The 72,089-nt window shown below is 49.0% G+C and overlaps 1 protein-coding gene across 2 annotated transcripts; it reads right to left on the bottom strand.

Annotated features, from left to right (window-relative positions):
- Nucleotides 1–18,226: 18,226 nt before the first annotated feature.
- Nucleotides 18,227–64,392, bottom strand: LOC137416489 (mitochondrial-processing peptidase subunit beta-like). Of its 2 annotated transcripts, none has more exons than XM_068102095.2 (13): nucleotides 64,289–64,392; nucleotides 44,392–44,538; nucleotides 43,840–43,926; nucleotides 43,462–43,591; nucleotides 38,037–38,235; nucleotides 31,005–31,084; nucleotides 30,703–30,818; nucleotides 23,635–23,778; nucleotides 23,356–23,519; nucleotides 23,149–23,234; nucleotides 22,856–22,944; nucleotides 19,662–19,737; nucleotides 18,227–18,385 (listed from the first exon to the last, which is right to left on the bottom strand). In XM_068102095.2, exons 1-13 carry the CDS (start codon nucleotides 64,349–64,351, stop codon nucleotides 18,321–18,323), a joined length of 1,446 nt encoding a protein of 481 aa, XP_067958196.1. In that variant the 5' UTR covers nucleotides 64,352–64,392; the 3' UTR covers nucleotides 18,227–18,320. The 2 variants fall into 2 exon arrangements, with proteins under 2 accessions (XP_067958196.1, XP_067958195.1); XM_068102094.1 differs by lacking the exon at nucleotides 64,289–64,392 and adding an exon at nucleotides 51,622–51,702.
- Nucleotides 64,393–72,089: the final 7,697 nt, after the last annotated feature.

Below are 72,089 nucleotides of genomic sequence, written 5' to 3'. Positions count from 1 at the left end.
TTGGCGAAGAGTGAAAACCGGTGTGAAACTCACCCTCACTCCTGCCGATTTCAAAATTCTGCCGACCCTCTGTGAAACCCCCGGTACAAAAGGGAGAACACACAAACCCTTTGGTTGTTCTCACGGTCTCAGCCTGTTGTGTGGGGAAGCCCTTATCGTTTTGCTGTTGGGTAGCAAGCTGTCAGGATAGCCATTTGCCCTTAACACATTTTGAAGATGGTCCACCTCACTCATCTTGTCTTCAAAGGTAGATGGTAAATCACGTGCTCTTTTTGAGAGGGTGTGCACCACCGATCTTTTGTGTTCCATTGGATGGCAAGACTTGAAATCAAGACGTATATATATACGTACATACATTGTGTTCTCAATCGTTTATTCATTCTTATTCGTTCTTCGACCACGTGTTTCTCCCCCATTTCCCCAGATAGTTTTCACTGTTATTAACCTTACAATGTTTACACTTTCCCCTCAAGTTCTGTATTCCGTCATATATTATAACACCTTTTTTTTCTTCTTCTTCTTTAAAAGGCTGCTTTCGACTTGCTCACCAAATCTATTCATCCCAAAAAAAAATTCCATCTCCTATAGTGCCTTTTTTCTACAATCCCTAAACTCTCCTGCACTCGATCCTCCATCCAGAGTCCTTAAACGTATTTTTGACTCGAAGGTCACAAGAAACTCATTTTGCAATAAATGTTCGTTTCCCATTAATCGTACACTTTCTAAAATCCAATCTCACCCCTCCCCTCCAAATCTTCCCCATAACCCCCCCCCCCCCCTCCAAATCTTCCCCATCACCCCTCCCCTCCAAATCTTCCCCATCACCCATCCCTTTCAAATCTCCCCCCTTGCCCCCTCCCTCCTAAACTACCCCCTCACCCCTCCCCTCCAAATCTTCCCCATAACCCCTCCCCTCAAAATCTTCCCCATCACCCCTCCCCTCCAAATCTTCCCCATCACCCATCCCTTTCAAATCCTCCCCCTTTCCCCTCCCCTCCTAATTCTCCCCATCACCCATCCCTTTCAAATCTCCCCCCTTGCCCCCTCCCTCCTAAACTACCCCTCACCCCTCCCCTCCAAGACTCCCCCTCGCCCCTTCCCTCCTAGACTCCTCCCTCACCCCTCCCCTCCAAATCTCCCCTGTATCCCATCCCTTTCAAATCCCTCCCCTTGTCCCTTCCCTCCCAAACTCATTTTTGAAGAAGAAGATTTATCACTTCTTCCGTTTCCGGTCTTGCTGGCGAGGGTTCGTTTTTTCGCAGCTCCACATGCTCTCCATCGAAATCGAAGTTAAGTAATTGTTCCCATTTTGTATTTTCGTTAAAACTGTATTTATTTTATGGTGTATGTACGTATATTGTCCCGACGAAGATTTTCGGTGCAAATCTTTCATACCTGTATTGAAAATCGTGTTAATTTGTGTCGTGTCTTGAGGCCTTGTACAGTGTACACTGTACAACCTTGAGGCTTTGTTTTTCTCTCAGCGATCCGTCATTTGTGATCCAATAACTTTCGTTCTCTGTTTTCCCAGTCTTTTCACCCCATAGCCTACTTCCTTATGTAAATCTCAACTCAAAAAAAAAAGAAAAAAAAAGACTACCTTCTCTGTGCTCATTCGTTTATTCATTCTTATTCGTTCGTTCGTTCTTCGACCACGTGTTTCTCCCCCATTTCCCCAGATAGATTGTCAAATTTCAACTCGTTATTTTATCGTCCATGCGATATTGTTTGATTATATAGTTAGTTTTGGTTTGAATTTCCTGTAACTCGTAATTAATTAATCGTGTTCTGCTCCTCGTGTGTGGCCTTGTAGTTGTACCCCGTCGGTGTTTTGTTAACTTAAGCGTGTTTTGCTTGGCTCTTGGTTTTTTCCCTTCTACCCCGAACATAATACTCTGTCTAACGTTCTAAATCCCCACCCCCCCCCCCCCCCAAAAAAAACAAAAACATTTATTTTATTTTCTCCACGTGTACTGTTGTCTCATCCTGTATTTTCTGTCCAGGTGTGCTGTTCGCCCTGCCCCCATTATCTCCTTGCCATCCACCATTTGCCCTGTTCACGTGACTCGTGGTGGTCCCTCTCGGCTCTCCCCCCGTTGGTATTTTGTGCATATAAGATTGTTCACAGTTCTGTTTAAATATTATTTAAATATTGTTGCGGATATGGGATTTGCATCCATCCATATCCGCTTGTAAATATTCCCCTATTTCCTCAATACTTCCCAACTATCCCCAATCCCCCATTCCCTAGTCCCATTTTCTGTAAACAACACTCTGTAGACCCGACCTCCCCCTATTTACCCCATTAAATGTCGTGCCCAGGTTCACCGCATCTCATGTAAGACAACTATAGGACATCTTGCTAGTTATTCTTAGTCTATGTCAGTTAAGGACTCGTTTCCATTAATTCTGACCCTTCGTTGCACCAGAATGTGATTGTATGGCACCATTAGGAAGTTTAGGACCTCCCAATACCTCCCCGCAGCTCTTCCTCACGGTTCAGCAACAACAACAACAACAACAGCAATGGCGGCGGCGTGCACAGGGAGTGCGCGTCCTCACTCCGGCTTGGTTGGTAAGGGGTGTTGGGAGGGCATGAGGCCTTCCCAGCGAGCCGCCATCGAACATGTGCTCGACGGGGTTACCAAATAGGGGCTCCCTGTCAGCTCCTCGTCAAGGGCGGAGCCCGGTAACCCCCGCACCCAATGGAAGCGGCGGACCGGTCCCATCTGGGGCGGAGCCAACCAGCCGAGGGCGTGTCACTCCCCGCTGAGCATGCGCAGGAAGAGGGAGGTGACGTCAGATGCGCGCTGAGCTTGGAGCAAGAAAGACGCCACCTCCGAGCGCTGTGAGGCCTCCCTGCATCTCTTGGACCGTGCTTGATCCTGTCCCCGAGCCAAGGTGCACCTTGTGCTATCGAACTACCTGTCCTTCCCTGCCATCAATCCCTGTGTAAGTCAGCCTTGTTCCGTTTGTCTGTGGTCTGTCTGGGTTAAGATAAGACTGTAATTAAGTGCCTATCTCTTCTGTGCCTTTACCTCACTACCTTGTAATCTACCCCTTTTCTCCACCACTGTAATTATATCCTCCTCCGGAGGTCTTGAGAACTGTACCCCTTGCGTCGTTTCATCTATCCCAGTCGTTGTGTCCTTTCCATCATTGATTTAGCATAGCGCGATTTGGTCAACGTCTGGGTGGAATCGGGGTCTAGTCGGGGAATAACTGTTAGGTCACGGTAATACACCACCGCTCGGTCGAAATAACATCTAACCGCGATCCGTAACAATTGGTGTCGAGGAGTGAGATTCGAGGCCCGAACCAAATTTTTAAAAAACATCTAGGAAAAAATTTGGTCAAAATTATAAAGTACCGAAATTTGATTTTGTTTTACAAAAAAAACCCGAATTTTGAAAGTCGCGCTATGGGAGATCAAGACGGCTGGGTTCCGGTAGAGGAGAGTGAGGCAGGGTCGATCCAGGACCAAATTGAGGGACATGAGGAGAGCGAAGCAGTGAGGGCGGCAGGTTCGCAAAATGGCGTCCTCGCGCACGAGGTTATGGGCGCGCAAAATGGCGCCTCGCACATGGCTATGGCGACCGCGCCCGCGACCGTAGCAGCGCCGTTGGTGGATGTGAACCTTTTTTTTATACAAATGAAGGCCCTTATGGACAAGAATAGCGAAGAAATGGAAACCAGAATGATGGGGGTAATGTGGAACCGGATGGATGCTCAGAGTGAGCAAATGAGGGCTGATAGTGAGCGATTGGGGGGCAGAATGGGGGGCAAAATTGGAGAAATGGGGGAACGGTTAGAACAAAGGATGGGGGTCCAATAGCGAGAAATTGAGGGATGACATGGGAAACCAGATCGGGGGTTTAAGGAATGACATGGGGGCCCAGATCGGAGGGTTAGGGAGTAGAATAGAGGGATTAGACAATAGATTAGGGGAAATACAGGAGGGGTTAACGGGGATAGAAAACAGAATGGCCGCTCAAGAGAATCAAATGGAAGGGATGAAAAAGGGGTTAGAGGGGTTAGAAAACAGTATGGAAGGCAAATTGAGGGACATGAGGGACCAAGCGGAAAGGGAAGTTAAAAAAATGGGGCAGCAGATAGAGGGGGTCAGAATGGGGGTAGAAACTAAATTGGATGCTCACAGGGAGGAAATGGAGCAGATGAGGGTGGCATCTGGGCAGGAGATGCAAGTGATGGGAGAGGAGATCAGAAGAGGTGTGAGTGAGGTCGGAGGAGTGCGCGAGGAGGTGAGGCACTGTAAGGAGCGCATGGAGAAGGAGGTGAGAAAGGGGACTGTAAAATTGCAAGGTGGTATAGAGGAGTTGACGCTGGGAGTAGAACAACTGACAGTGGGACAAAAGGAGTTGGGGGACCAGGTAAAGAAGAACACAGCGGTAATAGAGGGTTTAAAATCGACACAGAAGGAGATGAAAAAGGACGTAGGGGTAATTAAAAAAGAGTGTCAGACGGTACATGAGGACCTGACGAGGAAAATGAACAAGGTGGTAGAGGTGATGGAGGCTAAAGAGCGGGAGGTGCGGGAGCACATAGAAAAAAATAAGGTGGAGTTAGAGGAAGAACTTAAGGGGGCGCACGAGGAGATGAAGGAGGTGAAGCAGAAATTAGAAGAAGTGGAAGAGGGGTGAGCGAAATTAAGAAGCGACGGAGAGAGGATAAGAAAGAGATAAAGGAGGAAGTAAAAGAATTGGTCCAAAGTCTGTGTTCGGATCGTGATGATGTGCTCATTAACCGGATGAGGGATTCGCAGGTGATGGAGGAGAAGCGAAGAGAAAGAGGACCCGGTGTAAGTGGTGACCAATATGGTCATGCGTATGATGCGCCAGGTGATTTAATAAGCTTGGGGGTCGAGATGGACCCGGATGTTCGTGAGAGGCCAAGAGTGAGGTGTATGGCTGGTCCGGAGGGTATGGAACGAGGGTGCGAGCGAGAGGGTCCGGTGATGGGAGAGGTGCGAGGTGTGAGTGAGCAAGGTTGTGGTGGTATGGAATGGGTAGCGGGTTGCGGAAGTGTGACCCATGCATCGACACCAACAGGGGTAGTTTTTAGAGGGACAGGGGAGGCACAGGAGCCCCTTGGGGGTAATGTACTGTGGGGGCCCGGCCGGTTCGGCCCCGCGCTGACCCCGCAAGGGGCGACGCACGGGGTCCGGCAGGCGGGCAACGACTCGCATACGAGGTGGTCCCACAAGGTCCCACTCGCGCCGTATGACGGCAAGAGTGATCTACGCGCGTACCTGGCGCAGTTTGACTGTGTGTGTAAGGGCAACGGTTGGGGTGAGGACGAAGGTGGAGTACACCTGGTGGCCACATTGCGCGGCGCGGCGGCGGAGGTGCTGACGGCATTACCACCGGGTGCTCTCACCCTGCCAGCCCTCCGCGACGCCCTAATTAATCGATTCTGCATTGAACAGCAGAGCGAGCTTGTTAAAGCTCAGCTCGCGCTGCGAAAACGCAAGCCCCAGGAAGCCATTGGGGAACTTGCCCACGACATTCGCCGCGCAGTGGGGATCGCACATGCTAACATGGCAGCGGATTCCCGGGAAAGCCTGACGCTGAACCATTTTATCCAGGCCCTCCCGGATATTGAGCTCCGGCAACAGCTCGCCATGTGGCGCCCGCAGACTCTGAGCCAGGCGGCTGACGCTGCAGCCCGTTGGGAAGCAGCGAGGCCCCTGGCCCGGGGGAGCGAGCGTCACGCAATGGCGGTCCGCCAGGTGGGACCCCCGATGGAGGGCGGACCCCTTAGGGGACCTGCCCCCGACGTGAGTCCTGACCTGGCGGGCATGGTCCGGAGGCTGGTGGACCAGCGCCTGGCGGGACCTGGACCATGGCAGGCGGCCCCGGAGGTGGCCCGCGGTGGACCACAAGCGGGTAATCCAATTCGGACCTTCAGGGGGGGAAATTTGGAATTCCGGAGACAAGCACCTTATCAGGTGAGGTGCTATACTTGCAACCGTCTGGGTCACCTGGCGCGGCACTGTCGAGCCACGCGCCGGGATGATCCCCGGCGGTTGAGGTCCTTAACTCCGCCCAGGGGGGAGCGGGTTAGCCGACCCCAGACACCCCCCCGCCAGACCCCGGGAAACTAGAAGGCCTTACACCAGCGAGCAGGCGCCCCCGTGGATTGCCTCGGCTTTAGATGCCGAGGCGGGACCCAGTACCTCTGAATAAGGGGGGCTTATTAGTGCCAGAGGACTGGGGGATTGATGAGCGATGGGCCCGGTGGGTAAAGGTGGCATCCCTGCCACCCTTCCCATGAATGGGGGCAAATGAATGCGCTATAGATTAAGGGGTGTATGGCAGTGAAAACTAGCCCGGGTGGGTTAGGATATTGTGTGTAGGGATCTAGCGAAGATGACATTAGGTAACGTTAAGGTTAGTTAGTGACAAGGATACCTGTAGAGGGGACGCAGGTAGATTAGAGTGGATGATAATGACGAGGGAGCACCATAGTTTAAAGGGACGACTGGGAAGCGCAAGTTTTAGAGGGGAGTAGTTAGATGAGATGATGCTGTGTGAGAACTGGACAGGTGTGTGGAGCAGTGTATGAGTAGTGAGTGTTGTGGATCAGCGCGAATGCGCTTGGGGGAGAGAAGGGTGCAGGCGGCACCAAGTATGAGAGCACAGGTGTGCAAGCACAGGTGTGTGGAATATATGGAGCGGAGAATGAGTGGTGTGGAGAGAGTTGGAGTAAGTGGTACGGAGTGGTGTGCATGGTGCGAAGGTGTGGATGGGGGAAGAGTGGACCCCTTTTCACGAGTACCCGGGGAGGGTAGTTTAAAGAATAGTTAGAAGGTATAGGTAAATTGTGGTTGGATATTGGCATTTGTGGTGCGGATGCAGAATGGTATTGTGGATGGGTGCATTGGTGTGGTGAAATTGGCTGGTCGTGTGGCCTGTTAGTATGAGTGTGAATGGTTGGGCACTCCGCCACTGTTAGATGTCGGCCAGGTGAGGCCGCAGGTGGGCTCTGGGAGCCGTTAGAGTCAGTGGGTGCCTGAGGATCCCGGGTGTGGATCGGGCAGCCCGTGCCAGAGAGGGCACTGAGGGGGTGAGAGTGCGAGAGGGCCTTCCCCAGTTAGTTAGGTTAGGGTGAGGAGCAGGTGAGCTCGGTGGGCAACAACAGTGGTGGAGGTGTGCAGGTGGGCGGACCAGCTGGGAGCGTCACACGACCCAGCCACCGAAATTGTGCGGGGGCACCGAGTGATGAATCGGGGGAGTGAGACCCCAACTTGAGAAGCACCACAGTTTGGTCAATGGGAATTGGTTTTTAGAACCCATAGTGTAAGTTGGCCAATGGATTGGCAGGGAAAGACCCCGGGTAATGTAAAGTTGTTAAAGTCATTTAGGAAATAGTTAGGATTGATGAACCTGTCGCACCATACGCAGCCACTTACCTGAGGTGATGATGATGACTCCACACCTGTGTTCCTTTGTTCTGTGTTGCAGGAAAGGAGAATTGCTGTGTGGATTTGTGAGACGCATCACGACGTGGATGAGACATTGGGGTGATTCCATCTCTCCCTCCTTAGGAGGGACTGATGATGAATTGGTGATGGCAAATTTTGATGTTGAGTTGGAGATGGCAAATTTTGATGAGAGTTGGAAATGGCAAATTTGATTGGTTAGGAGGGAGAGAAGACGAATTTGGTTTATGGGAGGAACGGGGAAGACAGTAGGGACGTTTGTTGATGTGTAAAGTAGATGTTTATGGGTAGTGTTGTGTTTTGTGGATACAGTAAGGGGTAAGGGAGGGGCAATGTAGGTTACCTGGTGGGGGGGGGGGGGGCGTACGGTAGGAACGTACCTGTCTCACCTGGTTCCCATGTGCCCCCAGTGTGCATTACCTTGAATTGCGTGCACTTTTGCACCCTTACCACCTTACTCACTTGTCTTCTTTTGTCTCCCACCTCCGAGGATCTGGCTTTGGGGCAGAGAGAGAGGAGAGAGAGGTGCTGGCTCCGCAGTTGTGGGCCTGTACTTCCGCTGCTTGCTGCCTGGATCGATACACCATATGGACCGCAATTTTTGTGGCCGCCCACAATGGACCGCAGTTCTTTTGCGGTCAAGCACCACCCGTGGATGGACCTCTGGGTCAACGTGGCACCTATGCCATACAGGTGAACCACTTTTAGTTGGCCCCCTTGACGGCCACAATTTAGAAATGGACGCGGTTGGCGCCTTTCTTTATTTCTAAAGAAGCCAGAAGGCCAAGTGCACTCCATGAAGGCAAGACCAGCGGCAGAACATCGGCCGGCTGCGACACCACCGGTGACCATGGACACTTGATTGTGCATTTATTATTGAACACTTTATTGGTGCAACGGATGGTGCTGACTGTGCATAATGGGGTGGTGCTTTTGGTGCTTGGACGGGGTGCTCTGCACATTATTAAAGGCCGTAGGGCCACAGGGCACTCGTGGGTTGGTGTATCGATGCTGGCATGCGTGCTCTCTCTCTCTATGCATAACATCTGCATGTGTTCCTCAAAGAACAGGTCCTGGATCGTAGTGTAAATATCAGTGTAGTCTTGTATAAATGATGCTCCCTACCGGCTGTATGTTTAGTTTGAGGATGCTTTCCGCGATTCGGTTATCCTGTGGGTGTGTTTCTGTTAGGAGAAGGGTGCAACGTCGCAGGGGGACATATTTACTCGTTTGTGAACATCTGTAAAACTGTCGCACCCAGGGTTGAGTTAATAGTAGAGGGAACTACATCTGAGTGCCACACTAACGTAGGTAAAAATTTATCGGGTCGGGACGCCCCGAGGTAGAGAAGGGTGCAATGTTGCGGATATGGGATTTGCATCCATCCATATCCGCTTGTAAATATTCCCCTATTTCCTCAATACTTCCCAACTATCCCCAATCCCCCATTCCCTAGTCCCATTTTCTGTAAACAACACTCTGTAGACCCGACCTCCCCCTATTTCCCCCATTAAATGTCGTGCCCAGGTTCACCGCATCTCATGTAAGACAACTATAGGACATCTTGCTAGTTATTCTTAGTCTATGTCAGTTAAGGACTCGTTTCCATTAATTCTGACCCTTCGTTGCACCAGAATGTGATTGCATGGCACCGTTAGGAAGTTTAGGACCTCCCAATACCTCCCCGCAGCTCTTCCTCACGGTTCAGCAACAACAACAACAACAACAGCAACGGCGGCGGCGTGCACAGGGAGTGCGCGTCCTCACTCCGGCTTGGTTGGTAGGGGGTGTTGGGAGGGCATGAGGCCTTCCCAGCGAGCCGCCATCGAACATGTGCTCGACGGGGTTACCAAATAGGGGCTCCCTGTCAGCTCCTCGTCAAAGGCGGAGCCCGGTAACCCCCGCACCCAATGGAAGCGGCGGACCGGTCCCATCTGGGGCGGAGCCAACCAGCCGAGGGCGTGTCACTCCCCGTTGAGCATGCGCAGGAAGAGGGAGGTGACGTCAGATGCGCGCTGAGCTTGGAGCAAGAAAGACGCCACCTCCGAGTGCTGTGAGGCCTCCCTGCATCTCTTGGACCGTGCTTGATCCTGTCCCCGAGCCAAGGTGCACCTTGTGCTATCGAACTACCTGTCCTTCCCTGCCATCAATCCCTGTGTAAGTCAGCCTTGTTCCGTTTGTCTGTGGTCTGTCTGGGTTAAGATAAGACTGTAATTAAGTGCCTATCTCTTCTGTGCCTTTACCTCACTACCTTGTAATCTACCCCTTTTCTCCACCACTGTAATTATATCCTCCTCCGGAGGTCTTGAGAACTGTACCCCTTGCGTCGTTTCATCTATCCCAGTCGTTGTGTCCTTTCCATCATTGATTTAGCATAGCGCGATTTGGTCAACGTCTGGGTGGAATCGGGGTCTAGTCGGGGAATAACTGTTAGGTCGCGGTAATACACCACCGCTCGGTCGAAATAACATCTAACCGCGATCCGTAACAATATGTTTAACCTTTCCCCTTCTGTGTTTTATTCAGTGGTATATTACAACATGCTGTTTTTCTTCCTATTTAAAAGGCTTTTCTCAATTTCCTCTCCAACTCATTCCACTTCAAAAAAAAGAAATTCAATATCTTATACGTCTCCCTCACTACATGGTCTAAATTCACATTCATTCCATCCCTCCTCCATCGTTCTGAATCGGATTGCTAACTTGAAAATCACAACAAACCCAATTTGTTATCAATGTTCGTCTTTCATTAATCATCCACTTTCTAAACTCCCCTCTTGCCCCTCCCATCCAAATCCCCCCCCCCCCTTGCACCTACACTCCTAAACTACCCCCTTGCCCCTCCACTCTTAAACTCCCCCCTTGCCCCTCCACTCCTGAACTCCCCCCTTGCCCTTCCCCTCCTAAACTCCCCCTTTGCCCCTCCCCTCCTAATCCCCCCCTTGCCCCTCCACTCCCGATCTCCCCCCTTGCCCTTCCCCTCCAAATCCCCCCCCTTGCCCCTACACTCCTCCCTTGCCCCTCCACTTCAAAACTTCCCCCTTGCCCCTTCCCTCCAAAACTCCCCCCTTGCCCCTCCCCTCCTAAACTCCCCCCTCACTCCTCCCCTTCAAAACTCCCCCCCAATCCCTCCCATTCAATTCTCCCCCCATACCATTCCTCTCGAATTCTCCCTCCTCCCCCCTCCTCCTCCAAGCTGCCTCCTCCCCACTTCGTCTCCCTTCTATCTCATACCTCCACCCCCCCAAACCTTCTACTTTCCTCTGCCCCCCCCTCAAACAACCCCTCACTGTGCCTCATCCCTTCACCATCAAACCGTTCATCCTCCTCATCCTTCCCTTTCTTGGAACTATTCTGCAACATCTGACACACTATCAACTGCTCTCCCTACCTCCCCCTCTCATCCTTCATCTTACCCTACTCCTCCCCTGTCCTGTACCCGATGCTCCCCCTCTCTCTTCATTAACGGTATGGACCTCAAACATCCGGGGCCTTCGCTCAAACCTGACTGATCTCTCCATACAGGTTGCTTCTGACAATCCAGACTTGATCTGCTTAACAGAGACTTTCCTCCTTCAAGATGTCTCTGATTCCTTAATATCACTTCCTGGTTACTCCCTCCTCCGGTATGATAGACCTGAGCCTCGGCCTGGTGGTGGGGTGGCTATCTTTGTCAAAAACTCTCTTCCTCACTCTCCTTGCACTGCCCTCTTTCCTCCTCACCCGCAGGAGTACCTCTGGTTACGGCTTCCTCTCCGCTCCCACCTTTTGTTCATATGTGTTCTGTACCGTCCCCCAAACAGTGATGACTCCATCTACATTTCACTGTCTGACAACATGGACCAACTTCTATCCACTCATCCCAACTCTCTCTTCCTCATATGTGGTGACTTCAACTGTCATCATGCCACCTGGTTGGGTGTGGGTTCCTCTCTCACCAGTCATGGCACCTCAGCAAAGGACTTCTGTGACTCACTGGGATTGACACAATCTGTCAATTTCCCGACCTGGATCTCAGCCAATGGAGTATCTTCTCTTCTAGACTTGGTTATGACAAACTTCCCTGCTAATGTCTGCTGCTCTTCTTCTGCTCCAATCGATTCTTCTGATCATGTGCTTGTCAAAGTGGACATCTCTCGGGCCATTCTCAGAGAGCCTCCTCAGCGTCGACGAGTCTGCCATTTCACTCAGGCCGACTGGGACGGTCTTCAAGCAGCCATCAATCGTCTGGATTGGTCTCCCATCTCCACTGCCTCTGACATCAATTCTTCCTGGGAATTCTTCCAAAGCAAACTGATCTCTCTCATGCACAGATTTATCCCATCTCGCCTTCAATTGTCTTACCCTTCCTCCCGTCCATGGTACACTGAATCTTGTGGTGAGGCAGTTGCCCTGAAACAACTTGCCTTTGCCTCTTGGAAGGCTAATCCAACTGAAGGCAATCTCAGTTCCTTCCACCAAGCTCGGAACAAGTGTGTGTCTAGCCTCAGGAGTGCCAGGAAGCACTATCTCTCCTCACTCAAGAATGAACTCTCAAACCTGTCTCCTTCCTCCAAATCCTGGTGGCGTCTGGTCAAATCCGTTTCTGGTGTTTGTTCCCCCTCCATCCCCTCCCTTACCTCAAATGGCCACACAGTTGACATTGCACGTGACAAAGCCGAATGCCTCAACTCTGTGTTTGCCTCAAAATCCTTAGTCCCAAACCCATCTCTCTCTGTTCCCACCTTTCCCAGTCGAACCCAACTGCTCCTGGACTCTGTGTCCTTCTCTCCTGACAAGGTGGAGGAGTTTTTGTCAAACCTCGACTCTGATTCTGCAACTGGACCTGACGGCATCAGCCCACAGGTCCTAAAATCCTGCTCTGCCGCTCTATCTCACCCTCTCTCTGTTCTTTTCACCCTATCTTTTGCTCAAGGTCATCTGCCAGCATCCTGGAAATCAGCTAACATTACCGCTTTGCACAAAAAAGGTGCAAAAACAGATCCTTGCAACTACAGACCAATCAGCCTGCTCCCAATTATCAGCAAAGTCATGGAATCCATCATTGCTTCGGATATGAAATCTTTCCTCTTCTCCAATGGCTTGATCTCTGATCATCAATTTGGTTTCAGACCAGGTCACTCTACTCTGGACATGCTGCTTCTGCTGTCTCAACAATGGATGGAGGTCCTCAATGCCAAACAGGAAATTAGAGCTGTCTCCCTCGACATATCACGTGCCTTCGATACGGTCTGGCACCCCACTCTGCTCACCAAACTCTCCTCCTTTGGTATCCATGGAAATCTCCACGCATGTCTGGCGGACTTCTTCTCTAGTCGTCGTCAACGTGTGGCCCTGAATGGGTTTCTCTCATCTCCTCTTCCTGTTCTGGCTGGAGTTCCCCAAGGCAGTGTTCTGGGCCCTGTGCTTTTTCTGGTCTTCATCAATGATCTCTCTGACTCTCTTGAAAATCCTCTCTATCTCTTTGCTGATGACTCCACTCTCTGCCGCTCCATTCGTCATCCCTCAGATCGGCAGTCTGCAGCCTCCTCACTCTCTGCAGACCTGGACAAAATCACAGACTGGGCAAACAAGTGGAACATGTCTTTCAATCCTGACAAATCTCACACTCTTACGATGTCTCTCCGAAAAGACCGACTGGACAACCCTCCCATCTACTTTCTGAATAATCCTCTCCAAGAAGTTCTGTCACTCAAGCTTTTGGGTCTCACTATCTGCCATGATCTTTCCTGGGAAAACCACATTTCCAAGCTGGCCTCCAAAGCCAGTCGCCGACTGGGCATCCTCCGTCGTGCGAAGTCCTTCCTTGGCACACCTGAGCTCCTCACCACATACAAGGCTTTCATCCGCAGCTCAATGGAGTACTGCTCTCCCCTCTGGGCTGGTGCTCCTGCCTCACACCTAGCTCGTTTTCACGCTGTTGAAACCAAAGCGTTCAGAATCATTGGAATCTCCCGCGATGACGCTATCTCTGAGGGCCTTTCACTTAATCACCGTAGGCAGGTTGGTGGTCTTTCCGTCTTCTACCGACTCCTCTCCGGCCTTGCTCCCAGCTCTCTCTGGGCTCTGTCCCCCAAATATTCCTGCAGGTCGCACAAGATCTGCCTGCAACCCTCTTATGGTTAAACTGCCAAAATCAAGACTCTCTGCTCACCTTCACTCCTTCATTCCTCTTTTCTCCTGCCTCTGGAACAAACTCCCTCACTCTCTTCAATCCCACTCCTCCCTCCAGGTCTTTAACACGGATGTTCACCACCATCTCTTATCTTCCCCAATCCAAAACCTTGATCTTTTCTACCCCCGCTAATTTCACCCCAAAGCCACTTTTTTGAGGTGACTTTTGACCTCTTTCCTGGAAGTCCTTGGTGTCCTTGCGTTTTATACCTACCCTGCCTCCCCCCAGGCCCTCTCCCTCCAAAAACATCTCCCGATGTCTCTGCTCTCAAATGTTGTTTGTGTGCTTCCTCCCCTTCTCTCCCCATCTTGTCGACCGCTCCCCGTTTTATATACTTTGTTTGCTTGTTTGTTTGATAAATGTTAGCTCTTTCATGAGCCTAGACTCTGTACATAAAAAAAAAAAAGGCCGTTTTGGTGAGGGGCGCGGAAAACCCTTCACAGCCTCCACTTTAGACGGCAGTGGAACGGCCCCCTCCCTCGTGATGCGGTGGCCAAGAAAGTCAATTGATGCCACCCCGAACAAGCACTTCGCCGGGTTAATGATAAGGCCGTGCTGACTGAGGCGTTCAAAGAGCGCTCAGAGGTGAAGCATGTGCTCCGTCCTGGAAGCGCTGGCGATGAGAATATCGTCCAGGTAGACAAACAGAAACGGCAAATCCCACAACACGCTGTCCATCAGGCGCTGGAAAGCCTGGGGCGCGTTCTTGAGCCCAAAAGGCATACGGAGGAATTTGAAAAGCACAAACGGTGTAATCACCGCGGTCTTAGGAACGTCCTGCGGCCGGACGGGGACCTGGTGGTAACCACGAACGAGGTCCACCTTAGAAAAAAAAAAACTTTGCCGGCCAAGCGGGCAGAAAAATCCTGGATGTGAGGGACTGGGTAGCGGTCAGGGGTAGTGGCGTCGTTAAGGCGGCGGTAATCCCCGCACAGGTGCCAACCGCCACCCGGCTTCGGCGCAATATGGAGGCGAGGCCCACGGGCTGTCGGACCGTCGCACGATCCCAAGACGCTCCAACGTGTCGAACTCCGCCTTTGCGACAGCGAGTTTCCCCGGTCGAGGCATCGAGCCCGGGCGTAGACAGGCGGGCCGGTGGTCGGAATGTGATGCTCCACCCCGTGTCTGACGACAACAGCCAAAAAGGTGGGCAGTGTAAGGGCCGGGAACTCGGTGAGGAGGCGGGCGAACTCATCAGAGGTCGAGAGCGTGCAAGCAAGCCTCGTCGAGGCGGACCCGCTCAGCGAGCATGGAAGTGAACTGAATGTCTCCGCATTAATGAGCCGCCGATTTTTAACATCCACCAATAGGCAGTTGGCGCAGAGGAAATCAGCGCCCAGCAAGGGGGTGGACACCCTCGCCGTGACAAAATCCCATGTGAACCGCTGCCCGCCAAAACACAGTGCCACATTTCGTTTACCAAAAGTCTGAATGGCATGGCCGTTAGCGGCTTCCAGGGCCGACGCAGGCAGAACGCTCACCTGGGCACCTGTGTCGCAGAGGAAACGACGTCCGGAGTCAGTGTCCGAAATGAACAACAAACTGCCCGAACGGCCGACGCTCATGGCAGTTAACGAGCGCCGGCCACCCCGTTTCCCGACTCGCTGAAGCTGCAGGGTGGCCGGCATGCCTTGACCTTGGGACCAAACCTTGCGTGGTAAAAACACAAGCCTGGGGGCTTCCACTGCTGGGCCATAATGGCGGCCACCACGGTGCCCGCCAGCGGCGTAGGCTCGAGAGGCTGGGGTCCCATGCAGCCGCACTGCATTGCTGTCTGGTGGAGAAAAACTTGTCTGCTTCCCAGGCCAGGGCACGGAAATCCTTAACGGGTGAGTTGGCCAAGGCTGACCGTACCTGTCCTGGCAGCTGCTGCAGAAACAGCTGTTTGAAGAGAAAACACGGCCGGTGGCTGCCCAGGAGAGGACATGTGGTCCATCAGCTCTGACAGCTTGGAGTCGCCCAGCCCGGGTAGAGAAAGGAGCTGACGGGCGCAGCGCGCTCGGCCTCAGTGAGCTCGAAGGTATCAAGCACCAGCGCCTTTAGCGTCTCGTACTTGCCGCCCTCCGGAAGATCCTGGAGAAGGCTCATCACCCTGGTTGCCGTGGAGCCGCTGAGCACAGACACGACATAATAATACTTCGTGTCGTTAGCAGAAATGCTCCGAATGGCGAATTGGGCCTCAGCTTGTGCGAACCAAACGGCAGCCTGTCGTTCTCAAAACTCCGGCAGTTTGATCGAAACTGCGCGTGTCGCCATGTTCGTTCAAAGCTCCGAAAACATTCAAGAGCAAGACGGGGTCACCAATGTAGGAGTTGCGGACGAGAGGGTAAAAACTTCTTGACTTGTTCAAGGCTCCTTTATTTCCACAGAACTAAAACCCGACCGGAACTCATGTCTTTATATCCCCCATGACTTCCGCCCGATCCTCTTAAAGGGGCGTGGCCCCAACACCCGAGCGCACGCCACGCCCATACCGTCAATAGACCCACTGGTCCCGTGCTAGTGAATTATGCCTCCATGGGGTATCCCCCACACGTTGCTGAAATTTGGAACATATTATCTCAACATACAAGGCATTTACTTTTGAAATTTACAACTGATTTCGTCCAGTAGAAACCGAGAAACGAATTTTCAGTCCCCATGTTAAAGTTGCATACAGAGAAACCGTACCATGTCAAGAAAGGGACGCTTTGTGCCTCCCCTGATCTCTGACCGAGTTTATAATCAGCAAATATGCCAGATCTGAATCGGTGTGACTTTAACCTGGTGCTGCGCCACACTGCCAGCAGTAGCCACATAGAGGTTGTGGAACTGATGAAGAGCTGGGTGCCAATGACTTCAACCAGGCCATGGTCCAGGCAGCCCGTATTGGCCACATAGAGATAGTGGAATTGCTGAAAGCCCATAGTGGCCAAACGGTGATGGTGAAGCTGCTGGAGAGCTGCGGCGTCGATGACGTCAACGAGACCATAGCCTGGGTGGCTGGCGGTGGCCACATAGTGATCATGGAACTGGTGAAGGAGTGGGGTTCCGATGACATCAATGAGTTGATGGTTAGGGTTGCTAAAAAACTTGCACGTAAGGATTGTAACACTGTTGAAGAAGCGTGGGCTCCAAAAGGGATAGCAAGTGAAATATGTGGGGTGCCACCGACGTAATTGGGTTCGTGGAAAACCCATACATTTAGATATACTCGTGTCTTCGTATACACCAGCAAAAGTTCCCGGGTAACAATGAGTCGCTTCCTGACGGGAATAGGAAGAGGGGGGGGGGGGGGGAGGAGGGGGAGAGCGAAGGCAGCGTAAGGAGAGGGGAAGCGAAGGCAGCGTGGGGAGAGGAGAAGCAAAGGCAGCGTGGGGAGAGGAGAAGCAAAGGCAGCGTGAGGAGAGGAGAAGCGAAGGCAGCGTGAGGAGAGAAGCGAAGGCAGCGTGGGGAGAGGAGAAGCGAAGGCAGCGTGAGGAGAGGAGAAGCGAAGGCAGCGTGAGGAGAGGAGAAGTGAAGGCAGCGTGAGGAGAGGAGAAGCGAAGGCAGCGTGAAGAGAGGAGAAGCGAAGGCAGCGTGAAGAGAGGAGAAGCGAAGGCAGCGTGAGGAGAGGAGAAGCGAAGGCAGCGTGAGGAGAGGAGAAGCGAAGGCAGCGTGAGGAGAGGAGAAGCGAAGGCAGCGTGAGGAGAGGAGAAGCGAAGGCAGCGTGAGGAGAGAAGCGAAGGCAGCCTGAGGAGAGAAGCGAAGGCAGCGTGAGGAGAGGAGAAGCGAAGGCAGCGTGAGGAGAGAAGCGAAGGCAGCGTGAGGAGAGGAGAAGCGAAGGCAGCGTGAGGAGAGGAGAAGCGAAGGCAGCGTGAGGAGAGGAGAAGCGAAGGCAGCGTGAGGAGAGGAGAAGCGAAGGCAGCGTGGGGAGAGGAGAAGCGAAGGCAGCGTGAGGAGAGGAGAAGCGAAGGCAGCGTGAGGAGAGGAGAAGCGAAGGCAGCGTGAGGAGAGGAGAGGCGAAGGCAGCCTGAGGAGAGGAGAAGTGAAGGCAGCGTGAGGAGAGGAGAAGCGAAGGCAGTGAGGAGAGGAGAAGCGAAGGCAGCGTGAGGAGAGGAGAAGCGAAGGTAGCGTGAGGAGAGGAGAAGCGAAGGCAGGGTGAGGAGAGGGAGCAGAGAAGGCAGGGAGGTTCGAGCGACTTGGGGAGGTGCGAAGGGCATTGGGATGGGATGAGGTGCGAGCGATTTGGGGGGGGTTGGAGAAGGGGGTACATCCAAGTGTTGAGGGAGGAGGTAGGTATATTTTGCAGGCCAGGTCTGATGTGATTTAATCAATATATAATCGAAGATCAAAAGAACGAGGACTAATCTTGTATAAGCAGTTCTTCAAGTAAGTTGAGGGGAGGTTCAACAGTGTGATCAATTTGTGGTACTTCAATCTAATTAAATAATTTTGACAATTCAACGTTAACTGCGAATCATTCATTTGAAGGAAAATCGTATATACAGCATACGTGGCAATGAAATGCTGAAACCACCTTGTTCCATCAAGGAGAGTCGGAGTTGGGGGTCAGGGAGTGGTGTGTTTTGAAGAATTCCAAATCTAACGTACAAAAGTCTCAAACAAATCTCTGGGAATAAATGAATTTTATTGACACAAATTAATGCACAATGGGTAACGTTCAGAGAAATGGCAGATCTTGATTCAGATCACAAGTGGTCAATTAGAAACGGGCCCAATTCATGGAACTCCGGATCCTGCTGTAATCAGGAAGCTGCTCAATCGGTCCTGCAGAATTGCACAAAGTGGAGAGAAAAAACATTTTAAAATTCCAAATGGAATCAAAACCAAAACTAACACAGGATTTAACTAGAACGACACTCAGTGGAGCGCATACCCCCACCAGGCTGAACAGTTTACGTTTTGTATCCCACTGATGGGCCAGCTAACCCCCGCTCTTGCAGGGAAAATGGCCTTAAAATGCCTGTTGCTGTTGTGTTGTGATGGGCCAGATCTGGATTTTGACCTGAACCAACATCTAATTGGCTTGTTCTGGTCACCTAAACCAACTCATCCACCCAGTTTTGTCAAAAGTCGTCCACAACTTTTTGAAATATCATGATATATATCGTTTTTGGCCCCATCACTTTTTGGTAAAGATTCACAAGCATTTTTAAAATCTCGTATCCGGATTTGAATCTTCACCAAAGTTAAATCAATTCTTCCTCGTCACACACCCAACCTGTGCACCAAGTTTCACCCAAATCCGTCCACAACTTTTTGAAATATCATGCTTTGAATCGGTTTTTGCCCAATCCCTCAATGGTGACGAATCACTTTAAAAATTCTGGGATCCAGATCCGGATCTTCACCACAATCGAATAATTTCGTCTAGATCACAAAACCAACCTCTCAACCAAATTTCGTCCAAATCCATCCACAACGTTTTGAGATATATTGTTCACAAACAGACAGACAGGGGTAAAAACAATCGCCATCTTTGTTTGTGCATGACATTGGACAACCAAATTGGGACAATGGACAAATTCATTTTATGGCGATATTAAATCCTTGGTTTGATTCCCGAACAGACTATAATCGGTCGGGATTGGTGGCACAATGAGTCGTATGCAGCAGAAGGCCACGAGTAGCATCATTGGCTGAGGTAGTTGCTATGCAGCTGATGCAACGCCCCCTGAAGGTCATATCAGGATTTGGAATTTGTTCAGGGTGCCGACGACATGAACCAATTGGGTAACCCGCTTTTATCTTCACGTGTTTTGGGGTAACAAGCAATACTACCCGATCACATCCAGACTTCTTAAATGTTGACCTTAAGTTTACGGACTTTGGCCTGCTAGCTTGTTGCACTCATCCCTTTTGCTGTAGCGTCCATTTCACAAAATCAGTTTGGGAGGATAAGATGCTCAGTAAATATTGGCTCCCACATTTTGTGCGAGCAGGAAGAAATTCTTGACAAAGACAACCAAATTATCAGGTCCTGAAAAAAGTCAATGACATAGATTCCTAATCCGACCAAAAGCGGACCCTAATTTGTACGTACCGACTGCGGCCACAGCAGGACACTGGTCATAAATGTACTGCATGCAGACTCTTCGCAATGTTTTAGCATCCACGGCCTGTGCACATGGGCCGGAAAGAACACATCAGTTACGTGGCATGCCACCTTATCCTTACTGCAATATGCAGGAGCAATTATTGTTAGCCTCCAGGTGCACACTCTAAAAATCAGACCTGATATGATTATCCTTTTTGTTTTTCCACTGCAGCCATCTATTCTCTTCTACAAGTATGGTGAATGTCAAGACCTTATCCATTCAACCTCCCCCCTCCCCATGTTCCCCACATGTGCTTCTTGCTTCTTCACTCCCCTACCCTCCCATCATTTTCCTTCTCCCATCATCACCTGCTCATTTGAAAAAAGCATAGGGGCAATACCCCTGGCATTCACCTGGTAGCATAAACAGTATACTGCAGTACTGCACTGACTAAAGGTATTTTAAACCAATTTCAATTGTTGCTAGAAGACAGGGCAGCAACTAGAATCATACTAACATAATCATAATGACAAGACTTTAAACAAACAAAAAATACTTATTTTGGGGAGCACCCCATCGCCCCCTCCTCCCACCCCGTGTACCTCCTCGGACCCAAATTTTTCCAATGCCTTGAACAAACATTGGTCCATCATGGATGGTGAAGTTTGTGGTGAAGTTTCATCCAAATTGTGTGTGTAGGTTCTGAGAAGAAAGCAAATACCTATTTTGGGGGGCAACCTCCCCCAGCCCCCAAAGACCACCTTAGACCCTGATTTTTTTTAAATGCCAGGAACAAACTTTGGTACAACATGGGTGATGAAGGTTGTGGTCAAGTTTCATCAGAATTACGTGTGTCTTTTCTGAGAAGAAAGCAAACGAAATTGTGTGTGTAGTTTCAGAGAAGAAAGCAAGTTCCTATTCTGGGGTGGGGTCAAACCTGGATCCACTTTGACCCCCGGTAGACCCCTTAGACCCCGATTTTTTTTCCCGTCGTGACGAAACTCGAGTCACAACACAACAAATATCATTTGTGCCAAATTTGGTCACAATCCCATCAACTGTTTCAGAGAAGAAGTTTCAAGAGTTTACGGACGGACAGACTGAAGGACTGACGGACGACGCGCCATCACATAAGCTCCCCTGAACTTCGTTCCAGGTGAGCTAAAAATGATCAACCCCTCACTCCTGCCATGGATGACCCAGTCCCATGTGCAAGTAATCTATATCGTTGGCAACTATATTTGAGAGTGGTGTTAGGCTTCCCCAAGGGGTAATCCAAAGGAATTCCATTCACCTCCATCTGTACACAGAAATTAAGGCTCTCACTGAAGGGGAACCCAAACGCTCAGACAACCTCGACGCTAATCTATCCCTTGCCACCATAAAAATAGACGTGTCGTTTTACTATATCCAATTAATAAAGTAGGTAATTTTGCAATTAAAAGACAAAATCTCTTCACGATTAGCCATGACGTCATGTAGTGAAAGCGACCACCACTTCCGTATCGTCCACGGGTTACATAAATGAACGATTCAACTCAAACGGCAAATCATTTTCGAATTTCAAAAAATATGCTGGGTCAACGAGTCCTTGGTGGTCGTTTGGATTAGGTTTATCTGAAATACTAGAGTGTGGATCGGGCCGACAAAATATTTGGTCTTTTGTTCGGAACATTTTACAGGGCACTGTTATGAAACATAGATGTCTATAGGTCTTGTGGTTTTCCACCATGATTGAGAGGATGCCACCCCAACGATTAAGTGGAAGAAACAGCCGTCGCACGAATCTGCAAGACCATCTCTGCCGAGCTACGAGGAAATGGACACGAGCAATTTGAATGGTGAATCGAACACCTGTGTTGGCCTGCCGGCGACCAAACTAACCTCGCTGGATGTGCTGGCTAACATCGCCGCCACCTTGCCCTATGCATCGGAAGAGCTCAAAAACCCAAGCTAACAATACCCATGACTGCCCCGCAATCCCCAATATGCTCTTGCGACTCGAGGGGCATCGCGTGAGATCTTGAGAGTATGCCACAGTGTAGACCTGACAAATGAAGCAGTTATCTTGCACTACACCACCCCCCCCCCACCCCCCCCCACCACTCCCTCAAAACCCTCCAGCTCAATTCCAAATCAAAAATTACCCCCACAATATCCACCACTGCCCCACACCCTCTCTCCACCCCCCTCCATAATCCTCCATCAAACCCTGTGCCTGGGCAGTGTCTGTGTCATAATACAACTAATTTATCAACAAATACAAATCCCTTATAAATCGTCAATTGAATGGAAAAACAAAAACTGCCCATCTGTAATGAACATGTGACAAGCATTTTCATCTTTACCAACACCTGTGTTGTCACCATCTTCGTTTAAATCGCTTGCATAAGCCTCAAAATGATATGGCTCCACAATTCCCCCAAAAGCGTTTCCATCACTAATTTTGTCTCCAATAGCTTCTTCAAATGCTGAGATCCTTCAGAGTTGCTAATGAGAAGAATCAGTATCGGAATCCAAGCTCGGAATACACTTTCTCGATGCAAGTCGCCCTTTGGATCAAGGTGAGATCATCACATGGATGTCACTGGCAAAATTGAAAATCAACACTTAAGGGCTATTTTCAACACTGATTGGCAATTTTTACCAAAACTAACAGGGAAACCTTTCAAATTAGACCATAAGTGTTGGTAAAGATGATTAGACCATTTCAAATTAGAAAAAACGACCTTTCAAATTAGACCATGATTAATGAGTTTCAATAGTTTTCAGAAAAATATTTTTTGCATTTGGGTTCAACTAGCAACATTTATTGATGCATCTTTTCATAATTAATACATCACTAGTGCAAAAACGTTACTGTTTCTATTAATGAGTTTTAATGATGGTCACATGATGTAGTTAGCAGCCATTCTACTGTAGTACAGCTTATGCTCGTCGACTTACATGATCAACCTAATTTAATATTACATGGGCCAACACAGGAGACAAGGCTTTCATCCGCTCCATAGTCTCGCATTACATACGATAAAATTCCACTGCTATTGATCATAATTTCATTATTAATTAAATAATAGCACCATCTGATACAAATTGGGAGCACATGGTGGGAGCACAAGGTGGGAGCACCCACCTCCCCCCACAAAAGCAAGAGCGTAATGGAATTAAAGGATAAGCTGAGTGAAAGTGCGTTACTGACGTCAATGCGCGCTTCGAGCTCGGGCAGGGGGATCCGGCGGCCATAGCACAACATTTGACGGCCAATGTCCTCACATATGGGTGTAGAGCCTGAAATGGACAACGTGGAAGAAGAAAGAGCACGTTTGGACGATACCACAATTAACTTTTACCTCCACTCGACATCATTCTAACACTTTCAAGCCACGGGTACACTAAATCTCAAGCCTTATTGCTTGAAATTATCAACCACGTCATCCATCATCATGATGATGATGATAACTCAACGGCCTGGGCCACAACCACATCCCTTACCATCCAGCTGCAATAACATGTTGGTTTTCAGCAAATTTCTCGCACGTGCAACCTCTGAGTCTGCAACTGAGAGGCAAAGCCGCACCCTGGAGGTGGGGGCATGGAGTTAAAGAACAGGCCGAGTGGTGTCAATCTTGTGGTGAACCTCCACGCAAGTAAAGATACAAAACAGGATTTGATTTATCTCAAGACACTGAAAGAACAAACCATTCTTGCTGTATTGCGTGCATCATTTCTTCGATTCGCAGCGGCTCACAGACACCATACACGCCCCAAAGTCCGGTATCCGTGTAGCACGTGTGGAATGCCTGATAGCTGTGGCAAATACCTCCCTCGTCTGACATCTCCTGTGCCAACCGGCAGGAGGAATTCTAGAGATGCCAACGCAAACACAAGAAGGAAGAGCACAAAAGCACAATCACTTCAGCCATCCCCTCCATGCACCTCTCCCAGCCTACCCCCACAATTCTGAGGTATTTATCTCACCCCTCCCCCTCCACAGGAGCGATCCCAGTTCCCAAGCAGCGTGTTGGCGATCATGAGCGGCACGGAGTCGGGGTGTGGCCAACCAACTCCCTCCACGGCGAATGCCACGTGTGCAAGTGGCATGCCGTCATCGCGCACACGCACCTGTGGCACAGTTGTTGAAAAAATAACCTTCAATTGTCAGTGCGATGACAGCATTTTATTTTCATCTGTGTGCTAAAGTAGCCGGATTTCTCCGTCTATCCTTCCCTCTGTCACGGTCTTCGCTGGGACGTTATTATGGCATTATACCTAGCGCTAAGCTCGGCCTCTACGGACGCGCACGTCCTCCCGGCATCTAGCTCTCAACCCGTCCTGTTGCTTCGCTTATGGCAGTTGAACACCGTAACCCATATATCTGATTATGTGGCGTCCGTAGTCGACAGGAACGCCAGACGTTAAAAGGCATCCAAATGGCAAATTTAGTAATGTGGCGTTACGTTGACGTTTTTGGAATAAAATCGATTTAAAATATTGACCGTCAATAAACGGTATAACTGCACTGCAACATACACAAGTTTATATTGTACACCTACTGTCAGCGAATGACAGATGCGCTTTTTATTGTGAGGCAGTTGCAGAAGTACATGGAGAAGAGGAAGAAGTTGTTTCTTGGATTTGTTGATCTGGAGAAAGCATTCGATAGGGTTCCACGTGAAGTAGTGACATGGGCATTGAGGAAGTTAGGAGTGGAGGAATGGTTGATCAGAGTACTGATGGCAATGTACAAAAGAGCGCGCACAGCTGTAAGGACGAAGGACGGGAACAGGGGTGAGTTTGAGGTGAAGGTGGGAGTGCATCAGGGGTCGGTACTAAGTCCACTACTATTTGTAGCTGTGATGGAGGTGCTGGCTCGGAACGTAAAGGAGGGTTTACCGTGGGAGTTGTTGTATGCAGATGATCTGGTGTTGATTGCAGAAAGTATGGATGGACTGAAGGAGAAGATGAACAAGTGGAAGGAATGTATGGAGACGAAAGGTCTGAAGGTGAATATCGGAAAAACAAAGGTGATGGCAAGTGGTAAAGCATGTGGTGAGGTGGAAAGAACTGGGAAGTGGCCGTGTGCTGTGTGCAGGAAGGGTGTCGGAGTGAACTCCGTTCAATGTGCAATGTGCGCTGAGTGGGTTCATCAAAAATGTAGTGGTTTGAGAGGGTCATTAACCGGTGTGGCAGCTACATTCAAATGTAAGGTGTGCACAGAGGGAGCTGCAGATGGAGGAAATGTTGAGTTGGATCTTGGAGACGGCGTGAAGCTGGAAGGTGTGAAAACATTTTGCTACCTCGGAGACATGCTGAATGGAGAAGGTGGATCAGACTCGGCAACGGTTGCTAGAGTGAGATGTGCATGGAAGAAGTTTCGGGAACTGAGTGGCGTGCTGACGAGGAGGGGAGTGTCGTTGAAGCTGAAGGGAAAGGTGTATGCTGCATGTGTGAGAAGTGTTATGATTTATGGGAGCGAGACATGGGTAATGAACGTAGAGCAGCAACGGAGGCTGGAAAGGGTGGAAATGTGAATGGTTCGGTGGATGTGTGGAGTATCGTTGAGAGAGAGGAAGCCAAATGATGAATTGCGAAAGATGATGGGAATAGAGCCTGTGATGGATGCTGTGAAGAGAAACACTTTGAGATGGTTTGGTCATGTGTTGAGGAAGGATGAAAGTGACTGGTTGAGAAGAGTGATGGAAATGAATGCGGAAGGAAGTAGAGGACGGGGAAGACCGAGAAAGACTTGGCTAAAGATGGTCGAAGAAGAAATGCGGGCCAGGGGGTTAACAAGGGGAGATGCAGAAAATAGGGCAAAATGGAGAAGATTGTCATGGGGACCGCAAGGCTAACCCCCGCTTTTGCAGGGAAAATGGCCTTTTAAAATGCCTGTTGTTGTTGTACTGTCAGCGAAGTAACGCATTCAATGTTGGTTGTCTATAAAGAGAGGCAGCGGAATGAAAAAGCACTTGGGGTTTTCACAGACATGAGGAATTCTTTCGTCCACCCCATATAATCCCAATATGAAACACATAGCCATCAACACAGGAGAGCAACCGTTTGCTATTATGGCTTTCCCTCATGTCCCGTAGTTCAGGTTCATGCAGGTGCTCTCTTCCACTCGCAAAACTTCATTTTGGACACAATCCGATCATTACCTCCACCACCGGAGGTTGTTTTCACCACTGTCTGTCTGTTTGTTTGTTTGTGAACAGGATATCTCAAAGAAGTACGGCCGGATTTGGTCAAAGTTTTGTGGAGAGGTACCCTGGGTGTGTGACAAGGATGCAAATATTGGATTTTGCTGAAGATCCGGATTCTACAATTACCCTGCGCTCACGAAGCGAAAGGCGGGGTTAAGCAATCAGTTGCGTGCGCACATGTGGTGTATGTACGTACATATGTGCTTGTCTGAATTTTAAAATTTCATTTACTCAGCAACCGTTGATCCGATTGACAAAATTTTCACAATAGGAACACCTATGCCTGTATAAAAAGATTTTATTCATAATTATGACATCATAGGTCATGTGGTATGGACGCCATCTTGGAAAAAAACGAAACACTTTGCACCTCGATATCTATGAAACCGCTCCAAGGAAAAAAAAAAAAAAAAAAAAGGAAACGTGGCTCATTGTGAAGAACTCCACATGGGCGATAAGTGTCAACAATGACATCATTGGCGCCTTAATTATGATGTCATAATTCAACGAGTACAATGTTTAGTCTAATCATTTTGAAATTTCTTGAGCATGATCTACACAACAATATTAGAGAATGTAAATTAATAATGCCATCAGTCACGTGGTCTGGTAGCCATATTAGATTTAAAAAAACACCTTTAGAGGCCATTTTTCCCCGCAAGCGGGGGTTGGCCTTTTTCGGGGACCGTGGTTGTTGTTGTTTTTTTGGTCCCCTTTTTTAAGCAATGTTTTACGGCCGGATGCCCTTCCTGCCGCCAACCCTTTTTGTCGCCTTTTTACGACAAACAGGGAATTACCAGTGAACTGGTACTCAATTTGCCGACCTCGGAAGGATGACAGGCTGAGTCAACCCCCCTGGCGTTAATTCAGCGATCAACCGGGATTCGAACCCAGGATCCTAGGATCCTAAGCTGGCACCCTAGCCGCTAGCCCAACCCCCGCTTTGCGGGGGAAAATGGCCTCTAAAGGTTTTTTTTTTTTTTAATCCAATAATTTTTTCAGTGATTCTTCACCATTGAGAGATGAGGCTAAAAACGATACATAGCACGACATTTCAAAAAGTTGCGGATGAGTTATGCCAAAATTAGGTGGATGAGTTGGTGAGGTCACAGGAACAAGCAGATTATATTTTGGTTCATGTCTGGATACAGTTCTGCTCTATCAGTGGGATACAAAATGTAAAATGTTCAGCTTGGCGGAGGTATGCGCTCTACCGAGTGCCGTTATAGTTTCCCAATGTAGCCATTTCATTACATCGCCAGTGTAAATCACAATAAATAAAAAAATGTCACTGCTTGTGGAACAATCAGTTTTATGCAATTGAGAGATAACCCTGACATCTCTAGTTCTGGGATCCACTCTTCTCACTTTGAAAATACTGAATGGTTTGCTGACAGCAAATGGGACCATATTATAGAGCACACACTTGTCTGCAAGTGAAGATCCTGCCCAAATCGAACACTTGTGTACATCAAGTATGTTGTGATAACTTTAACAAAATTGTAGACTTTTATAAATCTAGCTACAACATCTGGCTAGTGTCGGTGTGCGGAGGCAGACGAGATAAATAATCGATTTTATCAACAAAAAGGTGATGAAAGCATTCCTTACACATTGTGGGAAACAAGAAAGAAGAAAAAAAGGAAACAAACAAGGAATTGTGGGAATCTCCACGCATGGCTTGCGAACTTCCTCTCTGGTCGCAGTCAACGTGTGGCCCTGAATGGATTTCTCTCATCTCCCCTTCCTGTTCAGGCTGAAGTTCCCCAATGTAGTGTTCTGGGCCCTGTGCTTTTTCTGGTCTTCATCTGAAGTCACAACCCTCCCATCCACTTTCTGAATAATCCTCTCCAAGAAGTTCTGTCACTCAAGCTTTTGGGTCTCACTATCTGCCATGATCTTTCCTGGGAAAACCACATTTCAAATCTGGCCTCCAAAGCCAGTCGCCGACTGGGCATCCTCCGTCGTGCGAAGTCCTTCCTTGGCACACCTGAGCTCCTCACCACATACAAGGCTTTCATCCGCAGCTCAATGGAATACTGCTCTCCCCTCTGGGCTGGTGCTCCTGCCTCACACCTAGCTCGTCTTCACGCTGTTGAAACCAAAGCATTCAGAATCATTGGAATCTCCCGCGATGAAGCTAACTCCAAGGGCCTCTCACTCACTCACCGCAGGCAGGTTGGTGGTCTTTCCGTCTTCCACCGACTCCTCGCTGGCCTTGCCCCCCCAGCTCTCTCTGGGCTCTGTCCCCCAAATATTCCTACAAGTCGCACAAGATCTGCCTGCAACCCTCTTATGGTTAAACTGCCAAAATCAAGACTCTCTGCTCACCTTCACTCCTTCATTCCTCTTTTCTCCTGCCTCTGGAACAAACTCCCTCACTCTCTTCAATCCCACTCCACCCTCCAGGTCTTTAAACAGCTGTTCACCACCATCTCTTATCTTCCCCCATCCAAAACCTTGATCTTTTCTATCCCCGCTAATTTCACCCCAATTCAACTTTTTTGAAATACCAACTTCTGTCCTGGAAGTCCTTGGTGTCCTTGTGTTTTATACTTCTCCTCCCCCCCACCCCCCCACGGGTTAACGTTGTGAAGGAAATCACAACCACAAGGCTGTGGGGTAGAATCATTGGCTGAGGGCATGGCTGTGCCACTGATACCATGCCCTCTGCTGGTTGCGGCTGGAATTTGTAATTTGGTCAGGGTGCCAGCAATAGTGGGGGGGGGGGGGGGGGGGTGTTTATACCCCACGCCTCCTCCCCCCAAGCCCTCTCCCTCCCACACATCTCCCTGCTCTCAAATGTTGTGTTTGTGTGCTGCCCCTTCTCTCCCCATCTTGTCTTCCACTCCCTCTTTTTATATATTTTGTTTGTCTGGTTGATTTGTTTGTGAAGTAAATGTCAGCTCTTTCACGAACCTCGATGCAGTATCCAAAAAAAAAAAAAAAAAATCAATGATCTTTCCCACTCTCTGGAAAATCCTCTCTATCTCTTTGCTGATGACTCCACTCTCTGTCGCTCCATTCCTCATCCCTCAGATCGGCAGCCTGCAGCCTCCTCACTCTGCAGACCTGGACAAAATCACAGACTGGTCAAACAAGTGGAACATGTCTTTCAATCCTGACAAATCTCACACTCTTACTATGTCTCTCTGAAAAGACCGTCTGGACAACCCTCCCATCTACTTTCTGAACAATCCTCTCCAAGAAGTTCTGTCACTCAAGCTCTTGCAGGCCTGCGGATTTCAGATCTCATCGGTAACCGTTTTTCGGTTCCGTGTTTTTGCTATCACGTTACCGACACGCTGTCTGTGTAATGAGTAGCACATACTTTGCAGCGAAGCAATGTGACTAAGCCTTCCCCATCGCATTCCGCTTCAAAATCGTCGCTGAATGACCATTTTCGTAATGTTTTTAAGGCGACATTTTCGGGGGTTTTTTTCGCATAGCAACGGATGCCATTTTGAAAAGAAAGTCTGTGATTTAGACCGATGCGCATGTCCGTCAAAGCGGAAGTCATATCGCGAACCTGAATGTGGGAATCTACATGCTATCTGCTTTGCCGGCCTAATTTTGTTGGAAATAAAACTCAACTTCTAAAATCGTTAGCTGAAAATCACACGTGAAGGTAAATACTACATCTTTTTGCCTTACACTGCCTTTCTGCGATGGGAAACGAATTTTCGGTTCCGTGTTTTTGCTATCACGTTACCGACACGCGACCGGTAACGATCATTTCCGTGAAATCCGCAGGCCTGTCTTGGGTCTCAATATCTGCTATGATCTTTCCTAGGAAAACCACATTTTCAAGCTGGCCTCCAAAGCCAGTCGCCGACTGGGCATCCTCCGTCGTGCGAAGTCCTTCCTTGGCACACCTGAGCTCCTCGCCACATACAAGGCTTTCATCCACAGCTAAATGGAATACTGTTCTCCCCTCTGGGCTGGTGCTCCTGCCTCACACCTAGCTCGGCTTCACGCTGTTGAATCCAAAGCTTTCAGAATCATTTGGAATCTCCCGCGATGAAGCCAACTCTGAGGGCCTTTCACTCACTCACTGCAGGCAGGTGGGTGGGTGGGTTTTCTGTCTTCTACAGACTCTTCTCCGGCCTAGCTCCCCCTGCTCTGTACTCCAAATACTGCTACAGGTCGCACAAGATCTGCCAGCAACCCTCTTCTGGTGAAACTGCCAAAATAAAGACTCTCTGCTCAACTTCAAGACTTTCTTTCAATTTTTAATTTCAATTCAATTTCAAGTCTTCAATATATATCGTGAGACTTTCAATCAAGACTTTCATTCCGCTTTTATCCCGCCTCTAGAACAAACTCCCTCACTCTCTTCAATCCCACTCCTCCCTCCAGGTATCTAAAACAGCTGTTCACCACCATCTTTTATCTTCCCCCATCCAAAACCTTGATCTTTTCTACCCTCGTTAATTCACCCCAGATCCACTTTTCTGAAATCCCGACTTCTTTCCTGGAAGTCCAAGCAGTGTCCATGCGTTTTTTAGCTCTCCCACCCCACCCCACCCCCCTTCCCATGCCTCCTCCCCCCCAAGCCCTCTCCCTCCCACAGATCTCCCTGCTCTCAAATGTTGTACTTGTGTTCTTCCCCCTCTCTCCCCATCTTGTCTCCCGCTCCCTTTATTATATGTCTTATGTGTCCGTTTGTTTGCTTGTTTGTCATTAATCTTAGCTCTTGCATACAAAAAAAAAGAGAAAAAAAAGGTGCGGCTGATTTTGAGTGTTAGCTTAGTGTAGGAGACTGTATTGCTCAGATATTGGGGCAGGGGTATGATGTCAAATGATGAAAAACAAGTTTGGGAGTACAGTATTAGTACGACACCTCACTGCCAGTGAAGCGGCATGGTGGCAGAACGGGGGGGATGTCACCAGGGTACTTGGTTGGAAGGGCTCCTAAGTGCTTCTCCGCCAAGGCTGCGAGATCATCATGCTGTACACCTAGAACACATGAATAATGATGAAGGCAACACAATAAAGGTGATTTAATTGCATCACAGCAAAAAATCAATCAAGTAAAATATTGGGATGACGCATTGATTCACTTTTGCATTTACGTCAACTCCTCAGAACACTTTTCGAACTCGAGCGTAGAGACCCTGAGTTAACCAACGTGCTGAAACTCACCCCCAGCAGCAGCAAGAACCATCCGAGGGCCCTTGTAATGGTTTCCAATGTACTCCAGAAGATCTTTCCTGCTGATAGATCTAAAAAGAAAAGCAGATTGTTGGAGGGGGGAGGGAGGGTGGGAAAGCGAGAGGGCTAAAATAAAAAGGGGCGGATTATAAATATAAATAGTGAGACAAACAACCAAGAAAATCAATGAGCAATGGTCAGAGGTTCGAAATCTCGAACAGGCCGTCAGGATAGTCTTCCTGAACATATCTCAGACATTCAACAGTCGGGAATCCTGCTCTGCTTGCTAAGCTCGTTGTTTGCAGCGTACAATTCTGCCCTTCATGACTTCCTCCACTCGGGCATCAACACACTATCAATGGAAGTGTCTGAGCTACAAGTGGAGATTAGAGTGCCCTAAGGCAGTGTCTTTGACCCAATATTGTTCCTCATCAACAAGAACCTCTTAAACCCTCTCTTCCTTTTTACAGAAGACTCCACCTTGTGTCGTACATTACATTACGACAGAACACGCCATCCAACCGAGAGGCAGAAAGCAGCTACGAAAGCAACTACCCTCTGCTAATGTAAAATAGATTTGATGCTGCTCTGATAAATGGCAATGTCATTCAGGCCTGACAAATCTCAGTCTCGCACTGTCGCTCAGGAAGGATTGTCAAACTGACCAATGTATTTTTATCGTGAGCAACTGTAAGATGCCAAGTCTGAACTTTTAGGCCTCAGAATCACATCTATCCCCGAATTCTGTGGAATACAAAGCCCTCAACAATATTGGCATCTCCTGCAAATAGATCGAAGCACAGGGCCTGTTGCTCTCGCTTATGGATAGCATATCTTAGTTGCAGCTCCATTGAAGTTCATATATTCATACATATCGTGAAGTTCTTTCTGACCTTGCCTTTCACTCAAAACTAAGCTTTTCGATTTCACGACGGCCTGGATTTTGTCAGTTCATTTTATCACAATTTGTTCTGCTTTTCTTCACCTTTGCAAGCTACAAGTTACAAGACAAACTTAACTGAACAAATAAAAGTCGAAACCGGTTGGTCATGGCTTCAGTCTATAATTGTACACTGCTCTTTTCCTATTCCCTCTCCAGGTGCTACATAACTTCATTGCCGAGCACTGAAGGGGGCCCGGCAATGACGGGCGCTGAACGGGGTACTCAGTTTTCACTCCGGTTGTTTGTTTGTTTGTTTGTCCGGGTGATATCTCAGCCATCCTTTGAGCTCGGAAGCTGAAATTTCGGCACAATAGTGAGCAAGTGCTTTGGCAAAAAAATTACTTTTTGTTTTTTGATCAATCAATTAATTACTTAATTATTATCGGTTTATTAAGTACATATTTATTTTCTTTCTCACCTGGGCATTATCTCAGGCACCTTTTGAGTTACGAAGCTGATATTTGGACACGACAATGACCAAGTGATTTGGCTGTAAAGGCTATTTTTGATTTATTGATCAATTAATCGATTAGTTATTTAATTATTCGATTAATGGCTTAATTCTTTTTTAAAGTTACAGATTGGGATGAAACAGTGGTGTTTTCAGTATTCTATTAGCCAATTGATTAATTATTTAATTATTTTACCATTATTATCTATTTATTTTCATTACTAATCACTTATTTATTTTCTTTCTCATCCGGGCAATATCTCAGGCACCTTTTGAATTAGGAAGCTGATATTTGGACACGACAATGACCAAGTGATGTGGCTATAAAGGATATTTTTGATTTATTAATCAATCGATTAATTATTTATTGATTAGTCAATTAATCAGTCAATGTTTTTTTTATTAATGACTTATTTAATTAATTTCCCAAAAGTTACAGCTGCAGATGAAACACTGGTGGTTGAGGAATGCTATTAGCCAATTGATTAATAAATTATTTTATGATTGCTATTTATTGATTTTAATTATGCAATTAATCAATCAATTATTGTACACCTCTCCCTCCCAATACCGTCACTATGTGCTGCATGGCAGCTTCGCCAAAGGCGCCCTGGCAATGCCACGCTGGAGGATGTTATTTATTTATTTGGCATGGAGGCGGTGTACTTTGAATGTACCTGTACTTCTTTTTAATTTTTTTGCAAGAAAAAAAAATCAATACTTGTACTTGGTATAAAATGAACCATTAAACATGAACACAAACAGGAAGATCTTGCCATTTGTCCCTCACCCCAAGACAAGAGCTGTTATAAAGTTGTGAAGGAAATCACAACCACAAGGCTGTGGGGTAGAATCATTGGCTGAGGGCATGGCTGTGCCACTGATACCATGCCCGCTGCTGGTTGCGGCTGGAATTTGTAATTTGGTCAGGGTGCCAGCAATAGGTGGGGGCGGAGTGACGTCACTTCCGCTTAGTAACGGCGTCACTGACCCAAGAACGATGAAAACAATCACGCCGTGTGCTTGCAGTGTGTGTGCTTTGTGTTTGCAGACTTGCACAGGAAAGTGCTAGATTTTGTGTTGTTGGAACGGTTTAACTTACGACTTTCGTCACATGTACCGGTGACCCGGTATGTACCCTGGTTTAGAATAGGTACACCGTATCCCTGCGTGTCGTAGGAGGCGACTAAGAGGGTTGACGTCAGGATGGGCATCCGGCCATAAAAGCATTGCCTCAAAAAGAGAACCATGACAATTACAACTACATATGGGCAGGGTTCAGCCCGAAGTGGAGATCGGTTTCTGAGGTTTGGGACATGGAATGTAGGGACAATGACAGGGAGATCAGGAGAAGTGGTGGAAGTATTGGTCAGAAGAAGAGTGGATATATGTTGTGTGCAAGAGACGAGATGGAAGGGAAGTGGTGTGAGAATGGTGAAGGGTAGGGCAGGGACAGAAATACAAGTTTGTGTGGCAAGGGTGCACGGACGGCATGAATGGTGTTGGTGTCCTGTTTTCTGAGGAGTTTGTAGACAGTGTGGTGAGTGTGACGAGCGTGAGTGAAAGGTTGATGATGGTGAAAATGATGATTGGAAAGCTCTCGGTGAACGTCATATGCTCCGCAAGTTGGTCCGATTTTCCGATGAATATCGGAAAGACGAAGATGATGGCAAGTGGTAAAGCATGTTGTGAGGTGGAAAGAACTGGGAAGTGGCCATGTGCTGTGTGCAGGAAGGGTGTCGGAGTGAACTCCATTCAATGTACAATGTGCGCTGAGTGGGTTCATAAAAAAATGTAGTGGTCTGAGGGTCATTATCCAGTGTGGCAGCTAAATTCAAATGTAAGGTGTGCACAGAGGGAGCTGCAGATGGAGGAAATGTTGAGTTGGATCTTGGAGACGGCATGAAGCTGGAAGGTGTGAAAACATTTTGCTACCTCGGAGACATGCTGAATGGAGAAGGTGGATCAGACTCGGCAACGGTTGCTGGAGTGAGATGTGCATGGAAGAAGTTTAGGGAACTGAGTGGCATGCTGATGAGGAGGGGAGTGTCGTTGAAGCTGAAGGGAAAGGTGTATGCTGCATGTGTGAGAAGTGTTATGATTTATGGGAGCGAGACATGGGTAATGAACGTGGAGCAGCAACGAAGGCTGGAAAGGGTGGAAATGCGAATGGTTCGGTGGATGTGCGGAGTATCGTTGAGAGAGTGGAAGACAAATGAATTGCGAAGATGATGGGAATAGAGCCTGTGATTGATGCTGTGAAGAGGAACAGGTTGAGATGGTTTGGTCATGTGTTGAGGAAGGATGAAAGTGACTGGTTGAGAAGAGTGATGGAAATGAATGTAGAAGGAAGTGGAGGACGGGGAAGACCGAGAAAGACTTGGCTAAAGATGGTGGAAGAAGAAATGCGGGCAAGGGGGTTAACAAGGAGAGATGCAGAAAATAGGGCAAAACGGAGAAGATTGTCATGGGGACCGCAAGGCTAACCCCCGCTCTTGCAGGGAAAATGGCCTTAAAATGCATGTTGTTGTTGTTGTTGTTTCGTCACATACTACTGGCCACTTATATCAGCATGTCTTTCAACTATTTTGACAATCTTCCAAGCGAAGCGAAAGAGAAATACGAGACCAAATTATCCACAATTGGCCTTGCAATTTGTCCGTACCGGTTACGGGCAAGTGCGTGGATCAACGACCCGACGGCCTGGCCGGATGTTCAGTTCGCGGATGTGTACATGTACCTCACGAGCACACCAGGTATGAAAGTACATCCGGGTACTTTCACCCTCTGACACCTGACAACCGAACGGCTGATGAAAGCAAACACGCATAGCAATGCGTGCGTGCGTACATGTTTATACATGCGCGATACACACAACAGTTACTTATGTTGTGTTGCAGCTTTCACTGAATTTATGAACGATTTGCTATTTTTTCGCATGTTCTTTTTCCTGAGAATATTTCAGTTTGTTGTACATATCCTATGCGTCTTCATCAGTTGTTATAGAGTTAAAATGCCTCGAAACTGTATCGCGTTTGGCTGCCATAATCACAGTCTGTCGAGAGATAAGAAACGATCTTTCTTTGAAATCCCAAAACGATTACGCAGTCCAGAGAGAAGAGACCAGTGGTTGGCCGCGATCAGCCGTGAGAATGAAGATAGATCCCACTGGAGTCAAGTCAATTCAAGGACGATCTGCTCTGATCATTTTGTCTCAGGTAAGGTTTATGATTGCCGGTAACCGGTACGGACAAATTGCAAGGCCAATTGCCGATAATTTGGTCTCGTATCTCTCTTTAGCTTCGCTTGGAAGATTGTCAAAATAGTTGTAAGACATGCTGATACAAGTGGCCAGTGGTATGTGACGAAAGTCGTAAGTTAAACCGTTGCAACAACACAAAATCTAGCACTTTCCTGCGCAAGTCTGCAAACACAAAGCACACACACTGCAAGCGCGCGGCGTGATTGTTTTCATCGCTCTAGGGTCAGTGACGCCGTTACTAAGCGGAAGTGACGTCACTCCGCCCCCACCTATAGCTCACATCCTCTTTGCGAAGGAAACCATGGGATTTTTAACGTCCACCAACAAATGCTGGCAGACGGGACACCAGTAGCCAGCACGCACATTGATGAATTACCAAGATAAGTCTATAACTGGGTCGGAAATCAAACCTAGTCAAGACAGCTGAGGAGAGTATGCATACCACTAGGGGGAGCCTCGGCCATCCTGTGAGCCCACACATCAAGTGATAAAGCTTCATAATAATACTAGCAGAAGTAGGGGAGGGCCAGTCAACAATGACGTTGCAGTTCTCATGGTCGGAGAGCAGCACAACAATCGCGACATAGTCCTGCATATTCGCAACAGCACGAAGCGGATTTTGGAGACTCACCGATCCTGTGACGTCCTCCAGTACCGGCGTTGCCGGGCGGGGGAAGGGAGACCCGTACATTCCCAACCCGTACATTCGCCCTCTCGACTCAAGCTCACTCGGACAAAAGCCTCGCACAAATTACACCGTGAAGGCCCAATGGTCATGTCTATGCCACAAATCACGGGCGTACTGAATTGAAAATATATAGAACGCTCATACTCCGTGAAAAGTGAAGCCGCCGTGTCGCCATCTTGGTCAGCACGACTCGACCAACTCGCTTCGCGGATCTCGTTTTGTGCGGCAATAAACTGCTCCAATCGGTTACGGAAGGGTTGTGGAAAGACGTTTCACAGCTGTTTCAAAGACATTTAATTCATATCGCACAAAATCGATACAAAACACGATCGCATAAAAGGTGAAAAAACGTGTGACGTGTGACGGGATGGAACATCACGTGATCGCTCTGAGCGAATCAGTCTGGCGGCGGGAATGGAACATCACGTGATCGCTCTGAGCGAATCAGCGCGCTGCTCTGGAACCGGCTGAGATTAGCGGGTACTTCACTGAAATGCGCTGAGGTAAATATGAATAAAAAATATGGATCTCGTCAAATATGGTGTCAGCCATGTTCGTCCCAGGCTCAATGGCTATGTCTATGCCAAATATCAAGTACGTGAGCCTCTCCGTTTAGGAGTCTATCGGTAACATCACTCACTCTCACACACACACACACACACACACACACACACACACACACACACACACACACACACACACACACACACACACACACACACACACACACACACACACACACACACACACACACACACACACACACACACACACACACACACACACACACACACCACACACCAACTGTGTTTTATCTATCTATAATTCCAGTAATCTCTGTGTGTGTGTGTGTCTGTGTGTGTGTGTGTGTGTGTGTGTGTGTGTGTTTGTCTGTGACCGCTGTTTCTCGACAACTACCGGTCCGATATACTTGAAACTTGCCAGGTATATTGCTGGGGACCCGAGGATGTGCCTTTTCAAGGTTTCATATTAATCGGAGAAGTAGTTACCGAGCTATGGCGATTTCTTTACCAAACTCCGCAAGCCGTTGGCTTTGGACCAAACCATTTCATGTAAATAGAGGGGGGGGGTTCTGTGGTCGTTGCGAATGGACCAAACCATTTCATGTAAATAGAGGGGGGGGGGGTTCTGTGGTCGTTACTGCCACGTGGTTTCAAAGTTTTTTTTGGTTGTTGTTGTTTGCACGCATGCTTTTTTGCACGCACGTACGGGCACCCACGTACGGGCACGTCCTAGTAGTAATAATATATACAATCATTACATTTTATGGGAGCAGTAAGATGGTGGTGCTTCAATGGCTGAAACATTTTAAACCAACAAGCGAGCACTCCATTGTACCAAGCTAAGTAGACAATACGTCAGGTCAAAATTTGTTATTGCAAGACATTATATGACTCGTCAGTAATCCCTTCAGTGCTCACATCAATCTTTCTTATTGTGGAACCCACTATTCTTGAGAGCAAGTCAAAACCACTGCCCTGGAGGGGTCTTGGCGAAAACGAAGGCATTGAGCTTTGGAGACAAAGACGCAACATTTTTCAAAATCACATTGACCCCACACTTGTAAATCGGCCAAGTCTTATCTCCAATTAAATGAATGCCACATTTACAATGCACAAATTATAACGACTGCCCTCAGCACATGTATATTAGCATACTTGATGTTCTCGGTGGGGCCCAGGATGGTGCGTCCAAGGGCAGTGCCCTGGTACGCTGTTGCATGTAGATAGTCAAAAACCACCTCCTGCATGTTGGTTTCAATCTCGCGCATCTCCCGCAGGACAACGCCACGCTCGCGCTCCATTTCAGCCTCTCCCAATGTGCTGTTCTGTATAATGTCTGCCAGGATCTCCACAGCTGTGTGTGAGAGGTAAATGGGGAAGGAAGGGGGCAGGAGGTAGAGGAGGAATGGCGATGCCCATTCCTAATATGAAAATGGCGGTCATACAGGATTCCCGTTTTTTCATGAGTCTCTATGCCTGTATTAAAATTAATAGTTCAACAAAAGTGAGCTCAGGGGTGAGGACTGTTTTGCAAGAGACACACTGCCTTTCATGAAACAACAGTTCCAATTCCAAAACCTCACGTGTTCGGACAAATCAGTGGAAATTTTGTAATCCAAAGAGGGATCATTTGAACAAAGTGGGCTTAACGGGGCACCAAAATACAATTATGCTCGTCTGATTGAATGTAAATGGTATTGTCTTGTTCAGGCAGATTAGCACTGCCCCGTGAATGGTTGGACCAAATCAGGCTTCATCTCCAAGGCGTTCCGAATTATGGTGATTATTAGGCTCGCAAGCACAGGCCGAGGAGAATCATGAGGACCTTATCTCTTAAAACCAAAAGGGCCTATTCCCGAAACAACCAGAGAAAATGAATTCAACAACTATATTGTTGCGGATCTCCGACGTCGTCTCTCCCCTTATCAAGGGGGGGTTAATCCCCTTGTCTTTGATCTGGCCGACGCGACCCTGGGGGTTATAACGTCCTTCCCAGGCAGCGTTAGGTAGGGTTTGTTAGGCCTCGGGATTCGCTACTACCTAAGTACTAACGCTGACCGGAAACGAGGGAATAACTCCCGCTCGAATCACGGATATTGATAGAAACGCCGAGCGGATAGCGATCCGCGATCCGAGCCGTTAACAATGGCTAACCCGATTATAGCGGTTCCGATCGTGCCACGTTTACCCAATGGAGAAAAGACTAGGACGATCGGATTAAGGAGAAACCAGAAAGAACAGGGCAATTTAATACAAATGTACAAAGAAGAAGAGGAAACGAAAGAATGTACAAGAAAGAAAGAGGAAGGAAAAGCATACAGGGCAGCCTTAGACAGTCTTACTCTATTCCCTGGACACGGGCCCAATCGCTCTCCGATTCGGTCTCAGGCTCCAGACTCACACGGAGATGCAGATGGTAAGGTGGAAGGTCCGGCGATGGTGTCCAGGCTCCAGTCCGGCTCCGGTCCAGCAGACGAAACCCGGCAGGCAGCTCTTCACGTAGTGTAACGTGAGCGGACAATTATAATGACGGAAGGGAAGGTAAGCTTGGGCTATCGGCATACATACTTTGTGTACCGGCGCTTCTGTACTGGCGCTACCAGTCTTACTCACCCCAAGCGCCCCCTCCCCAATGTCCTGCACGCTGCAGTTCTTAGTAATGCGTGCCGCGCGCTCGCCCAGTCAGCCCTCTTGCAAAGCGCAATTCCTTCCAATACCAATCGTTGGCTTCAGTTCTCTCGTAAAGCGCACGTCCCAGGTGAAGCGCCTCCCTCTCCCCGCTCAGACCTGAAGGTCAACCTCCTTCCCCGGGTGCAGTTGCGTCAGTCCTCTGTAATCGCATCAGCGCTTTCCACAACGATAAGTCCTCTCTGCACAGTCCTGTTTAACGAGCGCCGCTGTATAAGTCCTCATGAGGGCTTTGCGTGCGCGCTTTTATAACCAAGCCAGCGAACGCTCTCAAAGCCCAAAGCCATGCCTGTCAGGCGACCTCACCTCAGCCCTGGTTGGCTGGTGTTGGCTTACTGGCCCCGCCTTGATGGCTGGTTGACGTGGCCGCACCTTCATCCTGGCGCTCCGCCCCCTTTTTCAGGCTTTACCTCATGGCTTTTCGGGCTGGGTTGAGCGAAAGCCCAGCGAGGTTGCGAACGCTGCTGACAAAGGCGCGTAACAAATTGGGAAGGCCATGGGGCACAGACTGGGGAGTGCTTAATGGCATCACTTGGAAGGGAGGCTGCCAAAATGAACGGAGGGGCCTACTCTTATTTGATTGACACAACGCAGATGCAATTATTGGGAATGGCCTTATCTAAACACATACTAAGAAATAACTGACGTCCTATGGTGACCTACGTGTTGCTTGTGGCCTACCTATGGCCTCTTGTATGGCCTCTATGTGTGGCCCGATATGTATGGCCCTCTATATATATATATATATATATATATATATATATATGGCCTCTATATGTATATGGCCCTCTATATGTATATGGCCCTCTATATGTATATGGCCCTCTATATGTATATGGCCCTCTATATGTATATGGCCCTCTATGTATGGCCCTATATGGCCTCTTGTATGGCCTCTACCTATGGCCTCTTGTGGCTTACCTACCTTTAACCTTTAATGATGTTATATTTATTTACAAGTGTGGGTTCTCAAAACCGCAACAATATACTCGTACAATGAGGTAAACAAGGAGGTAAAATAAAACCTATAAAATCTAAGGCACCTCTCTCTCCAGCCACAAGCACAGATGGGATGAGGGCCAAAATCCGGCGATTTATCTCTGGTGGCAGTGGGGGATGGGGGATGGGCACCGAGCAGGTGATGGGCAAGGTGATGAGGAGACAGCAGAATGATGAAGAGGTGATTATGAGATGAATAGGACCATCAACAGGCAATGAGGGAGGATGAGAACAGCACCAAGGCCAAAGCAGGCAGGATGACCTTCTTAAACCTCTTCTCCTTCTTCGCAAGACCAATGTCCTCAGAACACCACAGTTCTCCTCACCAGAAACGCGAGCTCCTCAGCGCACTGTTAATTCTCCCCACGGTGGATGTTTACATGAGGTTCAACACACGACAATAATAAGTCGATTAGATTTTGGTAAAGGTCCAGATGCAGATCCGGCCTATCATGGGCTGCAAAACTTTAGCTGAATAGCCTGGCGGAAGTATGTGATCTACCAAGTACCGTTCTATTTACATTGTGCATTTCATTTTAAAGCTAAGAATAGTTTTTTTTGGGGGGGGGAGGGGGGGGGGTTACCAGCAGAGATATTGCAAAAGCTTTTGCTTCTTGAAAATTATTGTGGTATACATATATATATAATCTCATTAAAATGTGGAAATAGATATCTGTTGCAACAGAGGCGACGATGGTGCAAAAAGACAACCACATATTCCTGGATCATCCTGGATTTACAAGAAAATGTACTGCTTCATATTGGTACTAGGGATGGGAAAGAGACCTCAGAAATGTGACACTTGATTTCAATCTTGACAGACTTGAATTTTCCCAGACATCAGTTCATCTTTACATCATTATACATACCTGTACCAACTTTGAGTTGCATCCCTTCAGCCATTCTCAAGTTATAAATCTATTAGACTCTGACCTTTGACCCCGAAATCAAATCAGTTCATCGTTGCATCATAATACATACTTGTACCAACTGTGGTCAAAATCCCATCACTGGTTCAGAATATTGCGGAAACAGGATTTTTATCCAACACGACCTTTGACCACAAAATCGAATCAGTTCATCTACACCTCATTATACATACCTGCATCAAGTTTGACTTGTATCAAAGGGAGGCGCAAAGCACCCCTCCCTTTATACAAGGGATCGTTTCTCTGTATGCAGCTTTAACCTGGGAACTAAAAATACATTTTTCGGCTTATACAGGACGAAATCGGCTGCAAATTTCAGAATAAAATGCTTTGTACATCGAGGGAAAATGTTCCAGATTTCAGTAAAGTCTGTTTCCACATTCTTGAGTTATATATTTAGAATACCCTCGAAATCACGTTTGTGTCTGTCTGTCCGTCCGCCTGTCCACCCAAAATGTGTTGGCGCTCATGTCTCAAGAGCTATACATTGAAACTAGCTGAAACTTGGAATACACATCGGCCAATATGTCTCGTTAATGGTTTTCGAAACAATTCCACCTATGTGCTTTAGTTTTTGCTTTAAACAACAACAACAACAACAACAACAACATGCATTTTCAGGCCATTTTCCCTGCTAGAGCAGGGGTTAGCCTTGCGGTCCCCATGACAATCTTCTCCATTTTGCCCTATTTTCTGCATCTCTCCTTGTTAACCCCCTTGCCCGCATTTCTTCTTCCACCATCTTTAGCCAAGTCTTTCTCAGTCTTCCCCGTCTTCTACTTCCTTCTACATTCATTTCCATCACTCTTCTCAACCAGTCACTTTCATCCTTCCTCAACACATGACCAAACCATCTCAACCTGTTCCTCTTCACAGCATCAATCACAGGCTCTATTCCCATCATCTTTCGCAATTCATCATTTGTCTTCCTCTCTCTCAACGATACTCCGCACATCCATCGAACCATTCGCATTTCCACCCTTTCCAACCTTCGTTGCTGCTCTACGTTCATTACCCATGTCTCGCTCCCATCAATCATAACACTTCTCACACATGCAGCATACACCTTTCCCTTCAGCTTCAGCGACACTCTCCTCCTCATCAGCACGCCACTCAGTTCCCGAAACTTCTTCCATGCACATCTCACTCGAGCAACCGTTGCCGAGTCTGATCCACCTGTCCATATGCTTTAAAATTAAATATATAAAAATATATATACATAAATAAGTATATAAAAATAGATACAGTATACACACTACTTTATAACTCTTAAAAATGTTATTACACTAATCTAATGTGCTGGCTTCATGGCCTATTTGGATAAGGCATCAGACTCCCAAGCTGGGGATTGTGGGTTTTAATCCTGTCTGGGTTGAATATTTTTTTCCCCTTACCTTTTCCAAGTCTTTTATATCGTCTTGAATAAAGTATTGTATGATGAACAAATGCATTTTGTTTGTATTTAAAATGCAGCTTGTGAAAAATGCCAGGGGCATAGAAAAGGCCCCTTTATATGGGATGTGCCATGTGGCAAAGTAGAGAATGAAGGGACATTCCAAAGCTTAAATAGAAAATGTCAAACAATAGAAAAGAAGGGACATTCAAAAAATCTCATGTGCATGCTGTACTACCCTTGTGTTCTTAGGAGGAACCAAGTAATGCTCTAGAAAAGTTCATATAAAGGGAAGCCCGACATCTCGCAAATAAAATACATTTACTTCTTCATGCAGGTGCATGAATCAAATTGGCGATACTAGGGATGGTTGTACACACAACATGCAATTAAAAAATGTAAAAGTTATGTGAGATTGAAGACAATGCCAATGCCTCGTAATAATTACAAACAAAATTACCAAGATAATGTACAATATAAAACAAGAACAGACATAGCATATAGGAAGACATAACAAAAGCAATTATATACCAACAATAATGATTTCCTGTACTTTAGAGGATGCTCTCACCCCTTGGCAAGTCCTGAGAGAAAGCTTTGGCATAGTAGACAGTCTGCTCGCGAGATGTGTAAGCATTAAGATGTGCTCCCATGTTCTCTATCTCCAGCTCGAGGTCCAGCTGGGATCGAGTTTTTGTTCCCTAAAAAGCAAACATTGTCATGGATACAAAAAGACAACAAAAGGAGGAAGTATTTCATGTTTCCATCTGAACACGTGGCTCATGATGGTAAGATTCCAGGTATAAAGTTCCTTTAGGCTCATGCAAGAGTTCACCAGATGTCCCATATGTCTTTTTATCAGGGGGGTGATTTGAGTGTGTGGGGAGATGGGGGGGCAGTGGTGCAGAGATAAAAATAGGAAAGTGGAAAAGGGGTTTAAAATCCAAACCTTGAAAGCCATATGCTCCAAGAAGTGTGCAGTGCCATTGTTTTTGTCATTCTCGTAGCGGCTTCCAGCATCAATCCAGAGTCCCACCTAACACAGCAAAATAATTTGAAGTATCCCACACGTCTAACATATCTGCCATAGCAATTTATCATCTTTTCTCACGCCTTAACGGAGGTCAATGTTATCCATTCTATTATTCTGTAAAACACGTCCAAGATGTAATGGAGAACATCGCAAGGTATCTGGAAACAAGATCTCAATGATCCACTATTCATTTCTGAAAGACGAGATGAAAATCCAATCCATTACTGAAAAATGAAGTTGGGAAGAGGGAGCGTATGGATAGGTCCTAAATATTGTGAAAAACTAAATATTTAATATCATAAGACATGTACAGTACAGTATATCTGACTCTAGCCATTGTTGGGTGATGATGGTATAATATTATTTTTCCCCTGAAATGGAGAGGTTCCAAAACACATTCGTATCATAAATGGACAAATGCCTCATCCACATTCTGTAGCCCAGATCCTGTGCAATTAAAATTCTCACAGTGCACGTTGGTAAACCGGAGTCTTCAGAGGCAACACGCAGGCCATTCGCCAACTTGGTGACCTTGGTTTCAGGCACATTAACCAGGGCCTGGCCTAAAGAGGGTGCTGCCAAGCTCTGCCAGCGTTTCAAACTCTGCCCCAATCCCTGAAGTGAGATGGAATAAGAAAGCAAACACAAGAGACTCAGGATTAGACAAAAATTATCCTTTAAAGGGGCACAAGTTGATACATTTAAAACTACAGAGTTCATAGAACACATTACCGCATGCAGTGTTTGAGAACACAATTCAAATGAAACTAGAACGGCACTCAGTAGAGAGCATACCACCACCTGGTTGGCCATATCACTCAATGGTGAAGAGTCACTTAAAAAATTCTGCGAGCCAGATCCGGATCCGGATATTCACCAAAATCTCATCATTTCGTCATTGTCACACGCTACATCTCTACCAAATTTCGACTGAATCCATCCACAACCTTGACAAATTTTGTTCACAAACGGACAGACAGACAGGGGTGAAAACATAACATCCACCTTTGGTGGTGGAGGTAATGAAATAAATAATGATTTTACAGGTTGTATTAAAAATAATTCCGGAAGTTTAGTGCCGTTGATGCAGTCTTATACACCACCTTAGGCTGGTTAAAATTTTTTTCCTGTTTATCATCACTTTTTTTCAAAAAAGTGGTTAGGGAGGGAGGGTTTTTTGGGGGGGTTTTGTTTTTTCAGAGTGAAATTTTAATGGATTATTCAATGCACAATAAGTTTTTTTCTTAAATATACTTGATCGGCAATACATGATGAATTATGTTATGATTTCTAAACTAGTAAACCTTCGTAAGTACGCACTGATACGATTCAAATAAAGAAAATAAAGAAACCTATGTCACATTGAGTTCTGTTTACTTTTAAAATTTGCTGATACATATAACAATGGTAGACCAAAACTTCGGCTTTTAAGAATAATGTCCAGTTGCCAAACATATATCTATCAGCAGTTATTGCCATAGCATTCATACATATTTGACTACAATTCCTCACCACGAAATATCACTTTGTAGCGGTTACAGGAAGCATGACACAATCACCTTGCACCGGCCGATGACGTAACCGGCGGGCGGTTACTTGCCCGGACTCACCCGGACTTGCCTTGCCCGGGCGGACTCTCGATTTGCATACCACGCCCCGTTGAGAGGCGTGGCTGACTTATTTGCATACCACGCCCCGCCTGAGAGGCATGGCTGTTGTGTGGTGAACTTTTGATATAAATTGCCGCCCGTGTTAACGGGCTATTCAGTGCTTTTGAGTTCTTTCGAGTTGAGCTAGAATAAATAGCTCAGTGAAACATCGTTCCTGGTGTCGTCCATTTTGTCCGACTTTATCGTGCGAGCATAGCTCCACAATTGGTGACCCCTTTTCGAGAACACGGCGATGGAGTCATCTGTAGCTTTGAAGCTCCCTGGCTTCTGGGAATCACACGCAGCCGTCTGGTTCGCCCAGGCAGATTCTCTCTTCGCCCTGCGGAACATCACGGAGGACACGACGCACTAACACCATGTGGTCTCTGCGCTCAACGCCTCCACTGCTGCCAGGGTCCTGAGCTTCCGACAGAACCCACCGAACACCGACAAATACGGCGCGCTCAAAGGCCTACTCCTCGGTGCGTTTGGACTCAGGGAGACCAAACGCACGCGACAACTGCTCGACCTCCCGGAGCTGGGTGAGGCCCGTCCATCCGAGCGCATGGACCACATGCTGGCTCTACTCGGCGACCACAGCCCGGATTTCCTCTTCCGCGAGCTGTTCCTCCGGCAGCTACCCGGGCAGGTACGGTTAGCTTTGGCTAACTCGCCCATCACGGACCCTCGCGCCCTGGCCAAGGAGGCCGATAAATTTTTCTCGGCCAGGCGACACGTCGGAGCGGCCGACTGGAACCATGGGCCGACCCAGGCAACGCCCGCGCCACGACCGGCACCACCACCAGCCGAGTCAGCGCCACTGGCGGCAGCAGCCGCCGCGACGCCCCGTCGACCGAAGCCGACGCGACCGCCGGAGCCTCCACCAGAGCGGACCATGTGCTACTACCATGCCAGGTTCGGGCAGAAGGCCAGAACGTGCCGCCCACCGTGCACTTTCGGCAGGTCGGGAAACGACCAGGCCGGCGCTCGCTGCCTGCCATGAGCGTCGGCCATTCAGGCAGCATTCTGTTTATCACGGACACAGCGTCCGGGCGGCGTTTTTTGTGACACCGGCACTCAGCTGAGCGTGATACCCGCCTCGGTGCAGGACAAACAGGCCGCGCTTTGCGGCCCCGCCTTGGTCGCCGCAAACGGCTCCTCCATCCGCACCTTCGGTTCGCGCAGTGTCGCACTCTGCTTCGGGGGCCAGCGCTTCAGGTGGGACTTCATCACGGCGAACGTGCCCATGGCCTTGCTGGGTGCAGATTTTCTGTGCGCGCATGGGCTTTTGGTGGACGTCAAACGGCGTCGGCTCATCAACGCGGAGACCTTCAGCTCGCTCGCTTGCTCATTGAGCGGCTCCGCACCAACCAAACTAGCCTGCGCACTACCGGCCGCGGACGATTTCACCCACCTGCTCGCCGAGTTTCCCGCCCTCACGCAGCCGACGTTTTCGGCCGTCGCCGTCAAACACGGCGTCGAACACCACATCCCGACCACAGGTCCACCGGTCTACGCCAGGGCTCGTCGCCTCGACCCGACCAAACTCGCCGTGGCGAAGGCGGAATTTGAAGCGCTGGAGCGATTGGGCATTGTGCGGCGCTCGATTAGCGCGTGGGCCTCGCCCCTGCACATCGTGCCCAAACCGGGTGGCGGATGGCGACCATGCGGCGATTACCGCCGCCTCAACGACGCCACCACCCACGACCGGTACCCGATACCACACATACAGGACCTTTCCACCCGTTTGGCGGGGCGGGTGATCTTTTCCAAGGTCGACCTCATTCGGGGCTACCACCATGTACCCATCCGGCCGGCCGACGTGCCGAAGACGGCGGTAATTACACCTTTTGGCCTCTCAGAGTTCCTTCGCATGCCGTTTGGCCTTAAGAACGCGGCCCAGGCCTTCCAGCGGCTGATGCACAGCGTGCTGCGCGACCTCACCTTCCTTTTCGTCTACTTGGACGACATTCTCGTCGCCAGCACTTCCCGGGCGGAGCACCTCATCCACCTGCGCACGCTTTTTGAGCGCCTCGGCCAGCACGGCCTCATCATCAACCCGGCGAAATGCCAGTTTGGCGTAACGACCGTCGACTTCCTGGGGCACCGCATCACGAAGCGCGGGGCCGTCCCGCTGCCTACCAAGGTGGAGGAAGTCACAACATTCCCACGCCCCCGCTCCATCAAGGCCCTACAGTAATTTTTGGGGATGGTAAATTTCTACCACAGGTTCGTGCCTCGCGCCGCCCAACACATGCGCCCCCTGTACGAAGCCATCCGGGGCAAGCCGGCCAAGCACGGGCGCACGGGGACCAAAGAGATGGATGAGGCGTTCACGGGCGCTAAGCTGGCCCTCGCCAACGCGACCATGCTGGCGCACCCGGCGCTCGACGCACCCATCGCCCTCACCACGGACGCTTCCGACGACGCGGTGGGCGCCGTGCATGAACAGTGGGTGAACGGGACTTGGCAACCGCTGGCCTTCTTCAGCCGGCAGCTTCGCCCTAACGAGCGCAAGTATAGCGCTTTCGACCGCGAGCTCCTCGGCCTTTACCTGGCCGTTCGCCATTTCCGCCATCTTTTAGAGGGCCGCCCGTTCACGGCGTTTGTGGACCACAAACCCCTGGTCTTCGCCATGGCCAAGGTTGCAGAGCCATGGTCGGCGCGCCAGCAGCGCCACCTCTCCGCTGTGTCCGAATTTACGACGGACATCCGGCACGTCGCAGGCAAGGACAACGCTGTGGCCGATTGCCTCTCCCGGTCCGGCGCGAACGCCGTCCACCTCGGTGTGGACTTCGCCCGCATGGCAGCCGACCAGACCGCCGACCCCACGATGCAAGCCCTCCGGACAGCGGACACAGGCCTGCGGTTGGCCGACGTCCCCTTCGAGGACACAGGCACAGTTCTCCTGTGCGACGTTTCCCTGGGCCAACCTCGCCCCATCGTGCCCACCGGATGGCAGCGGCACATTTTTGACGCCCTCCACGGCCTTTCCCACCCGGGCCGGAAAGCGTCACAGAAGCTCGTAGCAGCAAAGTTCGTCTGGCACGGGCTCCGTAAGGACGTCCGCGACTGGGCCAACGCCTGTGTCGCCTGCCAGCGCGCGAAGGTCCACCGGCACACCCAGGCCCCGTTGGCACCATTCGACGTGCCCGCGCGGCGCTTCGACCACGTCAATGTGGACCTGGTGTGACCCCTTCCCTCCTCGCGGGGCTTCACCCACCTCCTCACGATGGTGGACAGGACCACCATGTGGCCGGAGGCCGTCCCGTTGGAATCAACAACATCCGCCGACGTGACGCAGGCCTTCATTGGCACCTGGATTGCCCGTTTCGGCGCCCACTCGGACATCTCCTCCGACAGAGGCCCGCAATTCACCTCCGAGCTTTGGGGCGCGGTCGCCCAGGCCTTGGGGGTCAAGATACACCGCACCACCGCCTACCACCCCCAAGCCAACGGCTTGTGCGAGCGGTTCCACCGCTCGATGAAGGCCGCTCTCAGGGCCAGCCTCCAGGACGACGGTTGGGCCGACAGGCTCCCGTGGGTCCTATTGGGCCTCCGAACGGCCCCTATAGAGGACCTCCAGGCTTCCACCGCCGAGCTGGTCTACGGCCAGCCACTGCGCGTGCTGGGCGAGTTCATCCCTGATGCCACCGGCCCCTGGTCCGCGGCTCGCCAACGCTCGGTCCTCCAGGAGGCCGCCAGGAGATTTGCCCCCATGCCCACGTCCCACCACGGCTGCCCCCAACCCCACGTCCCCCCAGCACTTCGCACTGCGGAGTACGTTTTTATCCGGAACGACGCACACCGGGGACCGCTCCGCCCGCCGTACGATGGACCTTTCCGGGTCCTGAAGAGGGACAACAAGTCGTTTATCATTGACATCGGCGGCAAACCGGACCCGCATCTCTGTGGACCGCCTCAAGACGGCCCATTTGGACCTCGACCAACCTCCACGGTTGGCCCTTCCTCCATGACGGGGCTGTCCCCCGTCAACCAAGCCCCCCGCCCCACCATCCACCGCCACGCCACCTCCCACCCCCAAACGAATCGCCAGGCGTCGTTTCGGCCGGGTCATCAAGACCCCCCTCAAACTGACTCTCCCGGTGCAGGTTAATTCCTGGGGGGGCGCATGTAGCGGTTACCGGAAGCATGACACAATCACCTTGCACCGGCCGATGACGTAACCGGCGGGCGGTTACTTGCTCGGACTCGCCCAGACGTGTCCGGACTTGCCTTGCCCGGGCGGACTCTCAATTTGCATACCACGCCCCGTTGAGAGGCGTGGCTGACTTATTTGCATACCACGCCCCGCCTGAGGCGTGGCTTTTGTGTGGTGAACTTTTGATATAAATTGCCGCCCGTGTTAACGGGCTATTCAGTGCTTTTGAGTTCTTTCGAGTTCAGCTAGAATAAATAGCTCAGTGAAACATCGTTCCTGGTGTCGTCCATTTTGTCCGGCTTTATCGTGCAAGCATAGCTCCACAACTTCATGGTACTGGTACATGCATATTGAGCAGTTTGGCAGACATGGAAGAGGACATAAACCACATCAAAAGAATGTCTGATTCGCGTTTATACATCTATCTATCAGCAGCTACTGCTATTACAGCACTCATAGATGTATCTATCTATCAGCAGCTACTGCTATTATAGCACTCATAGATGTATCTATATATCAGCAGCTACTGCTATTATAGCACTCATAGATGTATCTATATAACAGCAGCTACTGCTATTATAGCACTCATAGATGTATCTATCTATCAGCAGCTTCTGCTATTATAGCATTCATAGATGTATCTATATATCAGCAGCTACTGCTATTAGAGCACTCATAGATGTATCTATCTATCAGCAGCTACTGCTATTAGAGCACTCATAGATGTATCTATCTATCAGCAGCTACTGCTATTATAGCACCAATAGATGTATCTATCTATGAGCAGCTACTGCTATTACAGCACTCATAGATGTATCTATCTATGAGCAGCTACTGCTATTATCGCACTCATAGATGTATCTATATATCAGCAGCTACTGCTATTAGAGTACTCATAGATGTATCTATCTATCAGCAGCTACTGCTATTATAGCACTCATAGATGTATCTATCTATGAGCAGCTACTGCTATTATAGCACTCATAGATGTATCTATATATCAGCAGCTACTGCTATTATTGCACTCATAGATGTATCTATCAATCAGCAGCTCCTGCTATTATAGCACTCATAGATGTATCTATATAACAGCAGCTACTGCTATTATAGCACTCATAGATGTATCTATCTATGAGCAGCTACTGTTATTATAGCACTCATAGATGTATCTATATATCAGCAGCTACTGCTATTATAGCACTCATAGATGTATCTATATATCAGCAGCTACTGCTATTATAGCACTCATAGATGTATCTGTCTATGAGCAGCTACTGCTATTATAGCACTCATAGATGTATCTATCTATGAGCAGCTACTGCTATTATAGCACTCATAGATGTATCTATCTATGAGCAGCTACTGCTATTATAGCACTCATAGATGTATCTATATATCAGCAGCTACTGCTATTATAGCACTCATAGATGTATCTATCGATGAGCAGCTACTACTATTATAGCACTCATAGATGTATCTATCAATCAGCAGCTCCTGCTATTATAGCACTCATAGATGTATCTATCTATCATCACCTACTACTGCATGTAGTGCAGCGCTCGTTTAATTTTTGACTAGGAATCCACAGCAATAATTATCACGTAAGGCTCTCCCGTTTGCCGATGATATTTGGCTTCTCCTTCAGAATACGAATTACTTCTTGAAATTCCGAGTGGGCCTCTTCTCGGCAGTACGACTCTTACTGCAGGTACTGCATATAGGATACTAGCTGAGGGCTTCGCCCAGGTTGAATAAGAATAAGACAAATATATGATGAAAATAACATGTATATTTTAGAGCAATATCACAGTACATTTCCTACATGACGTTTTGTCAATTGTCAATTTCTCAAAACCTCTTGGTATACAACATTTCTGGTTTTCTTACTTGGTGCCAAGACATAAAGATTGCTTGGTTTTCCAACCCTCGAGCAGCCCACGTACAGCTGGCCATGGGAAGTACCCGGCATTGCTGGGCGGGGGAAGGGAGGGGAGAGGGAAGGGGAGGGGAGGGGAACGGGGGGGAGGGGAGAAGAGGGGGGAGGGGAGAAGAGGGGGGAGGGGAGAAGATGGGGGAGGGGAGAAGAGGGGGAGGGGAGAAGAGGGGGGAGGGGAGAAGAGGGGGGAGGGGGAGGGGGAGGGGGGATGGGGAGGGGGAGGGATGGGAGGGGGAGGGATGGGAGGGGGAGAGGGATGGGAGGGGGAGGGGGATGGGGAGGGGCAAGGGGGGAGGGGAGGGGGAGGGGGGAGGGGGAGGGGGAGGGGAAGGGGGGAGCAGGAGGGGGAGGGGGAGGGGGGAGCAGGAGGGGGAGGGGGAGGGGGAGGGGAAGGGGGAGGGGGGAGGGGAAGGGGGAGGGGGGAGAGGGAGGGGGAGGGGGAGGGGCAAGGGGGGAGGGGAGGGGGAGGGGGGAGTCATTGTCGTCAATTGAATGTCGCATTTATTTTTTATTCCCTGTCAAATGGCATTGGTCCCGCATTCCGAGCCCGGAAGTCGGAAGTCATTGTCGTCAAAGTTGAAAAATTAACGTTACGAAATACACTGATGACGTCATAATTTTAAAACCCGAAGGTTTTTTAAACATTTAAGGTTTGCTGTCGTTTCTCTGGGACGTACTGATTCCGAATATGAAGTTGAAAAATGAACGTTCCGAAATACGCTGAGATTTTATTCGAATTTGAATTCCATTAAATTTCAACTGTTGGAAACAATAATTATTTCAATTTCCAACAGTTGAAATAATTATTGTTTCCAACAGTTGACATGTAATGGAATTCGAATTCGAATAAAATCTCAACTACCGTTTATTCGTTCTTGGCGCGAAAAAATGGCGCGCATTTTGTCATTATGTGCGACTTTACATCACTCCTATGGACGTGAAAACATTTGTTTTCCTTAAAAATATATTTAAAATAAATACAATAGTACATAAATTAACGATAAAGAAGCTAAAAAACAATTTAAAATACAATAAAAAGCACATTAAAAAAATATAAATATGTACGTACAGTATACTGTACGTACGCGCATAGGGTGCATCAAACGCCCAACTATTTTTAAAAAGATGTTGGATTGATCTGTCCCAAATTTTATTTTGTTCCAATCATAAAATAAAGTTGCTATGCAAAATTTGGTAAGGTTTGGACATCATCTTCTGGGTCCACCTCACCATTTCATATTTTGAGTCGGTGGTATCAGAGTTGGAAATTTGACACGCAGCTGTTTTGAGGCCCATAAATAAAAATGAAAGGATTGACTGATTGCTACATATAATTACTCTTTGTAAAGGTATTATTGTGCTCTGTAGCAATATATCATCATCATAGGGATAGGGATACAATTCATTTATATACAAATAGTCAAAATAATGATTTTTTTCAAAATATGGATATAAAGCTAAATGAAGAGTATTTTTAAAATATAATATATAAATTAAAGAATATCCTGAATGTTGTAGTCATCTTGTCTTTACAGAGATCTTTTAACTAGACAAGATGATTAAAACAATTATTAGGCTATACTCTAATAAAATTGGATAATTGATTTATTTGTTGTACATAATTATGAAATGACATTATTGTTACTAATACTACCTTTTTCTTTCAGATAAAACAATGGATGGCACAGTAAAGAAAGCATCTGTTGCAACAAGAGAGTCCACCAAGGTGTTTGGTCTTGGAAGTGCCATAACTGAACAAGATTCCCAGATCAATGGCACCAGACTTCCAACTTGTTTACAAATACTACATTGTTTCATGTGGCACACGGAAGATGGCAAACTTGAACGACGCTCTCGGTGGGAATCAGCAAAGCTTGTACTGCAGAAAGTGACACCATTTTATGGCAAGGCTAATATTCCTATCATCTCTGAACTCAAGGCTATTGAGAAAATTATCAAACTTGCAGATGATAATTCCAAGCTTAGATCAATCCCTATCAACCGAAGAACAACTCCAGCAAGCATCACAAAGGTAAATCAAATGGAGATGAAATTTATGGAGACATTTCCCTTGTGGCCCAATGATGCTAGTTCTCACATCAAGAATCCTGAAGACTTAGCATTCCTGGAATCTATGAAGACAGATCGCTGTGCAACATTTGGCTGCCAAGATAAACCGTTGGCAGATAAGATGCAGCGTAAAGTGAACCGCGAGGAAAAAGAATCAGAGAGGCGAGCAAGTATGGAGCTGGAGTTCAACATAAATACTACAACCACTGTGTATAATATTAGTGACAGTGATGAAGAAGTAACTCTTGGACCTTCAACAAGCACACCAACAACCTCAAGAAGTCATCATCATTTAGTTAGACCTGGTACATCAGTTTTCATTCCACATGACATCCTGAAGAGGCCCAGTCTTGTTTCACTGGCAACAAGGATGAAGATGACACCAACCCAACAGGCTGCTTTCACAGAAGCTCTTATTGAAGAAACAGGAGGGGATGTAGCGAAGGTGTCAACATCATATGCTACAGCAGATAAATCAAGACGCAAAATTGGACAGCATATTGCTACTACCTGTAAGGACAAATGGATACCTCCGAAGCTTGCTACGTTGCACTGGGACTCAAAGCTGCTTCCATGCTTAACTAACCAAAACACTTTTGAAGAACGCCTGGCTGTGCTTTTGGGTTCTCAAACTGATATGAAGCTGCTGGGTGTTCCATCCTACAAGCCTGGAACAGACCGTAAATCTGGAGATATAATTGCTCAGCTGACTAATAACCTTCTTGAATCATGGAACTGCCAAGAGAATGTTGTCAACTTGACATTTGACACAACTGCATCTAACACCGGCCACATCAGTGCAGCTTGTGTAACAATTCAACAACGGCTTAACAAAGCTCTTCTGTGGTCAGGCTGCAGACACCACATTGGTGAAGTCATTCTTACGCACATTTTTACTGATCTTAAAGTTGAAGCATCTAAGTCACCAGATATCTTCCTCTTCTCAAGGTTTCGCAAGAACTTTGAAATGTTTCCACACACATTCAATGAATCACTTTCACGATTTGATCCATCTCAACTAAATGAAGCAGCAACAAGTTTGACAAGTGACTGGCAAAATAATGTTCTCAGACTCTGTCACACCGAGCAATCTCTAAGACGTGATGATTATTTGGAATTTGTTGATCTGTGTACTGTATTCCTTTGATGGTGAAGTAGCTGAACATCAAATAACCTTCAGGCATCCTGGTGCACTGCATAAAGCCAGATGGATGGCAAAGCTCCTCTACTCAATCAAATTATGTCTCTTCGAAAAACAAATCGCTGATCTTCCAGCAGGTACAATTACCACAGAAAAACAAGTGCCAAAGATCAGATAATTTGTCACGTTTGTCACTCTAGTATACAGCTCCTGGTGGATGACATGTACCTCTGTCACCGATGCCCCATGGAATGACCTGCAGCTCATCTCCAAACTGAAACAGTATGAAGCTGTCAATGCTGGAATCTCAAGAAGTGCCCTGAAAGCCTTCAAACGACATCTCTGGTACCTCACAGAAGAGATGGTTCCACTTGCCCTCTTCAGCTCAGTTGTTCCTCATGACCATCGCCGTGCTCTGGCAGACAGACTTCTGGAGGTTCAGCCAGATTTTCCAGTAACCAACCCACAAGGACGGTTTGGTACTGGGTTTGGAAAGCCCAGATTTCCTGATGACTTGACTGAGAAGACCACTCTGGCTGATTTTGTTGGACCAGATTCATGGTACCTATTTCATCATCTGAAGCTTGACTGGGCATTTCTAGTTACCGATGTTCAAGAATGGACTAACTCTGCAGCCTACCAGACATCATGGACTAATGTTGAAGCCTTGAATGTGGTGAATGACTCTGCAGAAAGGGGAGTTAAGCTTAGCTCTGACTTCCTTTCAGCAGCCAGAAGTGAAGACCACTACCAAAATGTGCTACAAGTTGTTGAGCACAACCGCAAAGAGAAACCGAATCTTCGAAAGCGAGCAGCTCAAGACTAAAGCTGTCAGAAATATCCATGAAAACTACAGTATCTTTGTTTTGTTTCTATTTTCATGTTCATCCATAGTCAGATGTACTCGTATTAAGATGATAAATGCTAAGATTGTGTATATATGATTCTACTGTAATAAAAATTATATCATTCTGGTATCTATAATACATATGATTATACCAATAAAATCATGATTTTGACTATTTGTGTATAAGTGAATTATATCCCTATCCCTATGATGATTATATATTGCTACAGAGCACAATAATACCTTTCCAAAGAGCTATTGTATGTAGCAATCGGTCAATCCTTTCATTTTTATTTATGGGCCTCAAAACAGCTGCGTGTCAAATTTCTGACTCTGATACTACTGACTCAAAATCTAATTTGCTGAGGTGGACCCAGAAGATGATATCAAAACCTTACCAAATTTTGCATAGGAACTTTATTTTATGACTGGAACAAAATAAAATTGGGGACAGATTGTTTTCTTGACATAGGGGCGTTTGATGCACCCTTCGCGCAACCCGGGATCGGAAAGGGGCAATAGCGCCGCCACAAACTACACCATGGAATTGCAGCTGGCACGGTTTTTTAAACCATTGATATTAAAATACAGAGTAGCCTATAACCACCAGGATTTTATGCTGATTCCGAATTTGTGTCGAAAACTTTTCTCTGATGTGTAGTTCTCGTGTTATAAGCAGACACACACGCACACACACACACACACACACACACACACACACACACACACACACACACACACACACACACACACACACACACACACACACACACACACACACACACACACACACACACACACACACACACACACACACACACACACACACACACACACACACACACACACACACACACACACACCTTTATATATAGAGATGACATCTGTGGTACTCAGCTCCTCAACACAGCCACAGAAATAGCACACATCTTCATATAGTGTAGCAGCATAGCAAACCTGTTGTGCATTTTGTGATACAAGCACCAAATTTGGCACAAATGTACATTAATATGTTGCGAACATTTTCAGATATTGGGCCACTTGAAATTCCGTAATTTTTTTTTTCAAATTTTTTCAAATTTCGTAATTTCAAATTTTTCGGGTGACACCGTCACAATTTCGGTCTTCGAGGCCGGCCGATATAGTGGGGCGGCTTAGCCCAAATATTCAAAAGAATTGTGCATTTTGTGATACAAGCACCAAATTTGGCACAAATGTACATTAATATGTTGCGAACATTGTGTGGTCAGCAATGAAGACGAGAGTCTGAATTACATGTATGCAAAAGACCTTGTGAACCAGTGAAGCAAATACACGGGTAAGCATGAATTAAATCTAGGGCATGATATAATTTCCATGATGTTTACCTCTACACTCAATGGTGGAAGGAGGTAATGTTTTGATCCCAGCTTGTCTGTATGTCTGTTTGTCTGTTAGTCCACAAAATTCCAGACAAAGCTTGTAGTAGTGGTAGTTGTAGTGGTAGTGGTGATAACAGAAATTGTTATATAGAACTGAACTTATATTATTATTATATGCAGAAAATAACTTCATTTCTATATGCCCTGCAGTGGACAGGTTAATTGGTTTATGCACTGAAGGGGTCACCCTGGTGTGCACTGCTGTGTTCTGCCTCACTGAGTTGTTCAGGTATGATGTACTCAGCACAAGCTTCCGGTCGGCCCGGAGGTGGGGATGCGGGGCCTGTCACGGAACGTCAAAACAAACGGCCTGCCGGGGCCGCCCAAAAGTCGGGCGTGAGGGGCGCGTCCACTAATGGAACGCCTCTCGCTTCCCAGATCGAGGGCCACGTGGTCAGGAGAACCTCGTCCCTTCCGGTCACACTTTGCCTATCGGCCGGCCTCGAAGACCGAAATTGTGACGGTGTCACCCGAAAAATTTGAAATTACGAAATTTGAAAAAATTTGAAAAAAAAAATTACGGAATTTCAAGTGGCCCAATATCTGAAAATGTTCGCAACATATTAATGTACATTTGTGCCAAATTTGGTGCTTGTTTCACAAAATGCACAATTCTTTTGAATATTTGGGCTAAGCCGCCCCACTAATAGCCAGCCGTGTAGTATGGCTTCTCTGTCACATCGTTGCATGTGAGATTGGTTTTGGCGTAGACATTATTGAAGACGTTTGCCTCATTGGTCTCCTGCAGATCGGCGAAGTTAGAGCACATTTAACTTGGCTCAGACAGTACGCGAGCACATACAAAATTCGAACCTGTTCCACTGAGCGGGAACGGATTTTACTGACTTCGCGAGCAAAAAAAAAAAAAAAAATTTTTTAGGGGCAGACGACTTTTATGCGGCGGGCGGCGATGATAAACAGGAATTTTTTTTTAACCAGCCTTATACAAGACAAGCAGGGGTACCCGGCGTTGCCCAGTGTATTTTTTGTGGGCCAAAAACATTTTCCTACACCCACTAAGGAGTGGGGTCCCGACACTTCCCCATGATAGATAAATGAAAAGAAAAGAAAAATTCCCCAAAATCCAACTTTTTAATTATTTTATTTTCAATTTTGTTTTTTGCCCAAAACACTCCCTGACACTCCCTGACGAACCTCTGAAAGTTTGATTAAGATCCATTCAGCCATCTCTGAGAAAAAATGGTGACACAGACAAACGGCTCTCTTATAGTATAGATGACAAAGTACTGCAAAACTGGAGGTTTTTGGAAGCGGTAAAAGGAGATTTGTGTTCTACAGTGTACAAGTGTGTAATTAAATTTAAATAAAATTAAGATTGTAAAATTTGTATCATAAAAAATAAAAATGAAATTCTGGAAGTTCACCACCGATGAGGCAGAGAGAGTAAAAAAATATTATCTCCTCTGTGCATTGTGGATCGGGACGCATTCAGAGCTACAAAGTTCTTTTAAACCGCGGGTTCATTTTCTGATCCGTGTTCAAAATAAAACATTCAATTCAAATGAGGTTCTTCCACGATCATAAACTGATGTTTGTGAGTGGACGCACAGACAGGCAAACGTGACCCAATTGCTGAACCCCGCTTTTTCCTTTGTGTGCACGGGGTAAGAACCCAATTTGTTTCTTGTGTAAATGCAAAGCAAATACGTTTGTCCGCACAGAACGTGAGTACGCTTTTTTTTTGCAACCGTTGGCCCAATTGACAAAAGTTTCACTATAGGAGCGCCTCCTCCTGTAGAAAATTGTAATGATAATTATGACGTCAAAAGTCACGTGGTACGGGCGCAATCTTGGAAAATGCGGGAAAAAAATTGCACCTCCATATCTCCAAAACTGCTCCATGGAAAAAATTGAAACATGGCCCATTGTGAAATACTCCCCATGGGGAACAACATATATTCATAATGATATTTGATGGCCTTCATGATGACGTCATAATTACACAAGTATAACGCTTGATCCGATCAGTTTGAAATTTCTTGAGCGTGATCGACACAAAAATTGTATGGGATAATTAAATTGATGACGTCATCTGTCACGTGGTTCGGCAGTCATATTGGATTGAACATAAATATATGTTGTAGCGGTTGCCGCTGAGCATACACAATCGCCTTACACCTGCCGAAGACGCAACCAGGGAGTGATCACTGTACCGGGCTCGCCCAGGCCGCCCGGACATGCCCAGACGCGACTTTCCGGGCATGCCCAAACTCGCCTTTCCCAGGCTCGCCCAGGCCGCCCGGGCACACCCGGTCTCGCCTTTCCCGGGCACGCCCAGTCTCGCCTTTCCCGGGCAAATGCTCCGGCATGACGTGTTTGATTGCATATATATATTGCTGCCCGATAAATGGGCTTTTCAGAGTACCCGAGTTTTGGTTTTGCTCAATAAAGAAACTCGGACGAATTCCCGTCTTTTGTCGCGTCAATCCTTTCGACTCGCGTAGGAGCACAGCTCCTTCACTGGTGACCCCCGACATGGACACGGCAGTTGCCCTTAAACTGCCTACCTTCTGGGGGGCTCACGTGGCGGTTTGGTTCGCCCAGGCGGACTCCCAGTTTGCCCTGCGAGGCATTACTGCCGACGACACCCGCTTCCACCATGTGGTAGCGGCACTCGGCTCCGCCACCGCGGCCCGCACCCTGGGCCTCCTCCAGCACCCGCTAGCCGCTGACAAGTATGGCGCGATCAAGACGCTCCTCCTCGACGCATTCGCCCTCTCACCGGCAGAACGCGCACGACGCCTGCTCGACCTGCCCGAGCTCGGCGACACGCGCCCGTCCGAGCGAATGGACGACATGCTCTTGCTGCTCGGTGAGCACTCCCCGGATTTTCTTTTCCGGGAGCTGTTCCTCCACCAGCTGCCTAGCCAGGTACGCTTCGCCCTGGCAGGCACGCAGATCACGGATCCCCACGCCCTCGACAGGGAAGCCGACAAGATCTCCTCGGCAGGCCAGCACATCGGGGCGGCTACCTGGAGACCGCCGCCGTCCGAGGCGATGCCCATGGTGCCCGAGCGCCCGGTGCGGTTGGAGGCCGAACTGCCGGTGCAACTGGCGGCCGCCACGCCGCGCCGACCGCTTCCAACACGACGGCCGGGGCCTCCACCTGACCAGGCGTGGTGTTATTACCACGCCAGGTTCGGACAAAAGGCTCTGACATGCCGACCCCCGTGCACTTTCGGCAAGTCGGGAAACGGCCGGGCCGGCGTTCATTACCAGCCATGAGCGCCGGCCACTCGGGCAACTTGCTTTTCATCAAGGACAAAGCATCCGGGCGGCGTTTTCTTTGTGACACCGGCGCCCAACTGAGCGTCATACCCGCCTCCGAGCAGGACAGGCAGACCGCCGTTTGCGGCCCCTCCTTGGTCGCTGCCAACGGATCGGCCATCCGCACCTTCGGCCCGCGCAACGTCACCCTCTGCTTCGGCAGCCAGCGCTTTAATTGGACCTTTGTGACAGCAAGCGTGCCCATGGCTTTGCTAGGCGCCGACTTCCTCTGCGCGCACGGTCTGCTGGTCGACGTCAAACGGCGTCGCCTTGTCAACGCTGAGACTTTCAGCTCCCTGGCATGCACGATGAACAGCGCCGCGCCGACCGAACTAGCATGCGCCCTCCCGGCGGCGAACGAGTTCGCTCGCCTGCTCGCAGAGGTGCAGGCCCTCACGCGGCCGACGTTTTCGGCCGTCGCAGTGAGACATGGTATCGAGCACCACATACCAACTACGGGCCCGCCGGTCTACGCCAGAGCCCGCCGCCTTGACCCGGCCAAGCTCGCCGTGGCAAAGGCCGAGTTCGACGCGTTGGAGCACCTCGGCATCGTGCGGCACTCCGATAGCACGTGGGCCTCGCCACTGCACATCTTGCCGAAGCCGGGGGCGGCTGGGCGCCCATGTGGCGACTACCGCTGCCTCAACGACGTTACCACCCCGGACAGGTATCCGGTCCCGCACATCCAGGACTTTTCCGCCCGTTTGGCGGGGCGGGTCATTTTCTCGAAAATTGACTTAATACGGGGATACCACCAGGTACCTGTCAGGCCGGCCGAAGTCCCAAAAACGGCCGTCATCACACCATTCGGCCTGTTCGAATTCCTGAGGATGCCGTTTGGCCTCAATAACGCGGCCCAGGCATTCCAGCGCTTGATGGACGGCGTGCTGCGCGACCTGCCGTTCCTCTTCGTCTACCTGGACGACATCCTCGTCGCCAGCACGTCCCGGGCTGAGCACCTCCTCCACCTCCGAACACTGTTCGGGCGCCTCAGCGAGCACGGCTTAATCGTCAACCCGGCCAAATGCCACTTCGGCACGACGGCCGTTGACTTTTTGGGCCACCACATCACCAGGAAAGGGGCCGTGCCGCTGCCAACCAAGGTCGAGGCCATCACCGAGTTCCCGCGTCCCCGCTCCATCAAGGCCCTGCAGGAGTTCCTCGGCATGGTGAATTTCTAATACCGTTTCGTGCCCCGCGCTGCTCAGCTCATGCGGCCCCTTTACGAAGCCCTCCGGGGCAAGCCGGCCAAGCATGACGTCGTCTGGTCCGCAGCCATGGACGCGGCATTCACAGGCGCAAAGCTGGCCCTCGCCGACGCAACGCTGCTTGCTCACCCGGAGCTCGACGCTCCCATCGCCCTCACTACGGACGCCTCAGACTACGCGGTGGGTGCCGTACATGAACAATGGGTGAACGGGGTTTGGCAGCCACTCGCTTTTTTTAGCCGGCAACTCCGGCCGAACGAGCTAAAATATAGCACGTATGACCGCGAGCTCCTCGGTCTATACCTGGCCGTTCGCCATTTCCGCCACCTCCTGGAGGGCTGCCCGTTCACGGCTTTCGTCGACCACAAGCCGTTGGTTTACGCGATGGCCAAAGTCACGGAGCCGTCGTCGGCCCGCCAGCAGCGCCACCTCTCCGCCGTGTCGGAGTTCACCACGGACATCCGGCACGTCGCCGGAAAAGACAACGCCGTGGCCGACTGTCTTTCTCAGGCCAGCGCGAACGCGATCCACCTCGGCGTGGACTTCGCGCTTATGGCGGCGGACCAGACCACCGACACCACGGTGCAAGCCCTCCGGGCGGCGGACATGGGCCTCCGCCTGGCCGACGGCCCCTTCGCGGACACTGTCCTGCTCTGCTACGTCTCCCAAGGCCAGCCTCGCCCCGTCATGCCCGTTACCTGGCAGCGCCGCGTTTTCGCCTCCCTCCACGGCCTTTCCCACCCGGGCCGGAAAGCTTCCCAGAAGCAGGTGTCGGCGCGTTTCGTCTGGCACGGACTTTGACGGGACGTCCGCGATTGGGCCAACGCCTGCACGGCCTGCCAGCGGGCCAAGGTCCACCGCCACACCCAGGCCCCGCTGGCACCTTTCACCGTGCCCGAACGGCATTTCGACCACGTCAACGTGGACCTGGTGGGCTCCTTCCCCCATCACGAGGGTTCACACACCTGCTCACCATGGTGGACAGGACCACTAGGTGGCCGGAGGCCGTTCCCCTCGTTTCCACCACCACCGCCGACGTGGCGCAGGCTTTCATCGCCACCTGGATCACCCGTTTCGGCGCACATCTCTTCGGACCACGGTCCACAGTTCACCTCCGAGCTGTGGGGCGCGGTCGCCGCAACCTGGGGGTCAAGCTCCACCGTACCACGGCCTACCACCCCAAAGCCAATGGGTTGTGCGAGCGTTTTCACCGCTCCATGAAGGCCGTGCTCATGGCCGGCCTCCAGGACGGCAGTTGGGCCGACCGGCTGCCGTGGGTCCTTTTGGGCCTCCGCACGGCCCCCAAGGAGGACCTCCAGGCGTCCACCGCCGAGCTCGTCTACGGCCAGCCGCTACGCGTCCCGGGCGAGTTCGTGCCCGACGGTACCACTCCCTGGTCCGCAGCTCGCCAGCTTGCCCCCGTGCCAACGTCCCGCCACGGTGGCCCCCAGTCCTACGTCCCCCCAGCGCTTCGCACAGCGGAGTACGTTTTTGTGCGTCATGACATACACCGGGGGCCACTCCGGCCGCCGTACGACGGGCCCTTCCGGGTCCTGCGACGGGACGACAAGTCTTTCGTCGTCGACGTCGGCGGCAGGTCGGACCGGATTTCGGTGGACCGCCTCAAGCCGGCGCACGTGGACGTCGACCAACCACCACTGTTGGCCCTTCCTCCGCGGCGAGGCCGCCCCCCGTCCACGGTTCCCCCCCCCCCCCCCCCCCCCCACCACGACCCTCCAGGGGTCGCTTCGGCCGGGTCATCAGGACCCCCCTTAAATTGACCCTGCCGGTGCAAGTCGATTCTGGGGGGGCGCGTGTAGCGGTTGCCACTGAGCATACACAATCGCCTTACACCTGCCGAAGACGCAACCAGGGAGCGATCACTGTACCGCTCGCCCAGGCCACCCGGAAATGCCCAGACGCGCCTTTCCCGGGCATGCCCGGACTCGCCTTTCCCGGGCTCGCCCAGTCAAGCCTTTCCCGGGCATGCCCGGGCTCGCCCAGTCCGCCCGGACACGCCCAGTCTCGCCTTTCCCGGGCAAACGCTCCGGCATGACGTGTTTGATTGCATATATATATTGCTGCCCGATAAACGGGCTTTTCAGAGTACCCGAGTTTTGGTTTTGCTCAATAAAGAAACTCGGACGAATTCCCGTCTTTTGCCGCGTCAATCCTTTCGACTCGCGTAGGAGTACAGCTCCTTCAATGTCATCAATAGACAACACAGATCATCAATAAAGATGACAATAATTTATATCATCAACAAACAACAGCAGCAGCAGCGGCAGCGGCAGCGGCAGCTAATAAACACCACACAAACAAGTCCTGGTGAGGGTCTGCAATCTCTGACCAAATCTTTCTTGTCCCAAGTGTTTTGGTTTGATGCTTTATGAGGAAAGACTATGTGAATTGATCCGTCCACATATTGAGAGATCGTGTTCACAAGAAGCAGGGGGTAAAAACAATCTCCATCCACCTTCAGTGGTGGAGGTAATGAGCAAGGACTGAAGGATCGACCATCAAGCCCAACACATATCTGACGTGATAATGTCGTCACACAGGCGGGAGGGAATCGCGCCACACTCCGAATACTGCTTTTTAAGATAGCCTGCTCGATAAATTAAATGACAAGGTTTCACTCACGGATGGTGCCCTTCGCAGCGACCTTCCTGCCGCAATGACGGCCAAACGTCCCAACGTCGCCATGTTCTCACAAAACGACGACGGAAATGACGGATGACGTTCGGTTTTGTATTTTTTCTAAATTTTATCGATAACAGTACTTGTAGGCTCTCTATACTCTATTTACATTTGATTTAAGCTATAACTTTAATTTATTTAAGTTAACGAACCCATCTTGATAAACGAAGAGTTGAAACTGCAACATTGCTTATACACCGCATCGTAAAATACCGACCCCTACACTGTCATTATTTATATTGTATGAAAATATTATTAATCAATCTTCAATTCGGATCTACGTGAGTCCACTGTTCAATCTGATAAACATTAAAACGATTGACCGAATACTGAACAAGCAAACAAGACAAATACGAAGAGACTTCGACACTGAGGAGGCCATTTGGTCCATCATGCCTGTGCTTTTATATTCACATCCAAAAAAAACCGAGGTGGATCGGAGGTTGTGTTTTCAACTTTATGTTCTTTATTGTGGTCCACGTAAAAACATGGAAATTTTGCTTCCACCGGCACTTCAAACACAAAGAAAATTTACTGGTACATATTCAATACCGGTACAATTTACCTGTAACAATACCGGTACAATTTACCTGTAACCATACCGGTACAATTTACCGGTAACCATACCGGTACAATTTACCGGTAACCATACCGGTACAATTTGCCGGTAACAATACCGGTACAATTTACCTGTAACCATACCGGTACAATTTACCGGTAACCATACCGGTACAATTTGCCGGTAACAATACCGGTACAATTTACCTGTAACAATACCGGTACAATTCCAAGAAAGGGTGAGGGTGCATCCCACCTTTTCCACACTCGTGTTAAACATGTGAATTGAATTTGATAGAAAAGATAGTCGAAAGTGATAACTGGAGGTAAGTTGTTGGAGAGTAAGGGGAACACAAAGGCAAGTGTCTGAACGATTAAAACAAAAACAACGGTGAAGTGGGTGTGATGGGTCTTGTGCTATTCTGTGGACCTTCAACATGGCGCGCTTCTCGTACAAGGTACAAAATGCTAGGCGATCTGTTCGTATCACACGCTGGGAAATCTTCATGGGTCTTTCCTGGTTCTTCACATTTTCTTTAGACAAATTAACAAATGTACATATTAAATTTAAAGAAAGAATACGATGAAGCAAGGACTGATTAAAAATAATCAAAATGCTATTGTCCACATGAAACTCTAGGTATGCTTAAAAGGTACAATCTTTGGTGTATTTTAGCGGACAAAACTTGGGAATTCGGTCAACACTTGGGAATTTGTCCAACACTTGGGAATTCTGTCAACGCTTTGGAATTGGCCAACACTTGGGAATTCTGTCAACGCTTTGGAATTCGGCCAATACTTGGAAATCCGGCCAACATTTGGGAATCAGGCCAACACTTGCGAATCAGGCCAACACTTGTGAATCAGGCCAACACTTGGGAATCTGAAGAACACTTGGAAATGCGGCCAACACTTGGGAATCAGGCCAGCACTTGGGAATCAGGCCAACACTTGGGAATCTGAAGAACACTTGCAAATGCGGCCAACACTTGGGAATCAGGCCAGCACTTGGGAATCAGGCCAACACTTGGGAATCAGGCCAACACTTGGGAATCTGAAGAACACTTGGAAATGCGGCCAACACTTGGGAATCAGGCCAGCACTTGGGAATCAGGCCAACACTTGGGAATCTGAAGAACACTTGGAAATGCGGCCAACACTTGGGAATCAGGCCAGCACTTGGGAATCAGGCCAACACTTGGGAATCTGAAGAACACTTGGAAATGCGGCCAACACTTGGGAATCAGGCCAGCACTTGGGAATCAGGCCAACACTTGGGAATCTGAAGAACACTTGGAAATGCGGCAAACACTTGGGAATCAGGCCAACACTTGGGAATCAGGCCAACACTTGGGAATCAGGCCAACACTTGGAAATGTGGCCAACACTTGGGAATCAGGCCAACACTTGGGAATCTGAAGAACACTTGGAAATGCGGCCAACACTGCTTGGTGCTGTCTTTCCCTCACGGTCCCTCTGTGCTGTCTTTCCCTCGTGGTCCCTCTGTGCTGTCTTTCCCTCGCGGTCCCACTGTACTGTCTTTCCCTCGTGGTCCCCATGTGCTGTCTTTCCCTCGTGGTCCCTCTGTGCTGTCTTTCCCTCGCGGTCCCACTGTACTGTCTTTCCCTCGCGGTCCCTCTGTGCTGTCTTTCCCTTGCGGTCCCTCTTTGCTGTCTTTTCCTCGCGGTCCCTCTGTGCTGTCTTTCCCTCATGGTCCCCGTGTGCTGTCTTTCCCTCGTGGTCCCTCTGTGCTGTCTTTCCCTCGCGGTCCCACTGTACTGTCTTTCCCTCGCGGTCCCTCTGTGCTGTCTTTCCCTCGCGGTCCCTCTGTGCTGTCTTTCCCTCGTGGCCCCTCTGTGCTGTCTTTCCCTTGTGGTCCCCGTGTGCTGTCTTTCCCTCGTGGTCCCCCTGTGCTGTCTTTCCCTCGTGGTCCCCCTGTGCTGTCTTTCCCTCACGGTCCCCGTGTGCTGTCTTTCCCTCGTGGTCCCCCTGTGCTGTCTTTCCCTCGCCGTCCCTCTGTGCTGTCTTTCCCTCGTGGTCCCTCTGTGCTGTCTTTCCCTCGTGTTCCCTCTGTGCTGTCTTTCCCTCGCGGTCCCTCTGTGCTGTCTTTCCCTCGTGGTCCCACTGTACTGTCTTTCCCTCGCGGTCCCTCTGTGCTGTCTTTCCCTCGCGGTCCCTCTGTGCTGTCTTTCCCTCGCGGTCCCTCTGTGCTGTCTTTCCCTCGCGGTTGTCAGCTCTTTCACGAGCCTCGATTCAGTATAACAAAAAAAAAAAAAAAAACACTTGGGAATCAGGCCAACACTTGGGAATCAGGCCAACACTTGGGAATCAGGCCAACACTTGGGAATCAGGCCAACACTTGTGAATCAGGCCAACACTTGGGAATCAGGCCAACACTTGTGAATCAGGCCAACACTTGTGAATCCGGCCAACACTTGGGAATCAGGCCAACACTTGGGAATCAGGCCAACACTTGTGAATCAGGCCAACACTTGTGAATCCGGCCAACACTTGTGAATCAGGCCAACACTTGGGAATCAGGCCAACACTTGTGAATCCGGCCAACACTTGGGAATCAGGCCAACACTTGTGAATCAGGCCAACACTTGTGAATCAGGCCAACACTTGGGAATCAGGCCAACACATGGGAATCAGGCCAACACATGGGAATCAGGCCAACACATAGGAATCAGGCCAACACTTGGGAATCAGGCCAACACATGGGAATCAGGCCAACACATAGGAATCAGGCCAACACATGGGAATCAGGCCAACACATGGGAATCAGGCCAACACATGGGAATCAGGCCAACACATAGGAATCAGGCCAACACATGGGAATCAGGCCAACACATGGGAATCAGGCCAACACATGGGAATCAGGCCAACACTTGGGAATCAGGCCAACACTTGTGAATCAGGCCAACACTTGGGAATCAGGCCAACACTTGTGAATCAGGCCAACACTTGGGAATCAGGCCAACACTTGTGAATCAGGCCAACACTTGTGAATCCGGCCAACACTTGGGAATCAGGCCAACACTTGTGAATCAGGCCAACACTTGTGAATCCGGCCAACACTTGGGAATCAGGCCAACACTTGGGAATCAGGCCAACACTTGTGAATCCGGCCAACACTTGGGAATCAGGCCAACACTTGCGAATCAGGCCAACACTTGGGAATCAGGCCAACACTTGTGAATCAGGCCAACACTTGGGAATCAGGCCAACACTTGTGAATCAGGCCAACACTTGTGAATCCGGCCAACACTTGGGAATCAGGCCAACACTTGGGAATCAGGCCAACACTTGTGAATCCGGCCAACACTTGGGAATCAGGCCAACACTTGGGAATCAGGCCAACACATGGGAATCAGGCCAACACATGGGAATCAGGCCAACACATAGGAATCAGGCCAACACTTGGGAATCAGGCCAACACTTGGGAATCAGGCCAACACATGGGAATCAGGCCAACACAAAGGAATCAGGCCAACACTTGTGAATCAGGCCAACACTTGGGAATCAGGCCAACACATGGGAATCAGGCCAACACTTGGGAATCAGGCCAACACATGGGAATCAGGCCAACACTTGTGAATCAGGCCAACACTTGTGAATCAGGCCAACACATGGGAATCAGGCCAACACTTGGGAATCAGGCCAACACATAGGAATCAGGCCAACACTTGGGAATCAGGCCAACACATGGGAATCAGGCCAACACATAGGAATCAGGCCAACACATGGGAATCAGGCCAACACATGGGAATCAGGCCAACACATGGGAATCAGGCCAACACATGGGAATCAGGCCAACACATAGGAATCAGGCCAACACTTGTGAATCAAGCCAACACTTGGGAATCAGGCCAACACTTGGGAATCAGGCCAACACTTGTAAATCAGGCCAACACTTGTGAATCCGGCCAACACTTGTGAATCAGGCGAACACTTGGGAATCAGGCCAACACATGGGAATCAGGCCAACACTTGTGAATCAGGCCAACACTTGGGAATCAGGCCAACACTTGTGAATCAGGCCAACACTTGGGAATCAGGCCAACACTTGTGAATCAGGCCAACACTTGTGAATCCGGCCAACACTTGGGAATCAGGCCAACACTTGTGAATCAGGCCAACACTTGGGAATCAGGCCAACACTTGGGAATCAGGCCAACACTTGGGAATCAGGCCAACACTTGGGAATCAGGCCAACACTTGGGAATCAGGCCAACACTTGGGAATCAGACCAATCAGACCAACACTTGGGAATCAGGCCAACACTTGTGAATCAGGCCAACACTTGTGAATCTGGCCAACACTTGGGAATCAGGCCAACACTTGTGAATCAGGCCAACACTTGGGAATCAGGCCAACACTTGAGAATCAGGCCAACACTTGTGAATCAGGCCAATACTTGTGAATCTGGCCAACACTTGGGAATCAGGCCAACACTTGGGTATCAGGCCAACACTTGTGAATCTGGCCAACACTTGGGAATCAGGCCAACACTTGTGAATCAGGCCAACACTTGTGAATCAGGCCAACACTTGTGAATCAGGCCAACACTTGTGAATCAGGCCAACACTTGTGAATCAGGCCAACACTTGTGAATCAGGCCAACACTTGTGAATCAGGCCAACACTTGGAAATCAGGCCAACACTTGTGAATCTGGCCAACACTTGGGAATCAGGCCAACACTTGTGAATCAGGCCAACACTTGTGAATCAGGCCAACACTTGGGAATCAGGCCAACACTTGTGAATCTGGCCAACACTTGGGAATCAGGCCAACACTTGGGAATCAGGCCAACACTTGTGAATCTGGCCAACACTTGTGAATCAGGCCAACACTTGTGAATCAGGCCAACACTTGTGAATCAGGCCAACACTTGTGAATCAGGCCAACACTTGTGAATCAGGCCAACACTTGTGAATCAGGCCAACACTTGGGAATCAGGCCAACACTTGTGAATCTGGCCAACACTTGGGAATCAGGCCAACACTTGTGAATCAGGCCAACACTTGTGAATCAGGCCAACACTTGTGAATCAGGCCAACACTTGTGAATCAGGCCAACACTTGTGAATCAGGCCAACACTTGTGAATCAGGCCAACACTTGTGAATCAGGCCAACACTTGTGAATCAGGCCAACACTTGGGAATCAGGCCAACACTTGGGAATCAGGCCAACACTTGGGAATCAGGCCAACACTTGGGAATCAGGCCAACACTTGGGAATCAGGCCAACACTTGGGAATCCGGCCAACACTTGTGAATCAGGCCAACACTTGGGAATCAGGCAAACACTTGGGAATCAGGCCACCACTTGGGAATCAGGCCAACACTTGGGAATCCGGCCAACACTTGGGAATCCGGCCAACACTTGTGAATCAGGCCAACACTTGGGAATCAGGCCAACACTTGTGAATCAGGCCAACACTTGGGAATCCGACCAACACTTGTGAATCCGGCCAACACTTGTGAATCCGGCCAACACTTGTGAATCAGGCCAACACTTGTGAATCAGTCCAACACTTGTGAATCAGTCCAACACTTGTGAATCAGTCCAACACTTGTGAATCAGGCCAACACTTGGGAATCAGGCCAACACTTGTGAATCCGGCCAACACTTGGGAATCAGGCCAACACTTGTGAATCCGGCCAACACTTGGGAATCAGGCCAACACTTGTGAATCAGGCCAACACTTGTGAATCCGGCCAACACTTGGGAATCAGGCCAACACTTGGGAATCAGGCCAACACTTGGGAATCAGGCCAACACTTGTGAATCAGGCCAACACTTGGGAATCCGGCCAACACTTGTGAATCAGGCCAACACTCGTGAATCAGACCAACACTTGGGAATCCGACCAACACTTGTGAATCCGGCCAACACTTGTGAATCCGGCCAACACTTGTGAATCAGGCCAACACTTGTGAATCAGTCCAACACTTGTGAATCAGGCCAACACATGGGAATCAGGCCAACACTTGTGAATCAGGCCAACACTTGTGAATCAGGCCAACACATGGGAATCAGGCCAACACTTGTGAATCTGGCCAACACTTGGGAATCAGGTCAACACTTGTGAATCAGGCCAACACTTGGGAATCAGGCCAACACTTGTGAATCAGGCCAACACATGGGAATCAGGCCAACACTTGTGAATCTGGCCAACACTTGGGAATCAGGCCAACACTTGTGAATCAGGCCAACACTTGTGAATCAGGCCAACACTTGGGAATCCGGCCAACACTTGGGAATCCGGCCAACACTTGGGAATCAGGCCAACACTTGGGAATCAGGCCAACACTTGTGAATCAGGCCAACACTTGGGAATCAGGCCAACACTTGTGAATCAGGCCAACACTTGTGAATCAGGCCAACACATGGGAATCAGGCCAACACTTGTGAATCCGGCCAACACTTGTGAATCCGGCCAACACTTGGGAATCAGGCCAACACTTGTGAATCAGGCCAACACTTGTGAATCAGGCCACCACTTGGGAATCAGGCCAACACTTGGGAATCAGGCCAACACTTGGGAATCAGGCCAACACTTGGGAATCAGACCAACACTTGGGAATCAGGCCAACACATGGGAATCAGGCCAACACTTGTGAATCTGGCCGACACTTGGGAATCAGGCCAACACTTGTGAATCTGGCCAACACTTGGGAATCAGGCCAACACTTGTGAATCAGTCCAACACTTGTGAATCAGGCCAACACTTGGGAATCAGGCCAACACATGGGAATCAGGCCAACACTTGTGAATCTGGCCGACACTTGGGAATCAGGCCAACACTTGGGAATCAGGCCAACACTTGTGAATCAGACCAACACCTAGCGGCCTTGCGGCCTTGCGGCCTAGTACTCGTAGGCTTAGACTACCGTACCGTCTCAGACCTTGTGGTTTGTTTTTCTCTCAGCGATTCGTCGAATGCGCTGAAATTATTTTCGTTCTCTGTTTCGTACCAGTCGTTCACCCCGTACCTCCTTGTTTCATATCTGTACTCACAAACAAAAAAAAATTAAAAAAAATTTCCTTCCCAGGTCTTATTCGTTTATTTGTTGTTCTTTTTGTTCGTTCGTTCTTCATTCATGATCACGCGGTTAGAAATGTATAATCTCTCCCCTGAACAACTATTTTCTCTCATATATTATAACACCCGTTTCT

Source organism: Myxine glutinosa, chromosome 4, assembly GCF_964187855.1.
Source record: "Myxine glutinosa chromosome 4, kmMyxGlut1.1, whole genome shotgun sequence".
Taxonomy (NCBI): domain Eukaryota; kingdom Metazoa; phylum Chordata; class Myxini; order Myxiniformes; family Myxinidae; genus Myxine; species Myxine glutinosa.
The sequence above is the reverse complement of the archived record's forward strand: the minus strand, read 5'-3'. Positions and strand labels throughout refer to the sequence as shown.

Coding starts and splice junctions, on each gene's coding strand:
- LOC137416489 (XM_068102094.1), bottom strand. CDS start 51,687: ATGGCCAGCTGTACGTGGGCTGCTCGAGGGTTGGAAAACCAAGCAATC. Junction 43,927..44,391: donor CCGGTTTACCAACGTGCACT/GTGAGAATTTTA, acceptor TTGCTGTGTTAG/GTGGGACTCTGGATTGATGC. Junction 23,779..30,702: donor GCCGCTTCACTGGCAGTGAG/GTGTCGTACTAA, acceptor ACTGTGCCACAG/GTGCGTGTGCGCGATGACGG.